The sequence below is a fragment of the Ascaphus truei genome, chromosome 4, assembly GCF_040206685.1.
Source record: "Ascaphus truei isolate aAscTru1 chromosome 4, aAscTru1.hap1, whole genome shotgun sequence".
NCBI lineage: Eukaryota > Metazoa > Chordata > Amphibia > Anura > Ascaphidae > Ascaphus > Ascaphus truei.
In genome coordinates this window covers 183,529,994-183,602,082 of record NC_134486.1, presented here as the reverse complement: position 1 = coordinate 183,602,082, position 72,089 = coordinate 183,529,994, and positions in this window count along the sequence as shown.

The window sequence follows — 72,089 nt, the reverse complement described above, 5'->3', positions numbered from 1 at the left end:
AGAGAGAGACTGACAGACTGACTGACTGACTGACTGAGAGAGACTTACTGAGAGAGACTGACTGACTGACTGAGAGAGAGACTGACTAACTGACTGAGAGAGAGACTGACTGACAGACTGACTGAGAGAGAGACTGATTGAGAGAGAGTCTGACTGAGAGAGAGACTGACTGACTGAGAGAGAGAGACTGACTGACTGACTAGAGAGAGACTGACTGACTGACTGACTGAGAGAGAGACTGACTGACTGACGGAGAGACTGACTGACAGACTGAGAGAGTGACTGATTGACTGACTTACTGAGAGAGAGACTGACTGACTGAGAGAGAGACTGACTGACTGAGAGAGAGACTGACTGACTGAGAGAGAGACTGACTGAGAGAGAGACTGACTGACAGAGAGAGAAACTGACTGACTGAGAGAGAGACTGACTGAGAGAAAGAGACTGACTGACTGACTGAGAGAGAGACAGACTGATTGACTGACTGACTGAGAGAGAGACTGACTTACTGACTGAGAGAGTGACTGACTGACTGAGAGAGACTGACTCACTGACTGACTGATTGAGAGAGAGACTGACTGACTGAGAGACTGACTGACTGACTGACTGAGAGAGTGACTGATTGACTGACTGACTGAGAGAGAGACTGACTGACTGAGAGAGAGACTGACTGACTGACTGACTGAGAGAGAGACTGACAGACTGACTGACTGAGAGAGAGACTGACTGACTGACTGAGAGAGAGGCTGACTGACTAACTGACTGCATGAGAGAGAAACTGACTGACTGACTGACTGAAAGAGAGACTGACTGACTGATTGAATGAGAGAGAGACTGACTGACTGAGAGAGAGACTGACTGACTGACTGAGAGAGAGACTTACTGACTGTATGAGAGAGAGACTGAATGACTTACTGACTGAGAGAGAGACTGACAGACTAACTGACTGACTGAGAGAGTGACTGACTGACTGACTGACTGACTGACTAAAAGAGAGACTGACTGACTGACAGACTGAATGAGAGAGAGACTGACTGACTGAGAGTGAGACTGACTGACTGAGAGAGAGACTGACTGACTGACTGACTGAGAGAGAGACTGACTGACTGAGAGAGAGAGTGACTGACTAAATGAGTTAGAGACTGACTGACTGACTGACTGAGAGAGACTGACTAACTGACTGAGAGAGAGACTGACTGACTGACTGAATGAGAGAGAGACTGACTGACTGAGAGATAGACTGACTGAGGGAGAGACTGACTGACTGAGAGAGAGACTGACTGAAAGAGAGACTGACTGACTGACTGAGAGAGAGACTGACTGACTGACTGAGAGAGAGACTGACTGACTGACTGAGAGAGAGACTGACTTACTGACTGAGAGAGTGACTGACTGACTGAGAGAGACTGACTCACTGACTGACTGATTGAGAGAGAGACTGACTGACTGAGAGACTGACTGACTGACTGACTGAGAGAGTGACTGATTGACTGACTGACTGAGAGAGAGACTGACTGACTGAGAGAGAGACTGACTGACTGACTGACTGAGAGAGAGACTGACAGACTGACTGACTGAGAGAGAGACTGACTGACTGACTGAGAGAGAGGCTGACTGACTGACTGACTGCATGAGAGAGAAACTGACTGACTGACTGACTGAAAGAGAGACTGACTGACTGATTGAATGAGAGAGAGACTGACTGACTGAGAGAGAGACTGACTGACTGACTGAGAGAGAGACTTACTGACTGTATGAGAGAGAGACTGAATGACTTACTGACTGAGAGAGAGACTGACAGACTAACTGACTGACTGAGAGAGTGACTGACTGACTGACTGACTGACTAAAAGAGAGACTGACTGACTGACAGACTGAATGAGAGAGAGACTGACTGACTGAGAGTGAGACTGACTGACTGAGAGAGAGACTGACTGACTGACTGAGAGAGAGACTGACTGACTGAGAGAGAGAGTGACTGACTAAATGAGTTAGAGACTGACTGACTGACTGACTGAGAGAGACTGACTGACTGACTGAGAGAGAGACTGACTGACTGACTGAATGAGAGAGAGACTGACTGACTGAGAGATAGACTGACTGAGGGAGAGACTGACTGACTGAGAGAGAGACTGACTGAAAGAGAGATTGACTGACTGACTGAGAGAGAGACTGACTGACTGACTGAGAGAGAGACTGACTGACTGACTGAGAGAGAGACTGACTGACTGAGAGAGAGACTGACTGACTGAGAGAGAAACTGACTGACTGACTGTCTGAGAGAGTGACTGACTGACTAGAGAGAGACTGACTGACTGACTGAGAGAGAGACTGACTGACTGACGGAGAGACTGACTGACTGACTGAAAGAGTGACTGATTGACTGACTGACTGAGAGAGAGACTGACTGACTGACTGACTGAGAGAGAGACTGACTGAATGAGAGAGAGACTGACTGACAGTGAGAGACTGACAGAGAGAGAGACTGACTGACTGACTGAGAGAGAGAGAGAGACTGACTGACTGACTGTCTGAGAGAGTGACTGACTGACTAAAGAGAGACTGACTGACTGACTAACTGACTGAGAGAGAGACTGACGTACTGATTGACTGACTAATGGAGTGAGAGACTGACTGACTGAGAGAGAGACTCACTGACTGACTGAATGAGAGAAAGACTGACTGACTGAGAGAGAGACTGACAGACTGACTGACTGACTGACTGAGAGAGACTGACTGAGAGAGACTGACTGACTGACTGAGAGAGAGACTGACTAACTGACTGAGAGAGAGACTGACTGACTGACTGACTGAGAGAGAGACTGACTGAGAGAGAGTCTGACTGAGAGAGAGACTGACTGACTGAGAGAGAGAGACTGACTGACTGACTAGAGAGAGACTGACTGACTGACTGAAAGAGTGACTGATTGACTGACTGACTGAGAGAGAGACTGACTGACTGACTGACTGAGAGAGAGACTGACTGAATGAGAGAGAGACTGACTGACAGAGAGAGAATGACTGAGAGAGAGACTGACTGACTGACTGAGAGAGAGAGAGACTGACTGACTGACTGTCTGAGAGAGTGACTGACTGACTAAAGAGAGACTGACTGACTGACTAACTGACTGAGAGAGAGACTGACGTACTGATTGACTGACTGATGGAGTGAGAGACTGACTGACTGAGAGAGAGACTCACTGACTGACTGAATGAGAGAAAGACTGACTGACTGAGAGAGAGACTGACAGACTGACTGACTGACTGACTGAGAGAGACAGACTGAGAGAGACTGACTGACTGACTGACTGAGAGAGAGACTGACTAACTGACTGAGAGAGAGACTGACTGACTGACTGACTGAGAGAGAGACTGACTGAGAGAGAGTCTGACTGAGAGAGAGACTGACTGACTGAGAGAGAGAGACTGACTGACTGACTAGAGAGAGACTGACTGACTGACTGACTGAGAGAGAGACTGACTGACTGACGGAGAGACTGACTGACAGACTGAGAGAGTGACTGATTGACTGACTTACTGAGAGAGAGACTGACTGACTGAGAGAGAGACTGACTGACTGAGAGAGAGACTGACTGAGAGAGAGACTGACTGACAGAGAGAGAAACTGACTGACTGAGAGAGAGACTGACTGAGAGAAAGAGACTGACTGACTGACTGACTGAGAGAGAGACAGACTGACTGACTGACTGACTGAGAGAGAGACTGACTTACTGACTGAGAGAGTGACTGACTGACTGAGAGAGACTGACTCACTGACTGACTGAGAGAGAGACTGACTGAGAGAGAGTCTGACTGAGAGAGAGACTGACTGACTGAGAGAGAGAGACTGACTGACTGACTAGAGAGAGACTGACTGACTGACTGAAAGAGTGACTGATTGACTGACTGACTGAGAGAGAGACTGACTGACTGACTGACTGAGAGAGAGACTGACTGAATGAGAGAGAGACTGACTGACAGAGAGAGAATGACTGAGAGAGAGACTGACTGACTGACTGAGAGAGAGAGAGACTGACTGACTGACTGTCTGAGAGAGTGACTGACTGACTAAAGAGAGACTGACTGACTGACTAACTGACTGAGAGAGAGACTGACGTACTGATTGACTGACTGATGGAGTGAGAGACTGACTGACTGAGAGAGAGACTCACTGACTGACTGAATGAGAGAAAGACTGACTGACTGAGAGAGAGACTGACAGACTGACTGACTGACTGACTGAGAGAGACAGACTGAGAGAGACTGACTGACTGACTGACTGAGAGAGAGACTGACTAATTGACTGAGAGAGAGACTGACTGACTGACTGACTGAGAGAGAGACTGACTGAGAGAGTGTCTGACTGAGAGAGAGACTGACTGACTGACTGAGAGAGAGACTGACTGACTGACTAGAGAGAGACTGACTGACTGACTGACTGAGAGAGAGACTGACTGACTGACGGAGAGACTGACTGACAGACTGAGAGAGTGACTGATTGACTGACTTACTGAGAGAGAGACTGACTGACTGAGAGAGAGACTGACTGACTGAGAGAGAGACTGACTGAGAGAGAGACTGACTGACAGAGAGAGAAACTGACTGACTGAGAGAGAGACTGACTGAGAGAAAGAGACTGACTGACTGACTGAGAGAGAGACAGACTGACTGACTGACTGACTGAGAGAGAGACTGACTTACTGACTGAGAGAGTGACTGACTGACTGAGAGAGACTGACTCACTGACTGACTGATTGAGAGAGAGACCGACTGACTGAGAGACTGACTGACTGACTGACTGAGAGAGTGACTGATTGACTGACTGACTGAGAGAGAGACTGACTGACTGAGAGAGAGACTGACTGACTGACTGAGAGAGAGACTAACAGACTGACTGACTGAGAGAGAGACTGACTGACTGACTGAGAGAGAGGCTGACTGACTGACTGACTGCATGAGAGAGAAACTGACTGACTGACTGACTGAAAGAGAGACTGACTGACTGATTGAATGAGAGAGAGACTGACTGACTGAGAGAGAGACTGACTGACTGACTGAGAGAGAGACTTACTGACTGTATGAGAGAGAGACTGAATGACTTACTGACTGAGAGAGAGACTGACAGACTAACTGACTGACTGAGAGAGTGACTGACTGACTGACTGACTGACTAAAAGAGAGACTGACTGACTGACAGACTGAATGAGAGAGAGACTGACTGACTGAGAGTGAGACTGACTGACTGAGAGAGAGACTGACTGACTGACTGAGAGAGAGACTGACTGACTGAGAGAGAGAGAGTGACTGACTAAATGAGTTAGAGACTGACTGACTGACTGACTGAGAGAGACTGACTGACTGACTGAGAGAGAGACTGACTGACTGACTGAATGAGAGAGAGACTGACTGACTGAGAGATAGACTGACTGAGGGAGAGACTGACTGACTGAGAGAGAGACTGACTGAAAGAGAGACTGACTGACTGACTGAGAGAGAGACTGACTGACTGACTGAGAGAGAGACTGACTGACTGACTGAGAGAGAGACTGACTGACTGAGAGAGAGACTGACTGACTGAGAGAGAAACTGACTGACTGACTGTCTGAGAGAGTGACTGACTGACTAGAGAGAGACTGACTGACTGACTGAGAGAGAGACTGACTGACTGACGGAGAGACTGACTGACTGACTGAAAGAGTGACTGATTGACTGACTGACTGAGAGAGAGACTGACTGACTGACTGAGAGAGAGACTGACTGAATGAGAGAGAGACTGACTGACAGTGAGAGACTGACAGAGAGAGAGACTGACTGACTGACTGAGAGAGAGAGAGACTGACTGACTGACTGTCTGAGAGAGTGACTGACTGACTAAAGAGAAACTGACTGACTGACTAACTGACTGAGAGAGAGACTGACGTACTGATTGACTGACTAATGGAGTGAGAGACTGACTGACTGAGAGAGAGACTCACTGACTGACTGAATGAGAGAAAGACTGACTGACTGAGAGAGAGACTGACAGACTGACTGACTGACTGACTGAGAGAGACTGACTGAGAGAGACTGACTGACTGACTGAGAGAGAGACTGACTAACTGACTGAGAGAGAGACTGACTGACTGACTGACTGAGAGAGAGACTGACTGAGAGAGAGTCTGACTGAGAGAGAGACTGACTGACTGAGAGAGAGAGACTGACTGACTGACTAGAGAGAGACTGACTGACTGACTGAAAGAGTGACTGATTGACTGACTGACTGAGAGAGAGACTGACTGACTGACTGACTGAGAGAGAGACTGACTGAATGAGAGAGAGACTGACTGACAGAGAGAGAATGACTGAGAGAGAGACTGACTGACTGACTGAGAGAGAGAGAGACTGACTGACTGACTGTCTGAGAGAGTGACTGACTGACTAAAGAGAGACTGACTGACTGACTAACTGACTGAGAGAGAGACTGACGTACTGATTGACTGACTGATGGAGTGAGAGACTGACTGACTGAGAGAGAGACTCACTGACTGACTGAATGAGAGAAAGACTGACTGACTGAGAGAGAGACTGACAGACTGACTGACTGACTGAGAGAGACAGACTGAGAGAGACTGACTGACTGACTGACTGAGAGAGAGACTGACTAACTGACTGAGAGAGAGACTGACTGACTGACTGACTGAGAGAGAGACTGACTGAGAGAGAGTCTGACTGAGAGAGAGACTGACTGACTGAGAGAGAGAGACTGACTGACTGACTAGAGAGAGACTGACTGACTGACTGACTGAGAGAGAGACTGACTGACTGACGGAGAGACTGACTGACAGACTGAGAGAGTGACTGATTGACTGACTTACTGAGAGAGAGACTGACTGACTGAGAGAGAGACTGACTGACTGAGAGAGAGACTGACTGAGAGAGAGACTGACTGACAGAGAGAGAAACTGACTGACTGAGAGAGAGACTGACTGAGAGAAAGAGACTGACTGACTGACTGAGAGAGAGACAGACTGACTGACTGACTGACTGAGAGAGAGACTGACTTACTGACTGAGAGAGTGACTGACTGACTGAGAGAGACTGACTCACTGACTGACTGAGAGAGAGACTGACTGAGAGAGAGTCTGACTGAGAGAGAGACTGACTGACTGAGAGAGAGAGACTGACTGACTGACTAGAGAGAGACTGACTGACTGACTGAAAGAGTGACTGATTGACTGACTGACTGAGAGAGAGAGACTGACTGACTGACTGAGAGAGAGACTGACTGAATGAGAGAGAGACTGACTGACAGAGAGAGAATGACTGAGAGAGAGACTGACTGACTGACTGAGAGAGAGAGAGACTGACTGACTGACTGTCTGAGAGAGTGACTGACTGACTAAAGAGAGACTGACTGACTGACTAACTGACTGAGAGAGAGACTGACGTACTGATTGACTGACTGATGGAGTGAGAGACTGACTGACTGAGAGAGAGACTCACTGACTGACTGAATGAGAGAAAGACTGACTGACTGAGAGAGAGACTGACAGACTGACTGACTGACTGACTGACTGACTGAGAGAGACAGACTGAGAGAGACTGACTGACTGACTGACTGAGAGAGAGACTGACTAACTGACTGAGAGAGAGACTGACTGACTGACTGACTGAGAGAGAGACTGACTGAGAGAGAGTCTGACTGAGAGAGAGACTGACTGACTGAGAGAGAGAGACTGACTGACTGACTAGAGAGAGACTGACTGACTGACTGACTGAGAGAGAGACTGACTGACTGACGGAGAGACTGACTGACAGACTGAGAGAGTGACTGATTGACTGACTTACTGAGAGAGAGACTGACTGACTGAGAGAGAGACTGACTGACTGAGAGAGAGACTGACTGAGAGAGAGACTGACTGACAGAGAGAGAAACTGACTGACTGAGAGAGAGACTGACTGAGAGAAAGAGACTGACTGACTGACTGAGAGAGAGACAGACTGACTGACTGACTGACTGAGAGAGAGACTGACTTACTGACTGAGAGAGTGACTGACTGACTGAGAGAGACTGACTCACTGACTGACTGAGAGAGAGACTGACTGAGAGAGAGTCTGACTGAGAGAGAGACTGACTGACTGAGAGAGAGAGACTGACTGACTGACTAGAGAGAGACTGACTGACTGACTGAAAGAGTGACTGATTGACTGACTGACTGAGAGAGAGAGACTGACTGACTGACTGAGAGAGAGACTGACTGAATGAGAGAGAGACTGACTGACAGAGAGAGAATGACTGAGAGAGAGACTGACTGACTGACTGAGAGAGAGAGAGACTGACTGACTGACTGTCTGAGAGAGTGACTGACTGACTAAAGAGAGACTGACTGACTGACTAACTGACTGAGAGAGAGACTGACGTACTGATTGACTGACTGATGGAGTGAGAGACTGACTGACTGAGAGAGAGACTCACTGACTGACTGAATGAGAGAAAGACTGACTGACTGAGAGAGAGACTGACAGACTGACTGACTGACTGACTGACTGACTGAGAGAGACAGACTGAGAGAGACTGACTGACTGACTGACTGAGAGAGAGACTGACTAACTGACTGAGAGAGAGACTGACTGACTGACTGACTGAGAGAGAGACTGACTGAGAGAGAGTCTGACTGAGAGAGAGACTGACTGACTGAGAGAGAGAGATTGACTGACTGACTAGAGAGAGACTGACTGACTGACTGACTGACTGAGAGAGAGACTGACTGACTGACGGAGAGACTGACTGACAGACTGAGAGAGTGACTGATTGACTGACTTACTGAGAGAGAGACTGACTGACTGAGAGAGAGACTGACTGACTGAGAGAGAGACTGACTGAGAGAGAGACTGACTGACAGAGAGAGAAACTGACTGACTGAGAGAGAGACTGACTGAGAGAAAGAGACTGACTGACTGACTGAGAGAGAGACAGACTGACTGACTGACTGACTGAGAGAGAGACTGACTTACTGACTGAGAGAGTGACTGACTGACTGAGAGAGACTGACTCACTGACTGACTGATTGAGAGAGAGACCGACTGACTGAGAGACTGACTGACTGACTGACTGAGAGAGTGACTGATTGACTGACTGACTGAGAGAGAGACTGACTGACTGAGAGAGAGACTGACTGACTGACTGACTGAGAGAGATACTAACAGACTGACTGACTGAGAGAGAGACTGACTGACTGACTGAGAGAGAGGCTGACTGACTGACTGACTGCATGAGAGAGAAACTGACTGACTGACTGACTGACTGAAAGAGAGACTGACTGACTGACTGATTGAATGAGAGAGAGACTGACTGACTGAGAGAGAGACTGACTGACTGACTGACTGACTGAGAGACTGACTGACTGACTGAGAGAGAGACTGACTGACTGACTGAGAGAGAGACTGACTGACTAAATGAGTGAGACACTGACTGACTGACTGAGAGAGACTGACTGACTGACTGACTGAATGAGAGAGAGACTGACTGACTGACTGAGAGAGAGACTGACTGACTGACTGTCTGAGAGAGTGACTGACTGACTAGAGAGAGACTGACTGACTGACTGACTGAGAGAGAAACTGACTGACTGACTGAGAGAGAGACTGACTGACTGACTGACTGACTGAGAGAGAGACTGACTGACTGACTGAGAGAGAGACTGACTGACTGAATGAGAGAGAGACTGACTGACTGACTGACTGTGAGAGAGACTGACTGACTGACTGACTGAGAGAGAGACTTACTGACTGAGAGAGAGACTGACTGACTAAATGAATTAGAGACTGACTGACTGACTGAGAGAGAGAGACTGACTGACTGACTGACTGAGAGAGAGACTGACTGACTGACTGAATGAGAGAGAGACTGACTGACTGAGAGATAGACTGACTGAAGGAGAGACTGACTGACTGAGAGAGAGACTGACTGAGAGAGAGACTGACTGACTGACTGAGAGAGAGACTGACTGACTGACTGAGAGAGAGACTGACTGACTGAGAGAGAGACTGACTGACTGAGAGAGAGACTGACTGACTGAGAGAGAGAGACTGGCTGACTGACTGTCTGAGAGAGTGACTGACTGACTAGAGAGAGACTGACTGACTGACTGAGAGAGAGACTGACTGACTGACGGAGAGACTGACTGACTGACTGAGAGAGTGACTGATTGACTGACTGACTGAGAGAGAGACTGACTGACTGAGAGAGAGACTGACTGACTGACTACCTGAGAGAGAGACTGACTGACTGAGAGAGAGACTGACTGACTAAATGAGTTAGAGACTGACTGACTGACTGAGAGAGACTGACTGACTGACTGAGAGAGAGACTGACTGACTGACTGAATGAGAGAGAGACTGACTGACTGAGAGATAGACTGACTGAGGGAGAGACTGACTGACTGAGAGAGAGACTGACTGAGAGAGTGACTGATTGACTGACTGACTGAGAGAGAGACTGACTGACTGACTGACTGAAAGAGAGACTGACTGACTGAATGAGAGAGAGACTGACTGACAGAGAGAGACTGACTGAGAGAGAGACTGACTGACTGACTGAGAGAGAGAGAGACTGACTGACTGACTCACTGTCTGAGAGAGTGACTGACTGACTAAAGAGAGACTGACTGACTGACTAACTGACTGAGAGAGAGACTGACGTACTGATTGACTGACTGATGGAGTGAGAGACTGACTGACTGACTGAGAGAAAGACTGACTGACTGACTGACTGAGAGAGAGACTGACTGACTGACTGACTGAGAGAGAGACTGACTGACTGAATGAGAGAGAGACTGACTGACTGACTGAGAGAGTGACTGACTGACTAGAGAGAGACTGACTGACTGACTGACTGACTGAGAGAGAGACTGACTGACTGACTGAGAGAAAGACTGACTGACTGACTGACTGAGAGAGAGACTGACTGACTGACTGAGAGAGAGACTGACTGACTGAATGAGAGAGAGACTGACTGACTGAGAGAGAGACTGACTGACTGAATGAGAGAGAGACTGACTGACTGACTGTGAGAGAGACTGACTGACTGTCTGACTGAGAGAGAGACTGACTGACTGACTGACTGAGAGAGAGACGTACTGACTGAATGAGAGAGAGACTGAATGACTGACTGACTGACTGAGAGAGAGACTGACAGACTAAATGAGTTAGAGACTGACTGACTGACTGAGAGAGAGACTAACAGACTGACTGACTGAGAGAGAGACTGACTGACTGACTGAGAGAGAGGCTGACTGACTGACTGACTGCATGAGAGAGAAACTGACTGACTGACTGACTGAAAGAGAGACTGACTGACTGATTGAATGAGAGAGAGACTGACTGACTGACTGAGAGAAAGACTGACTGACTGACTGACTGAGAGAGAGACTGACTGACTGACTGAGAGAGAGACTGACTGACTGAATGAGAGAGAGACTGACTGACTGAGAGAGAGACTGACTGACTGAATGAGAGAGAGACTGACTGACTGACTGACTGTGAGAGAGACTGACTGACTGTCTGACTGAGAGAGAGACTGACTGACTGACTGAGAGAGAGACTGACTGACTGACTGAATGAGAGAGAGACTGACTGACTGAGAGATAGACTGACTGAGGGAGAGACTGACTGACTGAGAGAGAGACTGACTGAGAGAGTGACTGATTGACTGACTGACTGAGAGAGAGACTGACTGACTGGCTGACTGAAAGAGAGACTGACTGACTGAATGAGAGAGAGACTGACTGACAGAGAGAGACTGACTGAGAGAGAGACTGACTGACTGACTGAGAGAGAGAGAGACTGACTGACTGACTCACTGTCTGAGAGAGTGACTGACTGACTAAAGAGAGACTGACTGACTGACTAACTGACTGAGAGAGAGACTGACGTACTGATTGACTGACTGATGGAGTGAGAGACTGACTGACTGACTGAGAGAAAGACTGACTGACTGACTGAGAGAGAGACTGACTGACTGACTGACTGACTGACTGAGAGAGAGACTGACTGACTGAATGAGAGAGAGACTGACTGACTGAGAGAGTGACTGACTGACTAGAGAGAGACTGACTGACTGACTGACTGAGAGAGAGACTGACTGACTGACTGAGAGAAAGACTGACTGACTGACTGACTGAGAGAGAGACTGACGGACTGACTGAGAGAGAGACTGACTGACTGAATGAGAGAGAGACTGACTGACTGAGAGAGAGACTAACTGACTGAATGAGAGAGAGACTGACTGACTGACTGACTGTGAGAGAGACTGACTGACTGTCTGACTGAGAGAGAGACTGACTGACTGACTGACTGAGAGAGAGACGTACTGACTGAATGAGAGAGACTGAATGACTGACTGACTGACTGACTGACTGAGAGAGAGACTGACAGACTAACAGACTGACTGAGAGAGTGACTGACTGACTGACTGAAAGAGAGACTGACTGACTGACAGACTGAATGAGAGAGAGACTGACTGACTGAGAGAGAGACTGATTGACTGACTGAGAGAGAGACTGACTGACTGACTGACTGAGAGAGAGACTGACGGAGAGAGAGACTGACTGACTAAATGAGTTAGAGACTGTCGGACTGACTGACTGAATGAGAGACTGACTGACTGACTGAGAGAGAGACTGACTGACTGAGAGAGAGACTGACTGAGAGAGAGACTGACTGACTGAGAGAGAGACTGACTGACTGACTGAATGAGAGAGAGACTGACTGACTGACTGAGAGAGAGACTGACTGACTAACTGTCTGAGAGAGTGACTGACTGACTAGAGAGAGACTGACTGACTGACTGACTGACTGAGAGAGAAACTGACTGACTGACTGAGAGAGAGACTGACTGACTGACTGACTGACTGAGAGAGAGACTGACTGACTGACTGAGAGAGAGACTGGCTGACTGAATGAGAGAGAGACTGACTGACTGACTGACTGTGACAGAGACTGACTGACTGTCTGACTGAGAGAGAGACTGACTGACTGACTGACTGAGAGAGAGACTTACTGACTGAGAGAGAGACTGACTGACTAAATGAGTTAGAGACTGACTGACTGACTGAGAGAGACTGACTGACTGACTGACTGAGAGAGAGACTGACTGACTGACTGAATGAGAGAGAGACTGACTGACTGAGAGATAGACTGACTGAGGGAGAGACTGACTGACTGAGAGAGAGACTGACTGAGAGAGAGACAGACTGACTGACTGAGAGAGAGACTGACTGACTGACTGAGAGAGAGACTGACTGACTGACTGAGAGAGAGACTGACTGACTGACTGAGAGAGAGACTGACTGACTGAGAGAGAGACTGACTGACTGACTGACTGAGAGAGAGACTGACTGACTGAGAGAGAGACTGACTGACTAAATGAGTTAGAGACTGACTGACTGATTGAGAGAGACTGACTGACTGACTGACTGAGAGAGAGACTGACTGACTGAGAGAGAGACTGACTGAGAGAGAGACTGACTGACTGAGAGAGAGACTGACTGACTGAATGAGAGAGAGACTGACTGACTGAGAGAGAGACTGACTGACTAACTGTCTGAGAGAGTGACTGACTGACTAGAGAGACACTGACTGACTGACTGACTGACTGAGAGAGAAACTGACTGACTGACTGAGAGAGAGACTGACTGACTGACTGACTGAGCGAGAGACTGACTGACTGACTGAGAGAGAGACTGACTGACTGAATGAGAGAGAGACGGACTGACTGACTGACTGTGACAGAGACTGACTGACTGTCTGACTGAGAGAGAGACTGACTGACTGACTGACTGAGAGAGAGACTTACTGACTGAGAGAGAGAGACTGACTGACTAAATGAGTTAGAGACTGACTGACTGACTGAGAGAGACTGACTGACTGACTGACTGAGAGAGAGACTGACTGACTGACTGAATGAGAGAGAGACTGACTGACTGAGAGATAGACTGACTGAGGGAGAGACTGACTGACTGAGAGAGAGACTGACTGAGAGAGAGACAGACTGACTGACTGAGAGAGAGACTGACTGACTGACTGAGAGAGAGACTGACTGACTGACTGAGAGAGAGACTGACTGACTGACTGAGAGAGAGACTGACTGGCTGAGAGAGAGACTGACTGACTGACTGACTGAGAGAGAGACTGACTGACTGAGAGAGAGACTGACTGACTAAATGAGTTAGAGACTGACTGACTGATTGAGAGAGACTGACTGACTAACTGACTGAGAGAGAGACTGACTGACTGAGAGAGAGACTGACTGAGAGAGAGACTGACTGACTGAGAGAGACTGACTGACTGACTGAATGAGAGAGAGACTGACTGACTGACTGAGAGAGAGACTGACTGACTAACTGTCTGAGAGAGTGACTGACTGACTAGAGAGAGACTGACTGACTGACTGACTGACTGAGAGAGAAACTGACTGACTGACTGAGAGAGAGACTGACTGACTGACTGACTGAGAGAGAGACTGACTGACTGACTGAGAGAGAGACTGACTGACTGAATGAGAGAGAGACGGACTGACTGACTGACTGTGACAGAGACTGACTGACTGTCTGACTGAGAGAGAGACTGACTGACTGACTGACTGAGAGAGAGACTTACTGACTGAGAGAGAGACTGACTGACTAAATGAGTTAGAGACTGACTGACTGACTGAGAGAGACTGACTGACTGACTGACTGAGAGAGAGACTGACTGACTGACTGAGAGAGAGACTGACTGACTAAATGAGTGAGACACTGACTGACTGACTGAGAGAGACTGACTGACTGACTGACTGACTGAGAGAGAGACTGACTGACTGACTGAATGAGAGAGAGACTGACTGACTGACTGAGAGAGAGACTGACTGACTGACTGTCTGAGAGAGTGACTGACTGACTAGAGAGAGACTGACTGACTGACTGACTGAGAGAGAAACTGACTGACTGACTGAGAGAGAGACTGACTGACTGACTGACTGACTGAGAGAGAGACTGACTGACTGACTGACTGAGAGAGAGACTGACTGACTGAATGAGAGAGAGACTGACTGACTGACTGACTGTGAGAGAGACTGACTGACTGACTGACTGAGAGAGAGACATACTGACTGAGAGAGAGACTGACTGACTAAATGAGTTAGAGACTGACTGACTGACTGAGAGAGAGAGACTGACTGACTGACTGACTGAGAGAGAGACTGACTGACTGACTGAATGAGAGAGAGACTGACTGACTGAGAGATAGACTGACTGAGGGAGAGACTGACTGACTGAGAGAGAGACTGACTGAGAGAGAGACTGACTGACTGAGAGAGAGACTGACTGACTGAGAGAGAGAGACTGGCTGACTGACTGTCTGAGAGAGTGACTGACTGACTAGAGAGAGACTGACTGACTGAGAGAGAGACTGACTGACTGACGGAGAGACTGACTGACTGACTGAGAGAGTGACTGATTGACTGACTGACTGAGAGAGAGACTGACTGACTGACTGACTGAGAGAGAGACTGACTGACTGAATGAGAGAGAGACTGACTGACTGAGAGATAGACTGACTGAGGGAGAGACTGACTGACTGAGAGAGAGACTGACTGAGAGAGAGACTGACTGACTGACTGAGAGAGAGACTGACTGACTGACTGAGAGAGAGACTGACTGACTGAGAGAGAGACTGACTGACTGAGAGAGAGACTGACTGACTGAGAGAGAGAGACTGGCTGACTGACTGTCTGAGAGAGTGACTGACTGACTAGACAGAGACTGACTGACTGACTGAGAGAGAGACTGACTGACTGACGGAGAGACTGACTGACTGACTGAGAGAGTGACTGATTGACTGACTCACTGAGAGAGAGACTGACTGACTGAGAGAGAGACTGACTGACTGACTGACTGAGAGAGAGACTGACTGACTGAGAGAGAGACTGACTGACTAAATGAGTTAGAGACTGACTGACTGACTGAGAGAGACTGACTGACTGACTGAGAGAGAGACTGACTGACTGACTGAATGAGAGAGAGACTGACTGACTGAGAGATAGACTGACTGAGGGAGAGACTGACTGACTGAGAGAGAGACTGACTGAGAGAGTGACTGATTGACTGACTGACTGAGAGAGAGACTGACTGACTGGCTGACTGAAAGAGAGACTGACTGACTGAATGAGAGAGAGACTGACTGACAGAGAGAGACTGACTGAGAGAGAGACTGACTGACTGACTGAGAGAGAGAGAGAGACTGACTGACTGACTCACTGTCTGAGAGAGTGACTGACTGACTAAAGAGAGACTGACTGACTGACTAACTGACTGAGAGAGAGACTGACGTACTGATTGACTGACTGATGGAGTGAGAGACTGACTGACTGACTGAGAGAAAGACTGACTGACTGACTGACTGAGAGAGAGACTGACTGACTGAATGAGAGAGAGACTGACTGACTGACTGACTGACTGTGAGAGAGACTGACTGACTGTCTGACTGAGACAGAGACTGACTGACTGACTGACTGAGAGAGAGACGTACTGACTGAATGAGAGAGACTGAATGACTGACTGACTGACTGACTGACTGAGAGAGAGACTGACAGACTAACTGACTGACTGAGAGAGTGACTGACTGACTGACTGAAAGAGAGACTGACTGACTGACAGACTGAATGAGAGAGAGACTGACTGACTGAGAGAGAGACTGATTGACTGACTGAGAGAGAGACTGACTGACTGACTGACTGAGAGAGAGACTGACGGAGAGAGAGACTGACTGACTAAATGAGTTAGAGACTGTCGGACTGACTGACTGAATGAGAGACTGACTGACTGACTGAGAGAGAGACTGACTGACTGAGAGAGAGACTGACTGAGAGAGAGACTGACTGACTGAGAGAGAGACTGACTGACTGACTGAATGAGAGAGAGACTGACTGACTGACTGAGAGAGAGACTGACTGACTAACTGTCTGAGAGAGTGACTGACTGACTAGAGAGAGACTGACTGACTGACTGACTGACTGAGAGAGAAACTGACTGACTGACTGAGAGAGAGACTGACTGACTGACTGACTGACTGAGAGAGAGACTGACTGACTGACTGAGAGAGAGACTGGCTGACTGAATGAGAGAGAGACTGACTGACTGACTGACTGTGACAGAGACTGACTGACTGTCTGACTGAGAGAGAGACTGACTGACTGACTGACTGAGAGAGAGACTTACTGACTGAGAGAGAGACTGACTGACTAAATGAGTTAGAGACTGACTGACTGACTGAGAGAGACTGACTGACTGACTGACTGAGAGAGAGACTGACTGACTGACTGAATGAGAGAGAGACTGACTGACTGAGAGATAGACTGACTGAGGGAGAGACTGACTGACTGAGAGAGAGACTGACTGAGAGAGAGACAGACTGACTGACTAAGAGAGAGACTGACTGACTGACTGAGAGAGAGACTGACTGACTGACTGAGAGAGAGACTGACTGACTGACTGAGAGAGAGACTGACTGACTGAGAGAGAGACTGACTGACTGACTGACTGAGAGAGAGACTGACTGACTGAGAGAGAGACTGACTGACTAAATGAGTTAGAGACTGACTGACTGATTGAGAGAGACTGACTGACTGACTGACTGAGAGAGAGACTGACTGACTGAGAGAGAGACTGACTGAGAGAGAGACTGACTGACTGAGAGAGAGACTGACTGACTGAATGAGAGAGAGACTGACTGACTGAGAGAGAGACTGACTGACTAACTGTCTGAGAGAGTGACTGACTGACTAGAGAGACACTGACTGACTGACTGACTGACTGAGAGAGAAACTGACTGACTGACTGAGAGAGAGACTGACTGACTGACTGACTGAGAGAGAGACTGACTGACTGACTGAGAGAGAGACTGACTGACTGAATGAGAGAGAGACGGACTGACTGACTGACTGTGACAGAGACTGACTGACTGTCTGACTGAGAGAGAGACTGACTGACTGACTGACTGAGAGAGAGACTTACTGACTGAGAGAGAGACTGACTGACTAAATGAGTTAGAGACTGACTGACTGACTGAGAGAGACTGACTGACTGACTGACTGAGAGAGAGACTGACTGACTGACTGAATGAGAGAGAGACTGACTGACTGAGAGATAGACTGACTGAGGGAGAGACTGACTGACTGAGAGAGAGACTGACTGAGAGAGAGACAGACTGACTGACTGAGAGAGAGACTGACTGACTGACTGAGAGAGAGACTGACTGACTGACTGAGAGAGAGACTGACTGACTGACTGAGAGAGAGACTGACTGGCTGAGAGAGAGACTGACTGACTGACTGACTGAGAGAGAGACTGACTGACTGAGAGAGAGACTGACTGACTAAATGAGTTAGAGACTGACTGACTGATTGAGAGAGACTGACTGACTGACTGACTGAGAGAGAGACTGACTGACTGAGAGAGAGACTGACTGAGAGAGAGACTGACTGACTGAGAGAGACTGACTGACTGACTGAATGAGAGAGAGACTGACTGACTGACTGAGAGAGAGACTGACTGACTAACTGTCTGAGAGAGTGACTGACTGACTAGAGAGAGACTGACTGACTGACTGACTGACTGAGAGAGAAACTGACTGACTGACTGAGAGAGAGACTGACTGACTGACTGACTGAGAGAGAGACTGACTGACTGACTGAGAGAGAGACTGACTGACTGAATGAGAGAGAGACGGACTGACTGACTGACTGTGACAGAGACTGACTGACTGTCTGACTGAGAGAGAGACTGACTGACTGACTGACTGACTGAGAGAGAGACTTACTGACTGAGAGAGAGACTGACTGACTAAATGAGTTAGAGACTGACTGACTGACTGAGAGAGACTGACTGACTGACTGACTGAATGAGAGAGAGACTGACTGACTGACTGAATGAGAGAGAGAGACTGACTGACTGAGAGATAGACTGACTGAGGGAGAGACTGACTGACTGAGAGATAGACTGACTGAGAGAGAGACAGACTGACTGACTGAGAGAGAGAGAGACTGACTGACTGACTGAGAGAGAGACTGACTGACTGACTGAGAGAGAGACTGACTGACTGACTGACTGAGAGAGAGACTGACTGACTGAGAGAGAGACTGACTGACTGACTGACTGAGAGAGAGACTGACTGACTGAGAGAGAGCCTGACTGACTAAATGAGTTAGAGACTGACTGACTGATTGAGAGAGACTGACTGACTGACTGACTGAGAGAGAGACTGACTGACTGACTGAATGAGAGAGAGACTGACTGACTGAGAGATAGACTGACTGAGGGAGAGACTGACTGACTGAGAGAGAGACTGACTGAGAGAGAGACAGACTGACTGACTGAGAGAAAGACTGACTGACTGACTGACTGAGAGAGAGACTGACTGACTGACTGAGAGAGAGACTGACTGACTGAATGAGAGAGAGACAGTCTGACTGAGAGAGAGACTGACTGACTGACTGACTGAGAGAGAGACTTACTGACTGAGAGAGAGACTGACTGACTAAATGAGTTAGAGACTGACTGACTGACTGAGAGAGACTGACTGACTGACTGACTGAGAGAGAGACTGACTGACTGACTGAATGAGAGAGAGACTGACTGACTGAGAGATAGACTGACTGAGGGAGAGACTGACTGACTGAGAGAGAGACTGACTGAGAGAGAGACAGACTGACTGACTGAGAGAGAGACTGACTGACTGACTGAGAGAGAGACTGACTGACTGACTGAGAGAGAGACTGACTGACTGACTGAGAGAGAGACTGACTGACTGAGAGAGAGACTGACTGACTGACTGACTGAGAGAGAGACTGACTGACTGAGAGAGAGACTGACTGACTAAATGAGTTAGAGACTGACTGACTGATTGAGAGAGACTGACTGACTGACTGACTGAGAGAGAGACTGACTGACTGAGAGAGAGACTGATTGAGAGAGAGACTGACTGACTGAGAGAGAGACTGACTGACTGAATGAGAGAGAGACTGACTGACTGAGAGAGAGACTGACTGACTAACTGTCTGAGAGAGTGACTGACTGACTAACTGTCTGAGAGAGTGACTGACTGACTAGAGAGACACTGACTGACTGACTGACTGACTGAGAGAGAAACTGACTGACTGACTGAGAGAGAGACTGACTGACTGACTGACTGAGAGAGAGACTGACTGACTGACTGAGAGAGAGACTGACTGACTGAATGAGAGAGAGACGGACTGACTGACTGACTGTGACAGAGACTGACTGACTGTCTGACTGAGAGAGAGACTGACTGACTGACTGACTGAGAGAGAGACTTACTGACTGAGAGAGAGACTGACTGACTAAATGAGTTAGAGACTGACTGACTGACTGAGAGAGACTGACTGACTGACTGACTGAGAGAGAGACTGACTGACTGACTGAATGAGAGAGAGACTGACTGACTGAGAGATAGACTGACTGAGGGAGAGACTGACTGACTGAGAGAGAGACTGACTGAGAGAGAGACAGACTGACTGACTGAGAGAGAGACTGACTGACTGACTGAGAGAGAGACTGACTGACTGACTGAGAGAGAGACTGACTGACTGACTGAGAGAGAGACTGACTGGCTGAGAGAGAGACTGACTGACTGACTGACTGAGAGAGAGACTGACTGACTGAGAGAGAGACTGACTGACTAAATGAGTTAGAGACTGACTGACTGATTGAGAGAGACTGACTGACTGACTGAGAGAGAGACTGACTGACTGAGAGAGAGACTGACTGAGAGGGAGACTGACTGACTGAGAGAGACTGACTGACTGACTGAATGAGAGAGAGACTGACTGACTGACTGAGAGAGAGACTGACTGACTAACTGTCTGAGAGAGTGACTGACTGACTAGAGAGAGACTGACTGACTGACTGACTGACTGAGAGAGAAACTGACTGACTGACTGAGAGAGAGACTGACTGACTGACTGACTGAGAGAGAGACTGACTGACTGACTGAGAGAGAGACTGACTGACTGAATGAGAGAGAGACGGACTGACTGACTGTGACAGAGACTGACTGACTGTCTGACTGAGAGAGAGACTGACTGACTGACTGACTGACTGACTGAGAGAGAGACTTACTGACTGAGAGAGAGACTGACTGACTAAATGAGTTAGAGACTGACTGACTGACTGAGAGAGACTGACTGACTGACTGACTGAATGAGAGAGAGACTGACTGACTGACTGAATGAGAGAGAGAGACTGACTGACTGAGAGATAGACTGACTGAGGGAGAGACTGACTGACTGAGAGATAGACTGACTGAGAGAGAGACAGACTGACTGACTGAGAGAGAGACTGACTGACTGACTGAGAGAGAGACTGACTGACTGACTGAGAGAGAGACTGACTGACTGACTGACTGAGAGAGAGACTGACTGACTGAGAGAGAGACTGACTGACTGACTGACTGAGAGAGAGACTGACTGACTGAGAGAGAGACTGACTGACTAAATGAGTTAGAGACTGACTGACTGATTGAGAGAGACTGACTGACTGACTGACTGAGAGAGAGACTGACTGACTGACTGAATGAGAGAGAGACTGACTGACTGAGATATAGACTGACTGAGGGAGAGACTGACTGACTGAGAGAGAGACTGACTGAGAGAGAGACAGACTGACTGACTGAGAGAAAGACTGACTGACTGACTGACTGACTGAGAGAGAGACTGACTGACTGACTGAGAGAGAGACTGACTGACTGAATGAGAGAGAGACAGTCTGACTGAGAGAGAGACTGACTGACTGACTGACTGACTGAGAGAGAGACTTACTGACTGAGAGAGTGACTGACTGACTAAATGAGTTAGAGACTGACTGACTGACTGAGAGAGACTGACTGACTGACTGAGAGAGAGACTGACTGACTGACTGAATGAGAGAGAGACTGACTGACTGAGAGATAGACTGACTGAGGGAGAGACTGACTGACTGAGAGAGAGACTGACTGAGAGAGAGACAGACTGACTGACTGAGAGAGAGACTGACTTACTGACTGAGAGAGAGACTGACTGACTGACTGAGAGAGAGACTGACTGAATGACTGACTGAGAGAGAGACTGACTGACTGAGAGAGAGACTGACTGACTGACTGACTGAGAGAGAGACTGACTGACTGAGAGAGAGACTGACTGACTAAATGAGTTAGAGACTGACTGACTGATTGAGAGAGACTGACTGACTGACTGACTGAGAGAGAGACTGACTGACTGACTGAATGAGAGAGAGACTGACTGACTGAGAGATAGACTGACTGAGGGAGAGACTGACTGACTGAGAGAGAGACTGACTGAGAGAGAGACAGACTGACTGACTGAGAGAAAGACTGACTGACTGACTGACTGACTAAGAGAGAGACTGACTGACTGACTGAGAGAGAGACTGACTGACTGAATGAGAGAGAGACTGACTGACTGAGAGAGAGACTGACTGACTAAATGAGTTAGAGACTGACTGACTGACTGAGAGAGACTGACTGACTGACTGAGAGAGAGACTGACTGACTGACTGAATGAGAGAGAGACTGACTGACTGAGAGATAGACTGACTGAGTTAGAGACTGACTGACTGAGAGAGAGACTGACTGAGAGAGTGACTGATTGACTGACTGACTGAGAGAGAGACTGACTGACTGACTGACTGACTGAAAGAGAGACTGACTGACTGAATGAGAGAGAGACTCACTGACAGAGAGAGACTGACTGAGAGAGAGACTGACTGACTGACTGAGAGAGAGAGAGAGACTGACTGACTGACTCACTGTCTGAGAGAGTGACTGACTGACTAAAGAGAGACTTACTGACTGACTAACTGACTGAGAGAGAGACTGACGTACTGATTGACTGACTGATGGAGTGAGAGACTGACTGACTGACTGAGAGAAAGACTGACTGACTGACTGACTGACTGAGAGAGAGACTGACTGACTGACTGACTGAGAGAGAAACTGACTGACTGAATGAGAGAGAGACTGACTGACTGACTGAGAGAGTGACTGACTGACAAGAGAGAGACTGACTGACTGACTGACTGACTGACTGAGAGAGAGACTGACTGACTGAGAGAAAGACTGACTGACTGACTGACTGACTGAGAGAGAGACTGACTGACTGACTGAGAGAGAGACTGACTGACTGAATGAGAGAGAGACTGACTGACTGAGAGAGAGACTGACTGACTGACAGACTGAATGAGAGAGAGACTGACTGACTGAGAGAGAGACTGATTGACTGACTGAGAGAGAGACTGACTGACTGACTGACTGAGAGAGAGACTGACGGAGAGAGAGACTGACTGACTAAATGAGTTAGAGACTGTCTGACTGACTGACTGAATGAGAGACTGACTGACTGACTGACTGACTGACTGAGAGAGAGACTGACTGACTGAGAGAGAGACTGACTGAGAGAGAGACTGACTGACTGAGAGAGAGACTGACTGAGAGAGACTGACTGACTGACTGACTGAGAGAGAGACTGACTGACTGACTGAGAGAGACTGACTGACTGAATGAGAGACTGACTGACTGACTGAGAGAGAGACTGACTGACTGAATGAGAGAGAGACTGACTGACTGACTGAGAGAGAGACTGACTGACTGAATGAGAGAGAGACTGACTGACTGAGAGAGAGACTGACTGACTGACAGACTGAATGAGAGAGAGACTGACTGACTGAGAGAGAGACTGACTGACTGACTGTGAGAGAGACTGACTGACTGTCTGACTGAGAGAGAGACTGACTGACTGACTGACTGAGAGAGAGACTTACTGACTGAATGAGAGAGAGACTGAATGACTGACTGACTGACTGACTGACTGACTGACTGAGAGAGAGACTGACAGACTAACTGACTGACTGAGAGAGTGACTGACTGACTGAGAGAGAGACTGACTGACTGAATGAGAGACTGACTGACTGACTGACTGAGAGAGAGACTGACTGACTGAATGAGAGAGAGACTGACTGACTGACTGAGAGAGAGACTGACTGACTGAATGAGAGAGAGACTGACTGACTGAGAGAGAGACTGACTGACTGACAGACTGAATGAGAGAGAGACTGACTGACTGAGAGAGAGACTGACTGACTGACTGTGAGAGAGACTGACTGACTGTCTGACTGAGAGAGAGACTGACTGACTGACTGACTGACTGAGAGAGAGACTTACTGACTGAATGAGAGAGAGACTGAATGACTGACTGACTGAGAGAGAGACTGACTGACTGACTGACGGAGAGAGAGACTGACAGACTAACTGACTGACTGAGAGAGTGACTGACTGACTGACTGAAAGAGAGACTGACTGACTGACAGACTGAATGAGAGAGAGACTGACTGACTGAGAGAGAGACTGATTGACTGACTGAGAGAGAGACTGACTGACTGACTGACTGAGAGAGAGACTGACGGAGAGAGAGACTGACTGACTAAATGAGTTAGAGACTGTCTGACTGACTGACTGAATGAGAGACTGACTGACTGACTGACTGAGAGAGAGACTGACTGACTGAGAGAGAGACTGACTGAGAGAGAGACTGACTGACTGAGAGAGAGACTGACTGAGAGAGACTGACTGACTGACTGACTGAGAGAGAGACTGACTGACTGAATGAGAGAGAGACTGACTGACTGACTGAGAGAGAGACTGACTGACAAACTGTCTGAGAGAGTGACTGACTGACTAGAGAGAGACTGACTGACTGACTGACTGACTGAGAGAGAAACTGACTGACTGACTGAGAGAAAGACTGACTGACTGACTGAGAGAAAGACTGACTGACTGAATGAGAGAGAGACTGACTGACTGACTGTGACAGAGACTGACTGACTGTCTGACTGAGAGAGAGACTGACTGACTGACTGACTGAGAGAGAGACTTACTGACTGAGAGAGAGACTGACTGACTAAATGAGTTAGAGACTGACTGACTGACTGAGAGAGACTGACTGACTGACTGAGAGAGAGACTGACTGACTGACTGAATGAGAGAGAGACTGACTGACTGAGAGATAGACTGACTGAGGGAGAGACTGACTGACTGAGAGAGAGACTGACTGAGAGAGAGACAGACTGACTGACTGAGAGAGAGACTGACTGACTGACTGAGAGAGAGACTGACTGACTGACTGAGAGAGAGACTGACTGACTGACTGAGAGAGAGACTGACTGACTGACTGACTGACTGAGAGAGAGACTGACTGACTGAGAGAGAGACTGACTGACTGACTGAGAGAGAGACTGACTGACTGAGAGTGAGACTGACTGACTAAATGAGTTAGAGACTGACTGACTGATTGAGAGAGACTGACTGACTGACTGACTGACTGAGAGAGAGACTGACTGACTGAATGAGAGAGAGACTGACTGACTGAGAGATAGACTGACTGAGGGAGAGACTGACTGACTGAGAGAGAGACTGACTGAGAGAGAGACAGACTGACTGACTGAGAGAGACACTGACTGACTGACTGAGAGAGAGACTGACTGACTGACTGAGAGAGAGACTGACTGACTGAGAGAGAGACTGACTGACTGAGAGAGAGAGACTGACTGACTGACTGTCTGAGAGAGTGACTGACTGACTAGAGAGAGACTGACTGATTGACTGAGAGAGAGAATGACTGACTGACGGAGAGACTGACTGACTGACTGAGAGAGTGACTGATTGACTGACTGACTGAGAGAGAGATTGACTGACTGACTGACTGAAAGAGAGACTGACTGACTGAATGAGAGAGAGACTGACTGACAGAGAGAGACTGACTGAGAGAGAGACTGACTGACTGACTGACTGAGAGAGAGAGAGAGAGACTGACTGACTGACTGACTGACTGTCTGAGAGAGTGACTGACTGACTAAAGAGAGACTGACTGACTGACTAACTGACTGAGAGAGAGACTGACGTACTGATTGACTGACTGATGGAGTGAGAGACTGACTGACTGACTGAGAGAAAGACTGACTGACTGACTGACTGAGAGAGAAACTGACTGACTGACTGAGAGAGAGACTGACTGACTGACTGAGAGAGTGACTGACTGACTAGAGAGAGACTGACTGACTGACTGAGAGAGAGACTGACTGACTGACTGAGAGAAAGACTGACTGACTGACTGACTGACTGACTGAGAGAGAGACTGACTGACTGACTGAGAGAGAGTCTGACTAACTGAATGAGAGAGAGACTGACTGACTGACTGTGAGAGAGACTGACTGACTGTCTGACTGAGAGAGAGACTGACTGACTGACTGACTGAGAGAGAGACTTACTGACTGAATGAGAGAGAGACTGAATGACTGACTGACTGACTGAGAGAGAGACTGACAGACTAACTGACTGACTGAGAGAGTGACTGACTGACTGACTGAAAGAGAGACTGACTGACTGACAGACTGAATGAGAGAGAGACTGACTGACTGAGAGAGAGACTGATTGACTGACTGAGAGAGAGACTGACTAACTGACTGACTGAGAGAGAGACTGACGGAGAGAGAGACTGACTGACTAAATGAGTTAGAGACTGTCTGACTGACTGACTGAGAGAGACTGACTGACTAACTGACTGAGAGAGAGACTGACTGACTGAGAGAGAGACTGACTGAGAGAGAGACTGACTGACTGAGAGAGAGACTGACTGAGAGAGAGACTGACTGACTGACTGAGAGAGAGACTGACTGACTGACTGAGAGAGAGACTGACTGACTGACTGACTGAGAGAGAGACTGACTGACTGAGAGAGAGACTGACTGACTGAGAGAGAGAGACTGACTGACTGACTGTCTGAGAGAGTGACTGACTGACTAGAGAGAGACTGACTGACTGACTGAGAGAGAGACTGACTGACTGGCGGAGAGACTGACTGACTGACTGAGAGAGTGACTGATTGACTGACTGACTGAGAGAGAGACTGACTGACTGTGACAGAGAATGACTGACTGTCTGACTGAGAGAGAGACTGACTGTCTGACTGAGAGAGAGACTGACTGACTGACTGACTGACTGACTGAGAGAGAGACTTACTGACTGAGAGAGAGACTGACTGACTAAATGAGTTAGAGACTGACTGACTGACTGAGAGAGACTGACTGACTGACTGACTGAGAGAGAGACTGACTGACTGACTGAATGAGAGAGAGACTGACTGACTGAGAGATAGACTGACTGAGGGAGAGACTGACTGAATGAGAGAGAGACTGACTGAGAGAGAGACAGACTGACTGACTGAGAGAGAGACTGACTGACTGACTGAGAGAGAGACTGACTGACTGACTGAGAGAGAGACTGACTGACTGACTGACTGAGAGAGAGTCTGACTGACTGAGAGAGAGACTGACTGACTGACTGAGAGAGAGACTGACTGACTGAGAGTGAGACTGACTGACTAAATGAGTTAGAGACTGACTGACTGATTGAGAGAGACTGACTGACTGACTGAGAGAGAGACTGACTGACTGACTGAATGAGAGAGAGACTGACTGACTGAGAGATAGACTGACTGAGGGAGAGACTGACTGACTGAGAGAGAGACTGACTGAGAGAGAGACAGACTGACTGACTGAGAGAGAGATTGACTGACTGACTGACTGAGAGAGAGACTGACTGACTGACTGAGAGAGAGACTGACTGACTCAGAGAGAGACTGACTGACTGAGAAAGAGAGACAGACTGACTGACTGTCTGAGAGAGTGACTGACTGACTAGAGAGAGACTGTCTGACTGACTGAGAGAGAGACTGACTGACTGATGGAGAGACTGACTGACTGACTGAGAGAGTGACTGATTGACTGACTGACTGAGAGAGTGACTGATTGACTGACTGACTGAGAGAGAGACTGACTGACTGACTGACTGAAAGAGAGACTGACTGACTGAATGAGAGAGAGACTGACTGACAGAGAGAGACTGACTGAGAGAGAGACTGACTGACTGACTGACTGACTGAGAGAGAGAGAGACTGACTGACTGACTGACTGTCTGAGAGAGTGACTGACTGACTAAAGAGAGACTGACTGACTGACTGACTAACTGACTGAGAGAGAGACTGACGTACTGATTGACTGACTGATGGAGTGAGAGACTGACTTACTGACTGACTGAGAGAAAGACTGACTGACTGACTGAGAGAGAGACTGACTGACTGACTGAGAGAGAGACTGACTGACTGAATGAGAGAGAGACTGACTGACTGACTGAGAGAGTGACTGACTGACTAGAGAGAGACTGACTGACTGACTGAGAGAGAGACTGACTGACTGACTGAGAGAAAGACTGACTGACTGACTGACTGAGAGAGAGACTGACTGACTGACTGAGAGAGAGACTGACTGACTGAATGAGAGACTGACTGACTGACTGAGAGAGAGACTGACTGACTGAATTAGAGAGAGACTGACTGACTGACTGTGAGAGAGACTGACTGACTGTCTGACTGAGAGAGAGACTGACTGACTGACTGACTGAGAGAGAGACTTACTGACTGAATGAGAGAGAGACTGAATGACTGACTGACTGACTGACTGAGAGAGAGACTGACAGACTAACTGACTGACTGTGACAGAGACTGACTGACTGTCTGACTGAGAGAGAGACTGACTGACTGACTGACTGACTGAGAGAGAGACTTACTGACTGAGAGAGAGACTGACTGACTAAATGAGTTAGAGACTGACTGACTGACTGAGAGAGACTGACTGACTGACTGACTGAGAGAGAGACTGACTGACTGACTGAATGAGAGAGAGACTGACTGACTGAGAGATAGACTGACTGAGGGAGAGACTGACTGACTGAGAGAGAGACTGACTGAGAGAGAGACAGACTGACTGACTGAGAGAGAGACTGACTGACTGACTGAGAGAGAGACTGACTGACTGACTGACTGAGAGAGAGGCTGACTGACTGACTGACTGAGAGAGAGTCTGACTGACTGAGAGAGAGACTGACTGACTGACTGAGAGAGAGACTGACTGACTGAGAGTGAGACTGACTGACTAAATGAGTTAGAGACTGACTGACTGATTGAGAGAGACTGACTGACTGACTGACTGAGAGAGAGACTGACTGACTGACTGAATGAGAGAGAGACTGACTGACTGAGAGATAGACTGACTGAGGGAGAGACTGACTGACTGAGAGAGAGACTGACTGAGAGAGAGACAGACTGACTGACTGAGAGAGAGACTGACTGACTGACTGAGAGAGAGACTGACTGACTGACTGAGAGAGAGACTGACTGACTGAGAGAGAGACTGACTGACTGAGAAAGAGAGACTGACTGACTGACTGTCTGAGAGAGTGACTGACTGACTAGAGAGAGACTGACTGACTGACTGACTGAGAGAGAGACTGACTGACTGACGGAGAGACTGACTGACTGACTGAGAGAGTGACTGATTGACTGACTGACTGAGAGAGAGACTGACTGACTGACTGACTGAAAGAGAGACTGACTGACTGAATGAGAGAGAGACTGACTGACAGAGAGAGACTGACTGAGAGAGAGACTGACTGACTGACTGACTGAGAGAGAGACTGACTGACTGACTGACTGTCTGAGAGAGTGACTGACTGACTAAAGAGAGACTGACTGACTGACTAACTGACTGAGAGAGAGACTGACGTACTGATTGACTGACTGATGGAGTGAGAGACTGACTTACTGACTGACTGAGAGAAAGACTGACTGACTGACTGAGAGAGAGACTGACTGACTGACTGAGAGAGAGACTGACTGACTGAATGAGAGAGAGACTGACTGACTGACTGAGAGAGTGACTGACTGACTAGAGAGAGACTGACTGACTGACTGAGAGAGAGACTGACTGACTGACTGAGAGATAGACTGACTGACTGACTGACTGAGAGAGAGACTGACTGACTGACTGACTGAGAGAGAGACTGACTGACTGACTGAATGAGAGACTGACTGACTGACTGAGAGAGAGACTGACTGACTGAATTAGAGAGAGACTGACTGACTGACTGTGAGAGAGACTGACTGACTGTCTGACTGAGAGAGAGACTGACTGACTGACTGACTGAGAGAGAGACTGACTGACTGACTGAGAGAGAGACTGACTGACTGACTGAGAGAGAGACTGACTGACTGAATGAGAGAGAGACTGTCTGACTGACTGAGAGAGAGACTGACTGATTGACTGACTGACTGAGAGAGAGACTGACTGACTGACTGACTGTGAGAGAGACTGACTGACTGTCTGACTGAGAGAGAGACTGACTGACTGAGAGAGAGACTGACTGAGAGAGAGACTGACTGAGAGAGAGAGACTGACTGACTGACTGAGAGAGAGACTGACTTACTGACTGAGAGAGTGACTGACTGACTGAGAGAGACTGACTGATAGACTGACTGACAGAGAGACTGACTGACTGAGAGAGAGACTGATTGACTGACTGAGAGACTGACTGAGAGAGAGACAGACTGACTGACTGAGAGAGAGACTGACTGACTGACTGAGAGAGAGACTGACTGACTGACTGAGAGAGAGACTGACTGACTGAGAGAGAGACTGACTGACTGAGAAAGAGAGACTGACTGACTGACTGTCTGAGAGAGTGACTGACTGACTAGAGAGAGACTGACTGACTGACTGACTGAGAGAGAGACTGACTGACTGACGGAGAGACTGACTGACTGACTGAGAGAGTGACTGATTGACTGACTGACTGAGAGAGAGACTGACTGACTGACTGACTGAAAGAGAGACTGACTGACTGAATGAGAGAGAGACTGACTGACAGAGAGAGACTGACTGAGAGAGAGACTGACTGACTGACTGACTGAGAGAGAGACTGACTGACTGACTGACTGTCTGAGAGAGTGACTGACTGACTAAAGAGAGACTGACTGACTGACTAACTGACTGAGAGAGAGACTGACGTACTGATTGACTGACTGATGGAGTGAGAGACTGACTTACTGACTGACTGAGAGAAAGACTGACTGACTGACTGAGAGAGAGACTGACTGACTGACTGAGAGAGAGACTGACTGACTGAATGAGAGAGAGACTGACTGACTGACTGAGAGAGTGACTGACTGACTAGAGAGAGACTGACTGACTGACTGAGAGAGAGACTGACTGACTGACTGAGAGATAGACTGACTGACTGACTGACTGAGAGAGAGACTGACTGACTGACTGACTGAGAGAGAGACTGACTGACTGACTGAATGAGAGACTGACTGACTGACTGAGAGAGAGACTGACTGACTGAATTAGAGAGAGACTGACTGACTGACTGTGAGAGAGACTGACTGACTGTCTGACTGAGAGAGAGACTGACTGACTGACTGACTGAGAGAGAGACTGACTGACTGACTGAGAGAGAGACTGACTGACTGACTGAGAGAGAGACTGACTGACTGAATGAGAGAGAGACTGTCTGACTGACTGAGAGAGAGACTGACTGATTGACTGACTGACTGAGAGAGAGACTGACTGACTGAGAGAGAGACTGACTGACTGAGAGAGAGACTGACTGAGAGAGAGACTGACTGAGAGAGAGAGACTGACTGACTGACTGACTGAGAGAGAGACTGACTTACTGACTGAGAGAGTGACTGACTGACTGAGAGAGACTGACTGATAGACTGACTGAGAGAGAGACTGACTGACTGAGAGAGAGACTGATTGACTGACTGAGAGACTGACTGAGAGAGTGACTGATTGACTGACTGACTGAGAGAGAGACTGACTGACTGAGAGAGAGACTGACTGACTGAGAGAGAGACTGACAGACTGACTGACTGAGAGAGAGACTGACTGACTGACTGTCTGAGAGAGTGACTGACTGACTAGAGAGAGACTGACTGACTGACTGAGAGAGAGACTGACTGACTGGCGGAGAGACTGACTGACTGACTGAGAGAGTGACTGATTGACTGACTGACTGAGAGAGAGACTGACTGACTGACTGTGACAGAGAATGACTGACTGTCTGACTGAGAGAGAGACTGACTGACTGACTGACTGAGAGAGAGACTTACTGACTGAGAGAGAGACTGACTGACTAAATGAGTTAGAGACTGACTGACTGACTGAGAGAGACTGACTGACTGACTGACTGAGAGAGAGACTGACTGACTGACTGAATGAGAGAGAGACTGACTGACTGAGAGATAGACTGACTGAGGGAGAGACTGACTGAATGAGAGAGAGACTGACTGAGAGAGAGACAGACTGACTGACTGAGAGAGAGACTGACTGACTGACTGAGAGAGAGACTGACTGACTGACTGAGAGAGAGACTGACTGACTGACTGACTGAGAGAGAGTCTGACTGACTGAGAGAGAGACTGTCTGACTGACTGAGAGAGAGACTGACTGACTGAGAGTGAGACTGACTGACTAAATGAGTTAGAGACTGACTGACTGATTGAGAGAGACTGACTGACTGACTGAGAGAGAGACTGACTGACTGACTGAATGAGAGAGAGACTGACTGACTGAGAGATAGACTGACTGAGGGAGAGACTGACTGACTGAGAGAGAGACTGACTGAGAGAGAGACAGACTGACTGACTGAGAGAGAGATTGACTGACTGACTGACTGAGAGAGAGACTGACTGACTGACTGAGAGAGAGACTGACTGACTGAGAGAGAGACTGACTGACTGAGAAAGAGAGACAGACTGACTGACTGTCTGAGAGAGTGACTGACTGACTAGAGAGAGACTGTCTGACTGACTGAGAGAGAGACTGACTGACTGACGGAGAGACTGACTGACTGACTGAGAGAGTGACTGATTGACTGACTGAAAGAGAGACTGACTGACTGAATGAGAGAGAGACTGACTGACAGAGAGAGACTGACTGAGAGAGAGACTGACTGACTGACTGACTGAGAGAGAGAGAGACTGACTGACTGACTGACTGTCTGAGAGAGTGACTGACTGACTAAAGAGAGACTGACTGACTGACTAACTGACTGAGAGAGAGACTGACGTACTGATTGACTGACTGATGGAGTGAGAGAAAGACTGACTGACTGACTGAGAGAGAGACTGACTGACTGACTGAGAGAGAGACTGACTGACTGAATGAGAGAGAGACTGACTGACTGACTGAGAGAGTGACTGACTGACTAGAGCGAGACTGACTGACTGACTGAGAGAGAGACTGACTGACTGACTGAGAGAAAGACTGACTGACTGACTGACTGAGAGAGAGACTGACTGACTGACTGAGAGAGAGACTGACTGACTGAATGAGAGACTGACTGACTGACTGAGAGAGAGACTGACTGACTGAATTAGAGAGAGACTGACTGACTGACTGTGAGAGAGACTGACTGACTGTCTGACTGAGAGAGAGACTGACTGACTGACTGACTGAGAGAGAGACTTACTGACTGAATGAGAGAGAGACTGAATGACTGACTGACTGACTGACTGAGAGAGAGACTGACAGACTAACTGACTGACTGTGACAGAGACTGACTGACTGTCTGACTGAGAGAGAGACTGACTGACTGACTGACTGAGAGAGAGACTTACTGACTGAGAGAGAGACTGACTGACTAAATGAGTTAGAGACTGACTGACTGACTGAGAGAGACTGACTGACTGACTGACTGAGAGAGAGACTGACTGACTGACTGAATGAGAGAGAGACTGACTGACTGAGAGATAGACTGACTGAGGGAGAGACTGACTGACTGAGAGAGAGACTGACTGAGAGAGAGACAGACTGACTGACTGAGAGAGAGACTGACTGACTGACTGAGAGAGAGACTGACTGACTGACTGACTGAGAGAGTGACTGACTGACTGACTGACTGAGAGAGAGTCTGACTGACTGAGAGAGAGACTGACTGACTGACTGACTGAGAGAGAGACTGACTGACTGACTGACTGAGAGAGAGAGACTGACTGACTGAGAGAGAGACTGACTGACTGAGAGACTGACTGACTGACTGACTGATTGAGAGAGTGACTGATTGACTGACTGAAAGAGAGACTGACTGACTGAGAGAGAGACTGACTGACTGAGAGAGAGACTGACAGACTGACTGACTGAGAGAGAGACTGACTGACTGACTGTCTGAGAGAGTGACTGACTGACTAGAGAGAGACTGACTGACTGACTGAGAGAGAGACTGACTGACTGGCGGAGAGACTGACTGACTGACTGAGAGAGTGACTGATTGACTGACTGACTGACTGAGAGAGAGACTGACTGACTGACTGTGACAGAGAATGACTGACTGTCTGACTGAGAGAGAGACTGACTGGCTGACTGACTGAGAGAGAGACTTACTGACTGAGAGAGAGACTGACTGACTAAATGAGTTAGAGACTGACTGACTGACTGAGAGAGACTGACTGACTGACTGACTGAGAGAGAGACTGACTGACTGACTGAATGAGAGAGAGACTGACTGACTGAGAGATAGACTGACTGAGGGAGAGACTGACTGAATGAGAGAGAGACTGACTGAGAGAGAGACAGACTGACTGACTGAGAGAGAGACTGACTGACTGACTGAGAGAGAGACTGACTGACTGACTGAGAGAGAGACTGACTGACTGACTGACTGAGAGAGAGTCTGACTGACTGAGAGAGAGACTGTCTGACTGACTGAGAGAGAGACTGACTGACTGAGAGTGAGACTGACTGACTAAATGAGTTAGAGACTGACTGACTGATTGAGAGAGACTGACTGACTGACTGAGAGAGAGACTGACTGACTGACTGAATGAGAGAGAGACTGACTGACTGAGAGATAGACTGACTGAGGGAGAGACTGACTGACTGAGAGAGAGACTGACTGAGAGAGAGACAGACTGACTGACTGAGAGAGAGATTGACTGACTGAATGACTGAGAGAGAGACTGACTGACTGACTGAGAGAGAGACTGACTGACTGAGAGAGAGACTGACTGACTGAGAAAGAGAGACAGACTGACTGACTGTCTGAGAGAGTGACTGACTGACTAGAGAGAGACTGTCTGACTGACTGAGAGAGAGACTGACTGACTGACGGAGAGACTGACTGACTGAGAGAGTGACTGATTGACTGACTGACTGAGAGAGAGACTGACTGACTGACTGACTGAAAGAGAGACTGACTGACTGAATGAGAGAGAGACTGACTGACAGAGAGAGACTGACTGAGAGAGAGACTGACTGACTGACTGACTGAGAGAGAGAGAGACTGACTGACTGACTGACTGTCTGAGAGAGTGACTGACTGACTAAAGAGAGACTGACTGACTGACTAACTGACTGAGAGAGAGACTGACGTACTGATTGACTGACTGATGGAGTGAGAGAAAGACTGACTGACTGACTGAGAGAGAGACTGACTGACTGACTGAGAGAGAGACTGACTGACTGAATGAGAGAGAGACTGACTGACTGACTGAGAGAGTGACTGACTGACTAGAGCGAGACTGACTGACTGACTGAGAGAGAGACTGACTGACTGACTGAGAGAAAGACTGACTGACTGACTGACTGAGAGAGAGACTGACTGACTGACTGAGAGAGAGACTGACTGACTGAATGAGAGACTGACTGACTGACTGAGAGAGAGACTGACTGACTGAATTAGAGAGAGACTGACTGACTGACTGTGAGAGAGACTGACTGACTGTCTGACTGAGAGAGAGACTGACTGACTGACTGAGAGAGAGACTGACTGACTGACTGAGAGAGAGACTGACTGACTGACTGAGAGAGAGACTGACTGACTGAATGAGAGAGAGACTGTCTGACTGACTGAGAGAGAGACTGACTGATTGACTGACTGACTGAGAGAGAGACTGACTGACTGAGAGAGAGACTGACTGACTGAGAGAGAGACTGACTGAGAGAGAGACTGACTGAGAGAGAGAGACTGACTGACTGACTGACTGAGAGATAGACCGACTTACTGACTGAGAGAGTGACTGACTGACTGAGAGAGACTGACTGATAGACTGACTGAGAGAGAGACTGACTGACTGAGAGAGAGACTGATTGACTGACTGAGAGACTGACTGAGAGAGTGACTGATTGACTGACTGACTGAGAGAGAGACTGACTGACTGAGAGAGAGACTGACTGACTGACTGACTGAGAGAGAGAGACTGACTGACTGAGAGAGAGACTGACTGACTGAGAGACTGACTGACTGACTGACTGATTGAGAGAGTGACTGATTGACTGACTGAAAGAGAGACTGACTGACTGAGAGAGAGACTGACTGACTGAGAGAGAGACTGACAGACTGACTGACTGAGAGACTGACTGACTGACTGAGAGAGAGGCTGACTGACTGACTGAATGAGAGAGAGACTGACTGACTGACTGACTGAAAGAGAGACTGACTGACTGACTGACTGAATGAGAGACAGACTGACTGACTGAGAGAGAAACTGACTGACTGAGAGAGAGACTGACTGACTGACTGAGAGACTGACTGAGAGAGAGACTGACAGACTGACTGAGAGAGTGACTGACTGACTGAGAGAGAACGACTGACTGACTGACTGACTGAGAGAGAGAGACTGACTGACTGAGAGAGAGACTGACTGACTGAGAGACTGACTGACTGACTGACTGATTGAGAGAGTGACTGATTGACTGACTGAAAGAGAGACTGACTGACTGAGAGAGAGACTGACTGACTGAGAGAGAGACTGACAGACTGACTGACTGAGAGATTGACTGACTGACTGACTGAGAGAGAGGCTGACTGACTGACTGACTGACTGACTGAATGAGAGAGAGACTGACTGACTGACTGACTGACTGAAAGAGAGACTGACTGACTGACTGAATGAGAGACAGACTGACTGACTGAGAGAGAAACTGACTGACTGACTGACTGAGAGAGAGACTGACTGACTGACTGAGAGAGAGACTGACTGACTGACTGACTGAGAGAGAGACTGACTGACTAAATGAGTGAGAGACTGACTGACTGACTGACTGACTGAGAGAGACTGACTGACTGACTGACTGACTGAATGAGAGAGAGACTGACTGACTGACTGAGAGAGAGACTGACTGAGAGAGAGACTGACTGACTGAGAGAGAGACTGACTGACTGACTGACTGAGAGAGAGACTGACTGACTGTCTGAGAGAGTGACTGACTGACTAGAGAGAGACTGACTGACTGACTGAAAGAGAGACTGACTGACTGTCTGAGAGAGTGACTGACTGACTAGAGAGAGACTGACTGACTGACTGAGAGAGAGACTGAATGACTGACTGAGAGAGAGACTGACTGACTGACTGAGAGAGAGACTGACTGACTGAATGAGAGAGAGACTGACTGACTGAATGAGATAGAGACTGACTGACTGACTGAGAGAGAGACTTACTGACTGAATGAGAGAGAGACTGAATGACTGACTGACTGAGAGAGAGACTGACAGACTAACTGACTGACTGAGAGACTGACTGACTGACTGACTGAATGAATGAGAGAGAGACTGACTGACTGAGAGACAGACTGACTGAGAGAGAGACTGACTGACTGAGAGAGAGACTGACTGACTGACTGAGAGAGAGACTGACTGACTGACTGTCTGAGAGAGTGAGTGACTGACTAGAGAGAAACTGACTGACTGACTGAGAGAGAGACTGACTGACTGACTTTCTGAGAGAGTGACTGACTGACTAGAGAGAGACTGACTGACTGACTGACTGACTGAGAGAGAGACTGACTGACTGACTGACTGAGAGAAAGACTGACTGACTGACTGACTGACTGAGAGAGAGACTGACTGACTGACTGAGAGAGAGACTGACTGACTGAATGAGAGAGAGACTGACTGACTGTGAGAGAGACTGACTGACTGACTGAGAGAAAGACTGACTGACTGACTGGAAGAGAGAGACTTACTGACTGAATGAGAGAGAGACTGAATGACTGACTGACTGAGAGAGAGACTGACAGACTAACTAACTGACTGAGAGAGTGACTGACTGACTGACTGACTGACTGAGAGAGAGACTGAATGACTGACTGAGAGAGAGACTGACTGACTGACTGAGAGAGAGACTGACTGACTGACTGAATGAATGAGAGAGAGACTGACTGACTGAGAGACAGACTGACTGAGAGAGAGACTGACTGACTGAGAGAGAGACTGACTGACTGACTGAGAGAGAGACTGACTGACTGACTGTCTGAGAGAGTGAGTGACTGACTAGAGAGAAACTGACTGACTGACTGACTGAGAGAGAGACTGACTGACTGACTTTCTGAGAGAGTGACTGACTGACTAGAGAGAGACTGACTGACTGACTGACTGACTGAGAGAGAGACTGACTGACTGACTGACTGAGAGAAAGACTGACTGACTGACTGACTGACTGAGAGAGAGACTGACTGACTGACTGAGAGAGAGACTGACTGACTGAATGAGAGAGAGACTGACTGACTGTGAGAGAGACTGACTGACTGACTGAGAGAGAGACAGACTGACTGACTGGAAGAGAGAGACTTACTGACTGAATGAGAGAGAGACTGAATGACTGACTGACTGAGAGAGAGACTGACAGACTAACTAACTGACTGAGAGAGTGACTGACTGACTGACTGACTGAGAGAGAGACTGAATGACTGACTGAGAGAGAGACTGACTGACTGACTGAGAGAGAGACTGACTGACTGAATGAGAGAGAGACTGACTGACTGAATGAGAAAGAGACTGAATGACTGACTGACTGAGAGAGAGACTGACAGACTAACTGACTGACTGAGAGAGTGACTGACTGACTGACTGAATGAATGAATGAGAGAGAGACTGACTGACTGAGAGACAGACTGACTGAGAGAGAGACTGACTGACTGAGAGAGAGACTGACTGACTGACTGATAGAGAGACTGACTGACTGACTGTCTGAGAGATTGAGTGACTGACTAGAGAGAGACTGACTGACTGACTGAGAGAGAGACTGACTGACTGACTTTCTGAGAGAGTGACTGACTGACTAGAGAGAGACTGACTGACTGACTGACTGAGAGAGAGACTGACTGACTGACTGACTGAGAGAAAGACTGACTGACTGACTGACTGACTGACTGAGAGAGAGACTGACTGACTGACTGAGAGAGAGACTGACTGACTGAATGAGAGAGAGACTGACTGACTGACTGTGAGAGAGACTGACTGACTGACTGAGAGAGAGACTGACTGACTGACTGGAAGAGAGAGACTTACTGACTGAATGAGAGAGAGACTGAATGACTGACTGACTGAGAGAGAGACTGACAGACTAACTGACTGACTGAGAGAGTGACTGACTGACTGACAGACTGAATGAGAGAGAGACTGACTGAGAGAGAGACTGACTGACTGACTGAGAGAGAGTGACTGACTGACTGAGAGAGAGACTGACTTACTGACTGAGAGACTGACTGACTAAATGAGTTAGAGACTGACTGACTGACTGACTGACTGATAGAGACTGACTGACTGACTGAGAGAGAGACTGACTGAGTGACTGAATGAGAGAGAGACTGACCGACTGAGAGAGAGACTGACTGAGAGAGAAACTGACTGACTGAGAGAGAGACTGACTGAGAGAGAAACTGACTGACTGACTGACTGAGAGAGAGACTGACTGACTGACTGAGAGAGAGACTGACTGACTGACTGACTGACTGAGAGAGAGACTGACTGACTGAGAGACTGACTGACTGAGAGAGAGAGACTGACTGACTGACTGTCTGACAGAGTGACTGACTGACTAGAGAGAGTCTGACTGACTGACTGAGAGAGAGACTGACTGACTGACGGAGAGACTGACTGACTGAGAGAGTGACTGATTGACTGACTGACTGAGAGAGAAACTGACTGACTGACTGACTGAGAGAGAGACTGAATGACTGAATGAGAGAGAGACTGACTGACAGAGAGAGACTGACTGACTGAATGAGAGAGAGACTGACTGACTGACTGAGAGAGAGACAGACTGACTGACAGACTGACTGAGAGAGAGACTGACTTACTGACTGAGAGAGTGACTGACTGACTGAGAGAGACTGACTGACTGACTGACTGACTGACTGACTGACTGACTGACTGAGAGAGAGACTGACTGACTGAGAGAGAGACTGACTGACTGACTGACTGAGAGACTGACTGAGAGAGTGACTGATTGACTGACTGTCAGAGAGTGACTGACTGACTAGAGAGACACTGACTGACTGACTGAGAGAGAGACTGACTGACTGACTGAGAGAGAGACTGAATGACTGAATGAGAGAGAGACTGACTGACTGACTGAGAGAGAATTTGGTTTCAGCTGAGAAGTGAAAGCATATTTATTGCTAACACTTAGCAACTAGAAGCTCATTTCGTAGTGCACTCCTAGGCTTTTAAAACTTAACATTTAATTATTAATGGAGATAAAATAAGTTCTTAACACAAAGTGATAGTAATAAATACATATAATGTACAGTGGCGGGAGGGAATGAGGAGATGATAGATGGCCAAGGTATATAGTCTGATATACTGATGCTTAATTATACAGATCAAAAGCAGTGATACCTATTAGGCCTTGGTGGGAGAGTGGGTTACTCAGCTGGGAAAGCTCAAAAAATGCTTGCCCTGTGTATGTGTATTGTGTGTCATGTGGCATAGCGTACCGAGCACCCAACCTGTATTGATAAATAGCCCAAATCAGTGTGCTAGTCCTAAGTTTAATAAATATGATGTTATGGCTAATAAATGTAACCTACCATATTGAAACTGGTAGATATAATCACTGTATGTGCAACTCAATAACAGGTTGGTGGTACGTGGATTGATCCTGCGCCCAATGACATTTAACAATCACTCTACACAGATAGTATATACGGCAAGCTATTAATTAATAAAAGACCAGAATAAGCTGATGCTAAACACTCTGCTAAGTATTAAAGCAGTAAACAGATTTTTACTGTGGTTGTAAAGTAAGCCGTCAACAAATAATCAATACTGTAAATAATTGTCCTTAGCAAAGATCCCTGCACACATAACCTTTTAACAAGTCATTGAACTATAAGTGCATGAATGGGTTTCAGTGTGTAGCAGATGCTAGCAGACTAGCAGTGTGGGATAGAGCATACATGGAATCGCAACTAATTGCTACAAAATCCCTGCTAGCTGCAGGACAGAGTAACACAATGTATCACAGTATAGAGGCAGGCTGTAACAAAAAACCACTGAGCGAGTAGAGCCAGTTAACCCTGGACACGATCGCATTTAAAAGGAGCACCAGCAGAGACCACAAGCACAAAATGTTGATACTACCCGTCTCTCTCAATTCTCTCGCGCTGACGTCACCACGCCAAAACGCCCTACGCGTTTCCCTCCTTGACGGAGATTCTTCAGGGGCGAGTGATAACCAGCTGATCTCAGAAGCATGTTTATATAGCGTCATGGGCTGCCATAGCAACCCGCGGGCCAATAGAAAACTTACTCAATGCTTATACTGATCAGTAGGGAACTGTATGTTTAGAACAGCAATGGTTAAAGGGGTACACACTAATTACAACAATAATAATGGCTAATAAAGGTTTAAAAGACTCACCAGCATATGGGACATGAGCTCATGTATGAGGGCATGTATTAGACTTATTTGGCCCATACCAAATTAACAGATACTGATTGGCTGTTCAGTGATATGTGGCAAAACTTGATCATAGTGGGCTGGAGGTATTTAAACATGTACTGATGTAAATGCATATTAAACTTTGCTAGGTTCACGATTAAAGATGTATTTGCTTGCTTGCCAGTAAGATAGGGAGACAGTAAATAACAGATATATAGTTTATAACAGCATGAGACAAATTGTAGATAATTTGAACATAATGTCGATCTCCACAGATGATCAAATAAATGGAGTATATGTAAAACCCTCATTTAACCCTTGAGGGTATAGAGTTTTTAGTTTATATATCCATTCTGCCTCACGTTTTAATAGTCTGTTATTTATATCACCACCACGTATATTGTTTTTAAGGTGGTCAATGCCTATAAAAGATAGGCACTTAATGTCTCCCTGATGAATATTATTTACATGACGTGCAACTGGTGTTTCTAATTTGTTGTGGACCGAGTTTATATGTTCAAGTACTCGTTTTTTAAACTCCCTGATGGTTTTACCAACATATCTGAGGCCACACTCACAACTGATCAAATATATTACATTGATGGTTTTGCAACTTATATGGTGTCTGATATCAAATGTCACTGATTTGTCGTGAGATAAGAAGAATTTGGCAGGGTTGATATATTGACATGCTTTGCAGTTCTTGCACTTGTGCATGCCCATTGGTGGAGGTGTTAACCAAGTAGATGATATGGCGCGTTTAAAGTGACTGTGCACAAGGCCGTCCTGCAGATTAGCTGATCTCCTGCTAGTGATACTTGGAGTATCTTTTAGGATTTTAACAAGGTCATCATCAGATCTTAAGATGTACCAATGTTTCATGAAAATCTTCTTGATCTCATGCCACCTATAATTATAAGTTCCAATGCAACGAACCTGTGTATTAGGTGATTTCATATTAGGACCCAGTAATTGTGCTCTGTCACTATCTCTTGCACGATGATATGCGTGTTTCAATGTAGACATTGGGTATCCCCTATCTAAGAACCGATCTTTCAGGTCTTGAGCCTGTATGTAAAATTCTCTCAATGTGGAGCAATTGCGACGTAGTCGCAGATATTGCCCAATGGGGATGCTTTTGACTAAAGATGGAGGGTGGTGGCTGGTAGCCGCCAAAAGACTGTTGGTGGCCGTCTTTTTTCTAAAGATCGTGGTTTGCACATTACCATCTGGGTCCTTGCTAATTTTCAGGTCCAAAAATGTTATCTCAGTTGCATTGTACTCAAATGTCAATTTTAGGTTCAAATCATTAGCATTCAATAGAGACACGAATTCAACCAATATATTTACTGGACCATGCCAGATCAATAGTATGTCGTCTATAAAACGAATCCACAAATCAATGTATTGTGTGTATTGCACCAATTTGTCACTGAACACATGTTGATCTTCCCACCAGCCCAGGTATAGATTAGCGTATGTTGGTGCACAGGATGTGCCCATCGCTGTTCCCTGGGTCTGGTGGTACAGTGTTCCGTCAAATAGAAAGAAGTTGTGACAAAGGACAAATTGCAGAAGGTCTATCATAAATTTGTTATGTTCAATGTAACCAGAGCCCCTTGTAGAGAGAAAATGGCTACATGCTTTAACACCATTACAATGGATGATACTGGAATAGAGAGATTCCACATCCATTGTGACAAACAGGGTTTGGTTATCACAATTGATGCCATCTAGTCTTCGTAAGGTGTCTTTCGTGTCCTTAATGTGAGATGGTAAATTTGACACGAAAGGACGCATGATTTGATCCAGGTATACACTACAGTGTTCAGTAAGGTTATTATTGCCGGAGACAATAGGCCTACCTGGCGGTCTTTTTTGATCTTTATGAATTTTAGGCAATGTATAAAATGTTGCCACTGTAGGTGTCCTGGGTAACAAATAATCATGCTCATTTTGGTCAATGATGTTGTTGGTGAGGGCACTTTTCAAGATGGATTGAAGTTCTTTAATGAACCTCATAGTAGGATTGCAATCCAGTATCTTATATGTTGTTCTATCTTTTAAGATACGTTTGCATTCCTTGACATAAAATTCAGTGTCCATAACAACAACATTCCCACCTTTGTCTGAAGGTTTGATTGTGATTTCTTGTTGTGTCATTAATTCCCTGAATGCCACATTTTCTTTTTTTGTGATGTTATGTCGCATGTGTTTTTTAATTTTCATTTTCTCTAGGTCCCGAGTAACTAGGTTGGTAAAGACTTCAACCTGGGGACATAATGACATAAAGGGGGTAAATTTACTTTTTGGTTTACAACTAGAGAACGGACCTTCTCTCTTATCAGGTGGACTTTCGTTTTCATCTAATAGTGACATAAGGTTCTGTACATTTGTCTGATCGGATGCGGCGAGGCCAATAGTGTCAATTTCACGTCTAGATTTTTTAGCGTGAAATTTATGCAGTAGCAGTTTACGGGAAAACAGATTTAGATCCTTTACCCACTCAAACAGATTAAAATCATTGGTGGGTGAAAAGGATAGTCCCTTCTCTAATAGTGAGATGTGATCGCCAGTTAGATTAATTTTTGACAGATTAAAGATCTTTAATTTCCCGTCTTCTACTGCTATGGAGTTTATTTTCTGCGTTGGCTTTTGCCTGCTTTTTCCTTGGTCAATTGTTTTTTTGTTATTGCCCCCTCGTCTTGTTGGTCTCTTGCGAGGGGGTATTCCAAAAAAGCAATAGTATTGGTATCAGTTTGAGAGATCCCACTTGTAGAGGGAGATGGGGCAGACATTCTGGTTTCTGAACCACTAGCTGTTTCAGACTCTGAATTCTCAGCCTCCGAGGAGGAGTAATTGATCGTGGGCTGTCTTCTCTTCTGGGATTTTTTATAACTGTACACCTGATGTAGACTGTAATCTAGAGCATCCCTCTGAAATTTTCTGTGTTTCCTTTCTTTGATTTCATTTCTAAACTTATCAACTTCTCTTTGTAGTTTAGATTCCATATCATCAAAATCTTTGTGGGCTCTAAAGTCATCCAGTTTGCGTAATTGGATATCAAGTTCCTTTTGTATATTCACATTTTTGGACCTGAAAATTAGCAAGGACCCAGATGGTAATGTGCAAACCACGATCTTTAGAAAAAAGACGGCCACCAACAGTCTTTTGGCGGCTACCAGCCACCACCCTCCATCTTTAGTCAAAAGCATCCCCATTGGGCAATATCTGCGACTACGTCGCAATTGCTCCACATTGAGAGAATTTTACATACAGGCTCAAGACCTGAAAGATCGGTTCTTAGATAGGGGATACCCAATGTCTACATTGAAACACGCATATCATCGTGCAAGAGATAGTGACAGAGCACAATTACTGGGTCCTAATATGAAATCACCTAATACACAGGTTCGTTGCATTGGAACTTATAATTATAGGTGGCATGAGATCAAGAAGATTTTCATGAAACATTGGTACATCTTAAGATCTGATGATGACCTTGTTAAAATCCTAAAAGATACTCCAAGTATCACTAGCAGGAGATCAGCTAATCTGCAGGACGGCCTTGTGCACAGTCACTTTAAACGCGCCATATCATCTACTTGGTTAACACCTCCACCAATGGGCATGCACAAGTGCAAGAACTGCAAAGCATGTCAATATATCAACCCTGCCAAATTCTTCTTATCTCACGACAAATCAGTGACATTTGATATCAGACACCATATAAGTTGCAAAACCATCAATGTAATATATTTGATCAGTTGTGAGTGTGGCCTCAGATATGTTGGTAAAACCATCAGGGAGTTTAAAAAACGAGTACTTGAACATATAAACTCGGTCCACAACAAATTAGAAACACCAGTTGCACGTCATGTAAATAATATTCATCAGGGAGACATTAAGTGCCTATCTTTTATAGGCATTGACCACCTTAAAAACAATATACGTGGTGGTGATATAAATAACAGACTATTAAAACGTGAGGCAGAATGGATATATAAACTAAAAACTCTATACCCTCAAGGGTTAAATGAGGGTTTTACATATACTCCATTTATTTGATCATCTGTGGAGATCGACATTATGTTCAAATTATCTACAATTTGTCTCATGCTGTTATAAACTATATATCTGTTATTTACTGTCTCCCTATCTTACTGGCAAGCAAGCAAATACATCTTTAATCGTGAACCTAGCAAAGTTTAATATGCATTTACATCAGTACATGTTTAAATACCTCCAGCCCACTATGATCAAGTTTTGCCACATATCACTGAACAGCCAATCAGTATCTGTTAATTTGGTATGGGCCAAATAAGTCTAATACATGCCCTCATACATGAGCTCATGTCCCATATGCTGGTGAGTCTTTTAAACCTTTATTAGCCATTATTATTGTTGTAATTAGTGTGTACCCCTTTAACCATTGCTGTTCTAAACATACAGTTCCCTACTGATCAGTATAAGCATTGAGTAAGTTTTCTATTGGCCCGCGGGTTGCTATGGCAGCCCATGACGCTATATAAACATGCTTCTGAGATCAGCTGGTTATCACTCGCCCCTGAAGAATCTCCGTCAAGGAGGGAAACGCGTAGGGCGTTTTGGCGTGGTGACGTCAGCGCGAGAGAATTGAGAGAGACGGGTAGTATCAACATTTTGTGCTTGTGGTCTCTGCTGGTGCTCCTTTTAAATGCGATCGTGTCCAGGGTTAACTGGCTCTACTCGCTCAGTGGTTTTTTGTTACAGCCTGCCTCTATACTGTGATACATTGTGTTACTCTGTCCTGCAGCTAGCAGGGATTTTGTAGCAATTAGTTGCGATTCCATGTATGCTCTATCCCACACTGCTAGTCTGCTAGCATCTGCTACACACTGAAACCCATTCATGCACTTATAGTTCAATGACTTGTTAAAAGGTTATGTGTGCAGGGATCTTTGCTAAGGACAATTATTTACAGTATTGATTATTTGTTGACGGCTTACTTTACAACCACAGTAAAAATCTGTTTACTGCTTTAATACTTAGCAGAGTGTTTAGCATCAGCTTATTCTGGTCTTTTATTAATTAATAGCTTGCCGTATATACTATCTGTGTAGAGTGATTGTTAAATGTCATTGGGCGCAGGATCAATCCACGTACCACCAACCTGTTATTGAGTTGCACATACAGTGATTATATCTACCAGTTTCAATATGGTAGGTTACATTTATTAGCCATAACATCATATTTATTAAACTTAGGACTAGCACACTGATTTGGGCTATTTATCAATACAGGTTGGGTGCTCGGTACGCTATGCCACATGACACACAATACACATACACAGGGCAAGCATTTTTTGAGCTTTCCCAGCTGAGTAACCCACTCTCCCACCAAGGCCTAATAGGTATCACTGCTTTTGATCTGTATAATTAAGCATCAGTATATCAGACTATATACCTTGGCCATCTATCATCTCCTCATTCCCTCCCGCCACTGTACATTATATGTATTTATTACTATCACTTTGTGTTAAGAACTTATTTTATCTCCATTAATAATTAAATGTTAAGTTTTAAAAGCCTAGGAGTGCACTACGAAATGAGCTTCTAGTTGCTAAGTGTTAGCAATAAATATGCTTTCACTTCTCAGCTGAAACCAAATTCTGTCTAGTGCAGCTCATCAGTTGCACCCACCGCCAATCTTGACGGCTCAGGCACCACCATATTATCATCACATTATTTGATTTAGAGAGCATTATATACTTTTCTTTGGTTTTCATTTAGTGTTTACTATAGGGGAACGTAAGAATCCTCTTCTTTATTTTGCTCCTACCTCTATTAAGAGATTATTAGTTAAATTCATCTAAATATGACAGGTTTTTTGTCCACCAGCTGGGATACCAGCTCCTGGCATGATGAGGCAAAAAAAGTCTTCTCTGTGGAGAACACGTACACACCCTACAACAACACAGATAATATCACTGATTTTTTCAGAATCCTTAATCGCCTATTCAAGTCTCAAGCACAGACTTGGTGGGAGGTCTCTAGTTTGCAGAATTATGATACACAAGATATGATTCCACGGGGCTTACGGATAGGCCTCTCTCCAGCGTATCATATAACCACTGTTGAGTTTACCCAGCAATGGGAGAACATACTATCAACATGTTCACAGTCCCTAATAAAATTATTGGTTGAAACTCAACAGACCAGGTTACTGAATATACAAAAGGAACTTGATATCCAATTACGCAAACTGGATGACTTTAGAGCCCACAAAGATTTTGATGATATGGAATCTAAACTACAAAGAGAAGTTGATAAGTTTAGAAATGAAATCAAAGAAAGGAAACACAGAAAATTTCAGAGGGATGCTCTAGATTACAGTCTACATCAGGTGTACAGTTATAAAAAATCCCAGAAGAGAAGACAGCCCACGATCAATTACTCCTCCTCGGAGGCTGAGAATTCAGAGTCTGAAACAGCTAGTGGTTCAGAAACCAGAATGTCTGCCCCATCTCCCTCTACAAGTGGGATCTCTCAAACTGATACCAATACTATTGCTTTTTTGGAATACCCCCTCGCAAGAGACCAACAAGACGAGGGGGCAATAACAAAAAAACAATTGACCAAGGAAAAAGCAGGCAAAAGCCAACGCAGAAAATAAACTCCATAGCAGTAGAAGACGGGAAATTAAAGATCTTTAATCTGTCAAAAATTAATCTAACTGGCGATCACATCTCACTATTAGAGAAGGGACTATCCTTTTCACCCACCAAGGATTTTAATCTGTTTGAGTGGGTAAAGGATCTAAATCTGTTTTCCCGTAAACTGCTACTGCATAAATTTCACGCTAAAAAATCTAGACGTGAAATTGACACTATTGGCCTCGCCGCATCCGATCAGACAAATGTACAGAACCTTATGTCACTATTAGATGAAAACGAAAGTCCACCTGATAAGAGAGAAGGTCCGTTCTCTAGTTGTAAACCAAAAAGTAAATTTACCCCCTTTATGTCATTATGTCCCCAGGTTGAAGTCTTTACCAACCTAGTTACTCGGGACCTAGAGAAAATGAAAATTAAAAAACACATGCGACATAACATCACAAAAAAAGAAAATGTGGCATTCAGGGAATTAATGACACAACAAGAAATCACAATCAAACCTTCAGACAAAGGTGGGAATGTTGTTGTTATGGACACTGAATTTTATGTCAAGGAATGCAAACGTATCTTAAAAGATAGAACAACATATAAGATACTGGATTGCAATCCTACTATGAGGTTCATTAAAGAACTTCAATCCATCTTGAAAAGTGCCCTCACCAACAACATCATTGACCAAAATGAGCATGATTATTTGTTACCCAGGACACCTACAGTGGCAACATTTTATACATTGCCTAAAATTCATAAAGATCAAAAAAGACCGCCAGGTAGGCCTATTGTCTCCGGCAATAATAACCTTACTGAACACTGTAGTGTATACCTGGATCAAATCATGCGTCCTTTCGTGTCAAATTTACCATCTCACATTAAGGACACGAAAGACACCTTACGAAGACTAGATGGCATCAATTGTGATAACCAAACCCTGTTTGTCACAATGGATGTGGAATCTCTCTATTCCAGTATCATCCATTGTAATGGTGTTAAAGCATGTAGCCATTTTCTCTCTACAAGGGGCTCTGGTTACATTGAACATAACAAATTTATGATAGACCTTCTGCAATTTGTCCTTTGTCACAACTTCTTTCTATTTGACGGAACACTGTACCACCAGACCCAGGGAACAGCGATGGGCACATCCTGTGCACCAACATACGCTAATCTATACCTGGGCTGGTGGGAAGATCAACATGTGTTCAGTGACAAATTGGTGCAATACACACAATACATTGATTTGTGGATTCGTTTTATAGACGACATACTATTGATCTGGCATGGTCCAGTAAATATATTGGTTGAATTCGTGTCTCTATTGAATGCTAATGATTTGAACCTAAAATTGACATTTGAGTACAATGCAACTGAGATAACATTTTTGGACCTGAAAATTAGCAAGGACCCAGATGGTAATGTGCAAACCACGATCTTTAGAAAAAAGACGGCCACCAACAGTCTTTTGGCGGCTACCAGCCACCACCCTCCATCTTTAGTCAAAAGCATCCCCATTGGGCAATATCTGCGACTACGTCGCAATTGCTCCACATTGAGAGAATTTTACATACAGGCTCAAGACCTGAAAGATCGGTTCTTAGATAGGGGATACCCAATGTCTACATTGAAACACGCATATCATCGTGCAAGAGATAGTGACAGAGCACAATTACTGGGTCCTAATATGAAATCACCTAATACACAGGTTCGTTGCATTGGAACTTATAATTATAGGTGGCATGAGATCAAGAAGATTTTCATGAAACATTGGTACATCTTAAGATCTGATGATGACCTTGTTAAAATCCTAAAAGATACTCCAAGTATCACTAGCAGGAGATCAGCTAATCTGCAGGACGGCCTTGTGCACAGTCACTTTAAACGCGCCATATCATCTACTTGGTTAACACCTCCACCAATGGGCATGCACAAGTGCAAGAACTGCAAAGCATGTCAATATATCAACCCTGCCAAATTCTTCTTATCTCACGACAAATCAGTGACATTTGATATCAGACACCATATAAGTTGCAAAACCATCAATGTAATATATTTGATCAGTTGTGAGTGTGGCCTCAGATATGTTGGTAAAACCATCAGGGAGTTTAAAAAACGAGTACTTGAACATATAAACTCGGTCCACAACAAATTAGAAACACCAGTTGCACGTCATGTAAATAATATTCATCAGGGAGACATTAAGTGCCTATCCTTTATAGGCATTGACCACCTTAAAAACAATATACGTGGTGGTGATATAAATAACAGACTATTAAAACGTGAGGCAGAATGGATATATAAACTAAAAACTCTATACCCTCAAGGGTTAAATGAGGGTTTTACATATACTCCATTTATTTGATCATCTGTGGAGATCGACATTATGTTCAAATTATCTACAATTTGTCTCATGCTGTTATAAACTATATATCTGTTATTTACTGTCTCCCTATCTTACTGGCAAGCAAGCAAATACATCTTTAATCGTGAACCTAGCAAAGTTTAATATGCATTTACATCAGTACATGTTTAAATACCTCCAGCCCACTATGATCAAGTTTTGCCACATACTGCACCGACACACTTTATTCGAGCAAATACCCGGTATGTACCTGGCAGATACCTGGAATGCGCCACTCCTAACCTCTGACAAGCCCCGTTGCATTTGCCTTCCCAGCCTGGGTTCATGCCTGGCTGATGGGCGGCTGATCTGTTAAATGATAATGATTAGGATTTAATAGGCTGCAATGCTTCGCGTGTCTACCAGATGGCATAAATTCATGAATTGTAATGCAGTTTATATATATATACTGTGCAGTATTGCAGCCAGCGGGAATAAAATGCTTCAATCCCTGCTTGGAAAATAACTCAATGTACTCGGGCAGAAAACAGTCACAAACCTCAATACACCCGGGTATACCCGAATTCGTGGCACTAGCCAAGCTCGAATAAAGTGTGTCGCCAGTGTATCACTGAACAGCCAATCAGTATCTGTTAATTTGGTATGGGCCAAATAAGTCTAATACATGCCCTCATACATGAGCTCATGTCCCATATGCTGGTGAGTCTTTTAAACCTTTATTAGCCATTATTATTGTTGTAATTAGTGTGTACCCCTTTAACCATTGCTGTTCTAAACATACAGTTCCCTACTGATCAGTATAAGCATTGAGTAAGTTTTCTATTGGCCCGCGGGTTGCTATGGCAGCCCATGACGCTATATAAACATGCTTCTGAGATCAGCTGGTTATCACTCGCCCCTGAAGAATCTCCGTCAAGGAGGGAAACGCGTAGGGCGTTTTGGCGTGGTGACGTCAGCGCGAGAGAATTGAGAGAGACGGGTAGTATCAACATTTTGTGCTTGTGGTCTCTGCTGGTGCTCCTTTTAAATGCGATCGTGTCCAGGGTTAACTGGCTCTACTCGCTCAGTGGTTTTTTGTTACAGCCTGCCTCTATACTGTGATACATTGTGTTACTCTGTCCTGCAGCTAGCAGGGATTTTGTAGCAATTAGTTGCGATTCCATGTATGCTCTATCCCACACTGCTAGTCTGCTAGCATCTGCTACACACTGAAACCCATTCATGCACTTATAGTTCAATGACTTGTTAAAAGGTTATGTGTGCAGGGATCTTTGCTAAGGACAATTATTTACAGTATTGATTATTTGTTGACGGCTTACTTTACAACCACAGTAAAAATCTGTTTACTGCTTTAATACTTAGCAGAGTGTTTAGCATCAGCTTATTCTGGTCTTTTATTAATTAATAGCTTGCCGTATATACTATCTGTGTAGAGTGATTGTTAAATGTCATTGGGCGCAGGATCAATCCACGTACCACCAACCTGTTATTGAGTTGCACATACAGTGATTATATCTACCAGTTTCAATATGGTAGGTTACATTTATTAGCCATAACATCATATTTATTAAACTTAGGACTAGCACACTGATTTGGGCTATTTATCAATACAGGTTGGGTGCTCGGTACGCTATGCCACATGACACACAATACACATACACAGGGCAAGCATTTTTTGAGCTTTCCCAGCTGAGTAACCCACTCTCCCACCAAGGCCTAATAGGTATCACTGCTTTTGATCTGTATAATTAAGCATCAGTATATCAGACTATATACCTTGGCCATCTATCATCTCCTCATTCCCTCCCGCCACTGTACATTATATGTATTTATTACTATCACTTTGTGTTAAGAACTTATTTTATCTCCATTAATAATTAAATGTTAAGTTTTAAAAGCCTAGGAGTGCACTACGAAATGAGCTTCTAGTTGCTAAGTGTTAGCAATAAATATGCTTTCACTTCTCAGCTGAAACCAAATTCTGTCTAGTGCAGCTCATCAGTTGCACCCACCGCCAATCTTGACGGCTCAGGCACCACCATATTATCATCACATTATTTGATTTAGAGAGCATTATATACTTTTCTTTGGTTTTCACTGACTGAGAGAGAGACTGACTGACTGTCTGACTGAGAGAGAGACTGACTGACTGACTGACTGACTGAGAGAGAGACTTACTGACTGAATGAGAGAGAGACTGACTGACTGAGAGAGAGACTGACTGACTGACTGAGAGAGAGACTGACTGACTGACTGAGAGAGAGACTGACTGACTGAATGAGAGAGAGACTATCTGACTGACTGAGAGAGAGACTGACTGACTGACTGTCTGACTGAGAGAGAGACTGACTGACTGACTGACTGACTGACTGAGAGAGAGACTTACTGACTGAATGAGAGAGAGACTGAATGACTGACTGACTGATAGAGAGACTGACAGACTAACTGACTGACTGAGAGAGTGACTGACTGACTGACTGTCTGAGAGAGAGACTGACTGACTGAGAGAGAGACTGACTGACTGATGGAGAGACTGACTGACTGACTGAGAGAGTGACTGATTGACTGACTGACTGAGAGAGAGACTGACTAACTGACTGACTGAGAGAGAGACTGACTGACTAAATGAGAGAGAGACTGACTGACAGAGAGAGACTGACTGAGAGAGAGACTGACTGACTGAGAGAGAGAGAGACTGACTGACTGACTGTCTGAGAGAGTGACTTACTGACTAGAGAGAGACTGACTGACTGAGAGAGAGACTGACGTACTGACTGACTGACTGACTGACTGACTGACTGACGGAGTGAGAGACTGACAGACTGAGAGAGAGACTGACTGACTGACTGAATGAGAGAAAGATTGACTGACTGAGAGAGAAACTGACAGACTGACTGACAGACTGACTGAGAGAGACTGACTGAGAGAGACTGACTGACTGAGAGAGAAACTGACTAACTGACTGAGAGAGAGACTGACTGACTGACTGACTGAGAGAGAGACTGACTGAGAGAGAGACTGACTGACTGAGAGAGAGACTGACTGACTGAGAGACTGACTGACTGAGAGAGAGAGACTGACTGACTGACTGTCTGACAGAGTGACTGACTGACTAGAGAGAGACTGACTGACTGACTGAGAGAGAGACTGACTGACTGACGGAGAGACTGACTGACTGAGAGAGTGACTGATTGACTGACTGACTGAGAGAGAAACTGACTGACTGACTGACTGAGAGAGAGACTGAATGACTGAATGAGAGAGAGACTGACTGACAGAGAGAGACTGACTGACTGAATGAGAGAGAGACTGACTGACTGACTGAGAGAGAGACAGACTGACTGACAGACTGACTGAGAGAGAGACTGACTTACTGACTGAGAGAGTGACTGACTGACTGAGAGAGACTGACTGACTGACTGACTGACTGACTGAGAGAGAGACTGACTGACTGAGAGAGAGACTGACTGACTGACTGAGAGACTGACTGAGAGAGTGACTAATTGACTGACTGTCAGAGAGTGACTGACTGACTAGAGAGACACTGACTGACTGACTGAGAGAGAGACTGACTGACTGACTGAGAGAGAGACTGACTGACTGAATGAGAGAGAGACTGACTGACTGACTGAGAGAGAGACTGACTGACTGTCTGACTGAGAGAGAGACTGACTGACTGACTGACTGACTGAGAGAGAGACTTACTGACTGAATGAGAGAGAGACTGACTGACTGAGAGAGAGACTGACTGACTGACTGAGAGAGAGACTGAATGACTGACTGAGAGAGAGACTGACTGACTGAATGAGAGAGAGACTGTCTGACTGACTGAGAGAGAGACTGACTGACTGTCTGACTGAGAGAGAGACTGACTGACTGACTGACTGACTGAGAGAGAGACTTACTGACTGAATGAGAGAGAGACTGAATGACTGTCTGACTGAGAGAGAGACTGACAGACTAACTGACTGACTGAGAGAGTGACTGACTGACTGACTGTCTGAGAGAGACTGACTGACTGACTGAGAGAGAGACTGACTGACTGACGGAGAGACTGACTGACTGACTGAGAGAGTGACTGATTGACTGACTGACTGAGAGAGAGACTGACTAACTGACTGACTGAGAGAGAGACTGACTGACTAAATGAGAGAGAGACTGACTGACAGAGAGAGACTGACTGAGAGAGAGACTGACTGACTGACTGAGAGAGAGAGAGACTGACTGACTGACTGTCTGAGAGAGTGACTTACTGACTAGAGAGAGACTGACTGACTGAGAGAGAGACTGACGTACTGACTGACTGACTGACTGACTGACAGACGGAGTGAGAGACTGACTGACTGAGAGAGAGACTGACTGACTGACTGAATGAGAGAAAGATTGACTGACTGAGAGAGAAACTGACAGACTGACTGACTGACTGACTGAGAGAGACTGACTGAGAGAGACTGACTGACTGACTGAGAGAGAGACTGACTAACTGACTGAGATAGAGACTGACTGACTGACTGACTGAGAGAGAGACTGACTGAGAGTGAGACTGACTGACTGAGAGAGAGACTGACTGACTGACAGAGAGACTGACTGACAGACTGAGAGAGTGACTGATTGACTGACTGACTGAGAGAGAGACTGACTGACTGAGAGAGAGACTGACTGACTGAGAGAGAGACTGACTGAGAGAGAGACTGACTGACTGAGAGAGAGATTGACTGACTGAGAGAGAGACTGACTGAGAGAGAGAGACTGAATGACTGACTGAGAGAGAGACAGACTGACTGACTGACTGACTGAGAGAGAGACTGACTAACTGACTGAGAGAGTGACTGACTGACTGAGAGACTGACTGAGAGAGTGACTGATTGACTGACTGACTGACTGAGAGAGAGACTAACTGACTGAGAGAGAGACTGACTGACTGAGAAAGTGACTGACTGACTGAGAGAGAACGACTGACTGTCTGACTGACTGAGAGAGAAAAACTGACTGACTGAGAGAGAGACTGACTGACTGAGAGATTGATTGACTGACTGAGAGAGTGACTGATTGACTGATTGACTGACTGACTGAGAGAGAGACTGACTGACTGAGAGAGAGACTGACAGACTGACTGACTGAGAGAGAGACTGACTGACTGACTGAGAGAGAGGCTGACTGACTGACTGAGAGAGAGACTGACTGACTGACTGACTGACTGACTGAGAGAGAGACTGACTGACTGACTGAATGAGAGAGAGACTGACTGGCTGAGAGAGAGACTGACTGACTGACTGAGAGAGAGACTGACTGACTGACTGAGAGAGAGACTGACTGACTGACTGAGAGAGAGAGACTGACTGACTAAATAAGTGAGAGACTGACTGACTGACTGACTGACTGAGAGAGACTGACTGACTGACTGAGAGAGAGACTGACTGACTGACTGACTGACTGACTGAATGAGAGAGAGACTGACTGACTGAGAGAGAGACTGACTCAGGGAGAGACTGAGTGACTGAGAGAGAGACTGACTGACTGACTGACTGAGAGAGAGACCGACTGACTGAATGAGAGAGAGACTGACTGACTGACTGTCTGAGAGAGTGACTGACTGACTTGAGAGAGACTGACTGACAGACTGACTGAGAGAGAGACTGATGTACTGACTGACTTTCTGACTGACGGAGTGAGAAACTGACTGACTGAGAGAGAGACTGACTGACTAACTGAATGAGAGAAAGACTGACATACTGAGAGAGAGACTGACAGACTGACTGACTGACTGAGAGAGACTGACTGAGAGACCCTGACTGACTGAGAGAGAGACTGACAGACTGACTGACTGACTGAGAGAGACTGACTGAGAGAGACTGACTGACTGAGAGAGAGACTGACTGACTGACTGAGAGAGAGACTGACTGACTGACTGACTGACTGAGAGACTGACTGAGAAAGAGACTGACTGACTGAGAGAGAGACTGACTGACTGAGAGAGAGAGACTGATTGACTGACTGACTGACTGTCTGACAGAGTGACTGACTGACTAGAGAGAGACTGACTGACTGACTGAGAGAGAGACTGACTGACTGACAGAGAGACTGACTGACTGACTGAGAGAGTGACTGATTGACTGACTGACTGAGAGAGAGACTGACTGACTGACTGACTGAGAGAGAGACTGACTGACTAAATGAGAGAGAGACTGACTGACAGAGAGAGACTGACTGAGAGAGAGACTGACTGACTGACTGAGAGAGAGAGAGACTGACTGACTGTCTGAGAGAGTGACTTACTGACTAGAGAGAGACTGACTGACTGACTGACTGAGAGAGAGACTGACGTACTGACTGACTGACTGACGGAGTGAGAGACTGACTGACTGAGAGAGAGACTGACTGACTGACTGAATGAGAGAAAGACTGACTGACTGAGAGAGAGACTGACAGACTGACTGACTGACTGACTGACTGAGAGAGACTGACTGAGAGAGACTGACTGACTGACTGAGAGAGAGACTGACTAACTGACTGAGAGAGAGACTGACTGACTGACTGACTGACTGAGAGAGAGACTGACTGAGAGAGAGACTGACTGACTGAGCGAGAGACTGACAGACTGAGAGAGAGAGACTGACTGACTGACTGTCTGAGAGAGTGACTGACTGACTAGAGTGAGACTGACTGACTGACTGACTGACTGACTGAGAGAGAGACTGACTGACTGACGGAGAGACTGACTGACAGACTGAGAGAGTGACTGATTGACTGACTGACTGAGAGAGAGACTGACTGACTGAGAGAGAGACTGACTGACTGAGAGAGAGACTGACTGAGAGAGAGACTGACTGACTGAGAGAGAGATTGACTGACTGAGAGAGAGACTGACTGAGAGAGAGAGAGAGAGTGACTGACTGACTGAGAGAGAGACAGACTGACTGAATGACTGACTGACTGAGAGAGAGACTGACTAACTGACTGAGAGAGTGACTGACTGACTGAGAGACGGACTGAGAGAGTGACTGATTGACTGACTGACTGTCTGACTGAAAGAGAGACTAACTGACTGAGAGAGAGACTGACTGACTGAGAAAGTGACTGACTGACTGAGAAAGAACGACTGACTGTCTGACTGACTGAGAGAGAGAGACTGACAGACTGAGAGAGAGACTGACTGACTGAGAGATTGATTGACTGACTGAGAGAGTGACTGATTGACTGACTGACTGAGAGAGAGACTGACTGACTGAGAGAGAGACTGACTGACTGACTGACTGACTGAGAGAGAGACTGACAGACTGACTGACTGAGAGAGAGACTGACTGACTGACGGAGAGAGAGACTGACTGACTGATTGAATGAGAGAGAGACTGACTGACTGACTGACTGACTGAAAGAAAGACTGACTGACTGACTGACTGACTGAATGAGAGAGAGACTGACTGACTGAGAGAGAGACTGACTGACTGACTGACTGAGAGAGAGACTGACTGACTGACTGAGAGAGAGACTGACTGACTGACGGAGAGAGAGACTGACTGACTGATTGAATGAGAGAGAGACTGACTGACTGACTGACTGACTGACTGACTGAAAGAGAGACTGACTGACTGACTGACTGACTGACTGAATGAGAGAGAGACTGACTGACTGAGAGAGAGACTGACTGACTGACTGACTGAGAGAGAGACTGACTGACTGACTGAAAGAGAGACTGACTGACTAAATGAGTGAGAAACTGACTGACTGACTGGCTGACTGACTGACTGACTGAGAGAGACTGACTGACTGAGAGAGAGACTGACTGACTGACTGACTGAGAGAGAAACTGACTGACTGACTGTCTGAGAGAAAGACTGACTGACTAGAGAGAGACTGACTGACTGACTGACTGACTGACTGAGAGAGAAACTGACTGACTGACTGAGAGAGAGAATGACTGACTGACTGACTGAGAGAGACACTGACTGACTGACTGAGAGAGAGACTGACTGACTGAATGAGAGAGAGACTGACTGACTGACTGACTGTGAGAGAGACTGAATGACTGTCTGACTGAGAGAGAGACTGACTGACTGACTGACTGAGAGAGAGACTTACTGACTGAATGAGAGAGAGACTGAATGACTGACTGACTGACTGAGAGAGAGACTGACAGACTAACTGACTGACTGAGAGAGTGACTGACTGACTGACTGACTGACTGACTGACTGAAAGAGAGACTGACTGACTGACAGACTCAATGAGAGAGAGACTGACTGACTGAGAGACAGACTGACTTACTGACTGAGAGAGAGACTGACTGACTGACTGACTGAGAGAGAGACTGACTGAGAGAGAGACTGACTGACTAAATGAGTTAGAGACTGACTGACTGACTGAGAGAGAGACTGACTGACTGACTGAGAGAGAGGCTGACTGACTGACTGAGAGAGACTGACTGACTGACTGACTGACTGACTGACTGAGAGAGAGATTTACTGACTGAATGAGAGAGAGACTGAATGACTGACTGACTGAGAGAGACTGACTGACTGACTGACTGAGAGAGAGACTGACTGAGAGAGAGACTGACTGAGAGAGAGACTGACTGACTGAGAGAGAGACTGACTGAGAGAGAGACCGACTGACATCCTAGACCTTCCCATAAGAAGTTAGCCAAAAAGTAGCTTCGAAAAACGCTTAGGTTAAGTTTCAGAGTTGCTTCTAATGTACCGAAGCTGGACTTAGACATAATTTCACTCTCACAACATTATGGCTGGTTGGAGACAGTCCGAACCACAAATACCGTGTCCATGGTTCTGGGCATATACTGGGGGGACGGGGACGACTCCCATTAACCCCTGACTATACCGGGGATACGTGTATCACAATGCCTTACTGGTCTGTGCTGAAGCAGGGCATTCTGGCAGCCAAGTGGCTTGACCTTTATTAGTGGCCTGGTTACCCCCTCTCGGAACCACAGACTTAGAAATCGCCAGCTCATATACAGTGCATAAAATATATTTATATATATACCCTTATACACAATTTTAATAAAAAATATCACAAAATTCTTCTAAGTCCCTCGGGAAGAGTGAAAGACGCGCACGTTCATTTTCAGAGCTCCTAGACCTTCCTATAAGAAGTTAGCCAAAAAGTAGCTTCGAAAAACGCTTAGGTTAAGTTTCAGAGTTGCTTCTTATGTACCAAAGCTGGACTTACACTGGCGACACACTTTATTCGAGCTTGGCTAGTCCCACGAATTCGGGTATACCCGGGTGTATTGAGGTTTGTGACTGTTTTCTGCCCGAGTGCATTGAGGTATTTTCCAAGCAGGGATTGAAGCATTTTATTCCCGCTGGCTGCAATACTGCACAGTATATATATATATATACTGCATTACAATTCATGAATTTATGCCATCTGGTAGACACGCGAAGCATTGCAGCCTATTAAATCCTAATCATTATCATTTAACAGATCAGCCGCCCATCAGCCAGGCATGAACCCAGGCTGGGAAGGCAAATGCAACGGGGCTTGTCAGAGGTGAGGAGCGGCGCATTCCAGGTATCTGCCAGGTACATACCGGGTATTTGCTCGAATAAAGTGTGTCGGTGCAGTAGACATAATTTCACTCTCACAACATTATGGCTGGTTGGAGACAGTCCGAACCACAAATATCAGGTCCATGGTTCTGGGCATATACTGGGGGGACGGGGACAACTCCCATTAACCCCTGACTATACCGGGGATACGTGTATCACAATGCCTTACTGGTCTGTGCTGAAGCAGGGCATTCTGGCAGCCAAGTGGCTTGACCTTTATTAGTGGCCTGGTTACCCCCTCTCGGAACCACAGACTTAGAAATCGCCAGCTCATATACAGTGCATAAAATATATTTATATATATACCCTTATACACAATTTTAATAAAAAATATCACAAAATTCTTCTAAGTCCCTTGGGAAGAGTGAAAGACGCGTACGTTCATTTTCAGAGCTCCTAGAACTTCCTATAAGAAGTTAGCCAAAACGTAGCTTCGAAAAACGCTTAGGTTAAGTTTCAGAGTTGCTTCTAATGTAATGAAGCTGGACTTAGACATAATTTCACTCTCAGAACATTATGGCTGGTTGGAGACAGTCCGAACCACAAATACCGGTTCCATGGTTCTGGGCATATACTGGGGGGACGGGGACAACTCCCATTAACCCCTGACTATACCGGGGATACGTGTATCACAATGCCTTACTGGTCTGTGCTGAAGCAGGGCATTCTGGCAGCCAAGTGGCTTGACCTTTATTAGTGGCCTGGTTACCCCCTCTCAGAACCACAGACTTAGAAATCGCCAGCTCATATAAAGTACAGTGCATAAAATATATTTATATATATACCCTTATACACCATTTTAATAAAAAATATCACAAAATTCTTCTAAGTCCCTTGGGAAGAGTGAAAGACGCGTACGTTCATTTTCAGAGCTCCTAGAACTTCCTATAAGAAGTTAGCCAAAACGTAGCTTCGAAAAACGCTTAGGTTAAGTTTCAGAGTTGCTTCTAATGTACCGAAGCTGGACTTAGACATAATTTCACTCTCACAACATTATGGCTGGTTGGAAACAGTCCGAACCACAAATACCGGGTCCATGGTTCTGGGCATATACTGGGGGGACGGGGACGACTCCCATTAACCCCTGACTATACCGGGGATGCGCGTATCACAATGCCTTACTGGTCTGTGCTAAAGCAGGGCATTCTGGCAGCCAAGTGGCTTGACCTTTATTAGTGAGCCTGGTTACCCCCTCTCGGAACCACAGACTTAGAAATCGCCAGCTCATATACAGTGCATAAAATATATTTATATATACTGTATACCCTTATACACCATTTTAATAAAAAATATCACAAAATTCTTCTAAGTCCCTCGGGAAGAGTGAAAGACGCGCACATTCATTTTCAGAGCTCCTAGACCTTCCTATAAGAAGTTAGCCAAAAAGTAGCTTCGAAAAACGCTTAGGTTAAGTTTCAGAGTTGCTTCTAATGTACCAAAGCTGGACATAGACATAATTTCACTCTCACAACATTATGGCTGGTTGGTGACAGTCCGAACCACAAATACCGGGTCCATGGTTCTGGGCGTATACTGGGGGGATGGGGACGACTCCCATTAACCCCTGACTATACCGGGGATACGCGTATCACAATGCCTTACTGGTCTGTGCTGAAGCAGGGCATTCTGGCAGCCAAGTGGCTTGACCTTTATTAGTGGCCTGGTTACCCCCTCTCGGAACCACAGACTTAGAAATCGCCAGCTCAAATACAGTGCATAAAATATATTTATATATATACCCTTATACACCATTTTAATAAAAAATATCACAAAATTCTTCTAAGTCCCTCGGGAAGAGTGAAAGACGCGCACGTTCATTTTCAGAGCTCCTAGACCTTCCTATAAGAAGTTAGCTAAAAAGTAGCTTCGAAAAACGCTTAGGTTAAGTTTCAGAGTTGCTTCTAATGTACCGAAGCTGGACTTAGACATAATTTCACTCTCACAACATTATGGCTTGTTGGAGACAGTCCGAACCACAAATATCAGGTCCATGGTTCTGGGCATATACTGGGGGGACAGGGACGACTCCCATTAACCCCTGACTATACCGGGGATACGCGTATCACAATGCCTTACTGGTCTGTGCTGAAGCAGGGCATTCTGGCAGCCAAGTGGCTTGACCTTTATTAGTGAGCCTGGTTACCCCCTCTCGGAACCACAGACTTAGAAATCGCCAGCTCATATACAGTGCATTAAATATATTTATATATATATATACCCTTATACACCATTTTAATAAAATATATCACAAAATTCTTCTAAGTACCTCGGGAAGAGTGAAAGACGTGCACGTTCATTTTCAGAGCTCCTAGACCTTTTTATAAGAAGTTAGCCAAAAAGTAGCTTCGAAAAACGCTTATGTTAAGTTTCAGAGTTGCTTCTAATGTACCGAAGCTGGACTTAGACATAATTTCACTCTCACAACATTATGGCTGGTTGGAGACAGTCCGAACCACAAATACCGGGTCCATGGTTCTGGGCATATACTGGGGGGACGGGGACGACTCCCATTAACCCCTGACTATACCGGGGATACGCGTATCACAATGCGTTACTGGTCTGTGCTGAAGCAGGGCATTCTGGCAGCCAAGTGGCTTGACCTTTATTAGTGAGCCTGGTTACCCCCTCTCAGAACCAGAGGCTTAGAAATCGCCAGCTCATATACAGTGCATAAAATATATTTATATATATACCCTTATACACCATTTTAATAAAAAATATCACAAAATTCTTCTAAGTCCCTCGGGAAGAGTGAAAGACGCGCACATTCATTTTCAGAGCTCCTAGACCTTTTTATAAGAAGTTAGCCAAAAAGTAGCTTCGAAAAACGCTTAGGTTAAGTTTCACAGTTGCTTCTAATGTACCAAAGCTGGACTTAGACATAATTTCACTCTCACAACATTATGGCTGGTTGGAGACAGTCCGAACCACAAATACCGGGTCCATGGTTCTGGGCATATACTGGGGGGACGGGGACGACTCCCATTAACCCCTGACTATACCGGGGATACGCGTATCACAATGCGTTACTGGTCTGTGCTGAAGCAGGGCATTCTGGCAGCCAAGTGGCTTGACCTTTATTAGTGAGCCTGGTTACCCCCTCTCGGAACCACAGGCTTAGAAATCGCCAGCTCATATACAGTGCATAAAATATATTTATATATATACCCTTATACACCATTTTAATAAAAAATATCACAAAATTCTTCTAAGTCCCTCGGGAAGAGTGAAAGACGCGCACGTTCATTTTCAGAGCTCCTAGACCTTCCCATAAGAAGTTAGCCAAAAAGTAGCTTCGAAAAACGCTTAGGTGAAGTTTCAGAGTTGCTTCTAATGTACCAAAGCTGGACTTAGACATAATTTCACTCTCACAACATTATGGCTGGTTGGAGACAGTCCGAACCACAAGTACCGGGTCCATGGTTCTGGGCGTATACTGGGGGGACGGGGACGACTCCCATTAACCCCTGACTATACCGGGGATACGCTTATCACAATGCCTTTCTGGTCTGTGCTGAAGCAGGGCATTCTGGCAGCCAAGTGGCTTGACCTTAATTAGTGAGCCTGGTTACCCCCTCTCGGAACCACAGACTTAGAAATCGCCAGCTCATATACAGTGCATAAAATATATTTATATATATACCCTTATACACCATTTTAATAAAAAATATCACAAAATTCTTCTAAGTCCCTCGGGAAGAGTGAAAGACGCGCACGTTCATTTTCAGAGCTCCTAGACCTTCTAATAAGAAGTTAGCCAAAAAATAGCTTCGAAAAACGCTTAGGTGAAGTTTCAGAGTTGCTTCTAATGTACCAAAGCTGGAATTAGACATAATTTCACTCTCACAACATTATGGCTGGTTGGAGACAGTCCGAACCACAAGTACCGGGTCCATGGTTCTGGGCGTATACTGGGGGGACGGGGACGACTCCCATTAACCCCTGACTATACCGGGGATACACTTATCACAATGCCTTTCTGGTCTGTGCTGAAGCAGGGCATTCTGGCAGCCAAGTGGCTTGACCTTTATTAGTGAGCCTGGTTACCCCCTCTCGGAACAACAGACTTAGAAATCGCCAGCTCATATACAGTGCATAAAATATATTTATATATATACCCTTATACACCATTTTAATAAAAAATATCACAAAATTCTTCTAAGTCCCTCGGGAAGAGTGAAAGACGCGCACGTTCATTTTCAGAGCTCCTAGACCTTCCTATAAAAAGTTAGCCAAAAAGTAGCTTCGAAAAACGCTTAGGTTAAGTTTCAGAGTTGCTTCTAATGTACCGAAGCTGGACTTAGACATAATTTCACTCTCACAACATTATGGCTGGTTGGAGACAGTCCGAACCACAAGTACCGGGTCCATGGTTCTGGGCGTATACTGGGGGGACGGGGGGGACTCCCATTAACCCCTGACTATACCGGGGATACGCTTATCACAATGCCTTTCTGGTCTGTGCTGAAGCAGGGCATTCTGGCAGCCAAGTGGCTTGACCTTAATTAGTGAGCCTGGTTACCCCCTCTCGGAACCACAGACTTAGAAATCGCCAGCTCATATACAGTGCATAAAATATATTTATATATATACCCTTATACACCATTTTAATAAAAAAGATCACAAAATTCTTCTAAGTCCCTCGGGAAGAGTGAAAGACGCGCACGTTCATTTTCAGAGCTCCTAGACCTTCCTATAAGAAGTTAGCCAAAAAGTAGCTTCGAAAAACGCTTAGGTTAAGTTTCAGAGTTGCTTCTAATGTACCGAAGCTGGACTTAGACATAATTTCACTCTCACAACATTATGGCTGGTTGGAGACAGTCCGAACCACAAATACCGGGTCCATGGTTCTGGGCATATACTGGGGGGACGGGGACGACTCCCATTAACCCCTGACTATACCGGGGATACGCGTATCACAATGCGTTACTGGTCTGTGCTGAAGCAGGGCATTCTGGCAGCCAAGTGGCTTGACCTTTATTAGTGAGCCTGGTTACCCCCTCTCGGAACCAGAGGCTTAGAAATCGCCAGCTCATATACAGTGCATAAAATATATTTATATATATACCCTTATACACCATTTTAATAAAAAATATCACAAAATTCTTCTAAGTCCCTCGGGAAGAGTGAAAGACGCGCACGTTCATTTTCAGAGCTCCTAGACCTTCTAATAAGAAGTTAGCCAAAAAATAGCTTCGAAAAACGCTTAGGTGAAGTTTCAGAGTTGCTTCTAATGTACCAAAGCTGGAATTAGACATAATTTCACTCTCACAACATTATGGCTGGTTGGAGACAGTCCGAACCACAAGTACCGGGTCCATGGTTCTGGGCGTATACTGGGGGGACGGGGACGACTCCCATTAACCCCTGACTATACCGGGGATACACTTATCACAATGCCTTTCTGGTCTGTGCTGAAGCAGGGCATTCTGGCAGCCAAGTGGCTTGACCTTTATTAGTGAGCCTGGTTACCCCCTCTCGGAACAACAGACTTAGAAATCGCCAGCTCATATACAGTGCATAAAATATATTTATATATATACCCTTATACACCATTTTAATAAAAAATATCACAAAATTCTTCTAAGTCCCTCGGGAAGAGTGAAAGACGCGCACGTTCATTTTCAGAGCTCCTAGACCTTCCTATAAAAAGTTAGCCAAAAAGTAGCTTCGAAAAACGCTTAGGTTAAGTTTCAGAGTTGCTTCTAATGTACCGAAGCTGGACTTAGACATAATTTCACTCTCACAACATTATGGCTGGTTGGAGACAGTCCGAACCACAAGTACCGGGTCCATGGTTCTGGGCGTATACTGGGGGGACGGGGGGGACTCCCATTAACCCCTGACTATACCGGGGATACGCTTATCACAATGCCTTTCTGGTCTGTGCTGAAGCAGGGCATTCTGGCAGCCAAGTGGCTTGACCTTAATTAGTGAGCCTGGTTACCCCCTCTCGGAACCACAGACTTAGAAATCGCCAGCTCATATACAGTGCATAAAATATATTTATATATATACCCTTATACACCATTTTAATAAAAAAGATCACAAAATTCTTCTAAGTCCCTCGGGAAGAGTGAAAGACGCGCACGTTCATTTTCAGAGCTCCTAGACCTTCCTATAAGAAGTTAGCCAAAAAGTAGCTTCGAAAAACGCTTAGGTTAAGTTTCAGAGTTGCTTCTAATGTACCGAAGCTGGACTTAGACATAATTTCACTCTCACAACATTATGGCTGGTTGGAGACAGTCCGAACCACAAATACCGGGTCCATGGTTCTGGGCATATACTGGGGGGACGGGGACGACTCCCATTAACCCCTGACTATACCGGGGATACGCGTATCACAATGCGTTACTGGTCTGTGCTGAAGCAGGGCATTCTGGCAGCCAAGTGGCTTGACCTTTATTAGTGAGCCTGGTTACCCCCTCTCGGAACCACAGACTTAGAAATCGCCAGCTCATATACAGTGCATTAAATATATTTATATATATATACCCTTATACACCATTTTAATAAAAAATATCACAAAATTCTTCTAAGTCCCTCGGGAAGGATGAAAGACGTGCACGTTCATTTTCAGAGCTCCTAGACCTTTTTATAAGAAGTTAGCCAAAAAGTAGCTTCGAAAAACGCTTAGGTTAAGTTTCAGAGTTGCTTCTAATGTACCGAAGCTGGACTTAGACATAATTTCACTCTCACAACATTATGGCTGGTTGGAGACAGTCCGAACCACAAATACCGGGTCCATGGTTCTGGACATATACTGGGGGGACAGGGACGACTCCCATTAACCCCTGACTATACCGGGGATACGCGTATCACAATGCCTTACTGGTCTGTGCTGAAGCAGGGCATTCTGGCAGCCAAGTGGCTTGACCTTTATTAGTGAGCCTGGTTACCCCCTCTCGGAACCAGAGGCTTAGAAATCGCCAGCTCATATACAGTGCATAAAATATATTTATATATATACCCTTATACACCATTTTAATAAAAAATATCACAAAATTCTTCTAAGTCCCTCGGGAAGAGTGAAAGACGCGCACATTCATTTTCAGAGCTCCTAGACCTTTTTATAAGAAGTTAGCCAAAAAGTAGCTTCGAAAAACGCTTAGGTTAAGTTTCACAGTTGCTTCTAATGTACCAAAGATGGACTTAGACATAATTTCACTCTCACAACATTATGGCTGGTTGGAGACAGTCCGAACCACAAATACCGGGTCCATGGTTCTGGGCATATACTGGGGGGACGGGGACGACTCCCATTAACCCCTGACTATACCGGGGATACGCGTATCACAATGCCTTACTGGTCTGTGCTGAAGCAGGGCATTCTGGCAGCCAAGTGTCTTGACCTTTATTAGTGAGCCTGGTTAACCCCTCTCGGAACCACAGACTTAGAAATCGCCAGCTCATATACAGTGCATAAAATATATTTATATACAGTATATACCCTTATACACCATTTTAATAAAAAATATCACAAAATTCTTCTAAGTCCCTCTGGAAGAGTGAAAGACGCGCACGTTCATTTTCAGAGCTCCTAGACCTTCCTATAAGAAGTTAGCCAAAAAGTAGCTTCGAAAAACGCTTAGGTTAAGTTTCAGAGTTGCTTCTAATGTACCGAAGCTGGACTTAGACATAATTTCACTCTCACAACATTATGGCTGGTTGGAGACAGTCCGAACCACAAGTACCGGGTCCATGGTTCTGGGCGTATACTGGGGGGACGGGGACGACTCCCATTAACCCTTACTATACCGGGGATACGCTTATCACAATGCCTTTCTGGTCTGTGCTGAAGCAGGGCATTCTGGCAGCCAAGTGGCTTGACCTTTATTAGTGAGCCTGGTTACCCCCTCTCGGAACAATAGACTTAGAAATCGCCAGCTCATATACAGTGCATAAAATATATTTATATATATACCCTTATACACCATTTTAATAAAAAATATCACAAAATTCTTCTAAGTCCCTCGGGAAGAGTGAAAGACGCGCACGTTCATTTTCAGAGCTCCTAGACCTTCCCATAAGAAGTTAGCCAAAAAGTAGCTTCGAAAAACGCTTAGGTGAAGTTTCAGAGTTGCTTCTAATGTACCAAAGCTGGACTTAGACATAATTTCACTCTCACAACATTATGGCTGGTTGGAGACAGTCCGAACCACAAGTACCGGGTCCATGGTTCTGGGCGTATACTGGGTGGACGGGGACGACTCCCATTAACCCCTGACTATACCGGGGATACGCTTATCACAATGCCTTTCCTGTCTGTGCTGAATCAGGGCATTCTGGCAGCCAAGTGGCTTGACCTTTATTAGTGAGCCTGGTTACCCCCTCTCGGAACCACAGACTTAGAAATCGCCAGCTCATATACAGTGCATAAAATATATTTATATATATACCCTTATACACCATTTTAATAAAAAATATCACAAAATTCTTCTAAGTCCCTCGGGAAGAGTGAAAGACGCGCACGTTCATTTTCAGAGCTCCTAGACCTTCCCATAAGAAGTTAGCCAAAAAGTAGCTTCGAAAAACGCTTAGGTGAAGTTTCAGAGTTGCTTCTAATGTACCAAAGCTGGACTTAGACATAATTTCACTCTCACAACATTATGGCTGGTTGGAGACAGTCCGAACCACAAGTACCGGGTCCATGGTTCTGGGCGTATACTGGGGGGACGGGGACGACTCCCATTAACCCCTGACTATACCGGGGATACGCTTATCACAATGCCTTTCTGGTCTGTGCTGAAGCAGGGCATTCTGGCAGCCAAGTGGCTTGACCTTTATTAGTGAGCCTGGTTACCCCCTCTCGGAACAACAGACTTAGAAATCGCCAGCTCATATACAGTGCATAAAATATATTTATATATATACCCTTATACACCATTTTAATAAAAAAATCACAAAATTCTTCTAAGTCCCTCGGGAAGAGTGAAAGACGCGCACGTTCATTTTCAGAGCTCCTAGACCTTCCCATAAGAAGTTAGCCAAAAAGTAGCTTCGAAAAACGCTTAGGTGAAGTTTCAGAGTTGCTTCTAATGTACCAAAGCTGGACTTAGACATAATTTCACTCTCACAACATTATGGCTGGTTGGAGACAGTCCGAACCACAAGTACCGGGTCCATGCTTCTGGGCGTATACTGGGGGGACGGGGACGACTCCCATTAACCCCTGACTATACCGGGGATACGCTTATCACAATGCCTTTCTGGTCTGTGCTGAAGCAGGGCATTCTGGCAGCCAAGTGGTTTGACCTTTATTAGTGAGCCTGGTTACCCCCTCTCGGAACAACAGACTTAGAAATCGCCAGCTCATATACAGTGCATAAAATATATTTATATATATACCCTTATACACCATTTTAATAAAAAAATCACAAAATTCTTCTAAGTCCCTCGGGAAGAGTGAAAGACGCGCACGTTCATTTTCAGAGCTCCTAGACCTTCCCATAAGAAGTTAGCCAAAAAGTAGCTTCGAAAAACGCTTAGGTGAAGTTTCAGAGTTGCTTCTAATGTACCAAAGCTGGACTTAGACATAATTTCACTCTCACAACATTATGGCTGGTTGGAGACAGTCCGAACCACAAGTACCGGGTCCATGGTTCTGGGCGTATACAGGGGGGACGGGGACGACTCCAATTAACCCCTGACTATACCGGGGATACACTTATCACAATGCCTTTCCTGTCTGTGCTGAAGCAGGGCATTCTGGCAGCCAAGTGGCTTGACCTTTATTAGTGAGCCTGGTTACCCCCTCTCGGAACCACAGACTTAGAAATCGCCAGCTCATATACAGTGCATAAAATATATTTATATATATACCCATATACACCATTTTAATAAAAAATATCACAAAATTCTTCTAAGTCCCTCGGGAAGAGTGAAAGACGCGCACGTTCATTTTCAGAGCTCCTAGACCTTCCCATAAGAAGTTAGCCAAAAAGTAGCTTCGAAAAACGCTTAGGTGAAGTTTCAGAGTTGCTTCTAATGTACCAAAGCTGGAATTAGACATAATTTCACTCTCACAACATTATGGCTGGTTGGAGACAGTCCGAACCACAAGTACCGGGTCCATGGTTCTGGGCGTATACTGGGGGGACGGGGACGACTCCCATTAACCCCTGACTATACCGGGGATACGCTTATCACAATGCCTTTCTGGTCTGTGCTGAAGCAGGGCATTCTGGCAGCCAAGTGGCTTGACCTTTATTAGTGAGCCTGGTTACCCCCTCTCGGAACAACAGACTTAGAAATCGCCAGCTCATATACAGTGCATAAAATATATTTATATATATACCCTTATACACCATTTTAATAAAAAAATCACAAAATTCTTCTAAGTCCCTCGGGAAGAGTGAAAGACGCGCACGTTCATTTTCAGAGCTCCTAGACCTTCCCATAAGAAGTTAGCCAAAAAGTAGCTTCGAAAAACGCTTAGGTGAAGTTTCAGAGTTGCTTCTAATGTACCGAAGCTGGACTTAGACATAATTTCACTCTCACAACATTATGGCTGGTTGGAGACAGTCCGAACCACAAGTACCGGGTCCATGGTTCTGGGCGTATACTGGGGGGACGGGGACGACTCCCATTAACCCCTGACTATACCGGGGATACACTTATCACAATGCCTTTCCTGTCTGTGCTGAAGCAGGGCATTCTGGCAGCCAAGTGGCTTGACCTTTATTAGTGAGCCTGGTTACCCCCTCTCGGAACCACAGACTTAGAAATCGCCAGCTCATATACAGTGCATAAAATATATTTATATATATACCCTTATACACCATTTTAATAAAAAATATCACAAAATTCTTCTAAGTCCCTCGGGAAGAGTGAAAGACGCGCACGTTCATTTTCAGAGCTCCTAGACCTTCCCATAAGAAGTTTGCCAAAAAGTAGCTTCGAAAAACGCTTAGGTGAAGTTTCAGAGTTGCTTCTAATGTACCAAAGCTGGACTTGGACATAATTTCACTCTCACAACATTATGGCTGGTTGGAGACAGTCCGAACCACAAGTACCGGGTCCATGGTTCTGGGCGTATACTGGGGGGACGGGGACGACTCCCATTAACCCATGACTATACCGGGGATACGCTTATCACAATGCCTTTCTGGTCTGTGCTGAAGCAGGGCATTCTGGCAGCCAAGTGGCTTGACCTTTATTAGTGAGCCTGGTTACCCCCTCTCGGAACAACAGACTTAGAAATCGCCAGCTCATATACAGTGCATAAAATATATTTATATATATACCCTTATACACCATTTTAATAAAAAATATCACAAAATTCTTCTAAGTCCCTCGGGAAGAGTGAAAGACGCGCACGTTCATTTTCATGGCTCCTAGACCTTCCTATAAGAAGTTAGGCAAAAAAAGTAGCTTCGAAAAACGCTTAGGTTAAGTTTCAGAGTTGCTTCTAATGTACCGAAGCTGGACTTAGACATAATTTCACTCTCACAACATTATGGCTGGTTGGAGACAGTCCGAACCACAAGTACCGGGTCCATGGTTCTGGGCGTATACTGGGGGGATGGGGGGGACTCCCATTAACCCCTGACTATACCGGGGATACGCTTATCACAATGCCTTTCTGGTCTGTGCTGAAGCAGGGCATTCTGGCAGCCAAGTGGCTTGACCTTTATTAGTGAGCCTGGTTACCCCCTCTCGGAACCACAGACTTAGAAATCGCCAGCTCATATACAGTGCATAAAATATATTTATATATATACCCTTATACACCATTTTAATAAAAAATATCACAAAATTCTTCTAAGTCCCTCGGGAAGAGTGAAAGATGCGCACGTTCATTTTCAGAGCTCCTAGACCTTCCCATAAGAAGTTAGCCAAAAAGTAGCTTCGAAAAACGCTTAGGTGAA